This window comes from Poecilia reticulata, chromosome 18 (assembly GCF_904066995.2).
Source record: "Poecilia reticulata chromosome 18, P_reticulata-male-v2, whole genome shotgun sequence".
Lineage (NCBI taxonomy): Eukaryota > Metazoa > Chordata > Actinopteri > Cyprinodontiformes > Poeciliidae > Poecilia > Poecilia reticulata.
The window spans coordinates 26,186,278-26,240,465 of record NC_088847.1 but is presented as its reverse complement, the minus strand read 5'-3'; the positions used below and the strand labels follow the sequence as shown (position 1 = coordinate 26,240,465).

Here is a 54,188-nt window from a genome sequence, read left to right as displayed (position 1 = left end):
CAAAATCAAAATGTGCAATATTTTATTTCCCAGCCTTTTTTATGTGTTGATTTTATTTGACCTTAGATTTTATTTGCCCAGTGGGGACATCAAACCCATGACCTCAGCTTTATTGGTACCACACTCTAACCAGCTGAGCTAACCTACCTACCTCAGATGATGTTGAGTTTTAATGCATTTAAAAAATACGTACTTGATCTTAATGAAAATGTAAGAAAAGTGCTCATATTCTAATGTTTTTCAAAATCAATTTATAAGTTTTATTTACCAGCCTTTTGTTTCTGTATAATTTTATTAAGACATATTCTAGATCAGTGGTTCTTAACCTGGGTTCGGTCGAACCCCAGGGGTTCGGTGAGTCGGTCTCAGGGGTTCGATGCCTCGGAGGTAAAGACACACCTGTGTAAAGTCATGGTGACGCCCCGCTTTGCCATCACTTGCTGCAGAGGATCATGTTACATTTCTGAGCCAATCAGAGGATCACGTTACATTGCTTAGCCAATCAGAGGATCACGTTACATTGCTTAGCCAATCAGAGGATCACGTTACATTGCTGAGCCAATCAGAGGATCACGTTACATTGCTTAGCCAATCAGAGCTGCGGAGGAGCCCTGATTGAAGGAGCTCCACTCAGCATGGATTTGAACTTGTGTCTTTATTTACTTCAGCAAAGCTCACAGTTTTTACCAAATTCTATAGTCTAAATCTGCTCCTTAGTCGCATCTTTTCGGGGTTGGTACTGCCTCTAGTGGTGTGGGGGTGGTAACACAGCTAATATAATTACATTACTAAATCAGAATACCGCAAAGTATTTTGTGTGTCGGCGGGGGGCGGGGGGCGTGGGGTGGGGGGCGTGGGGTGGGGGGGGGGGGGGGGAGGAGGAATAAGAAGGGTTCGGTGAATGCGCATATGAAACTGGGGGGTTCGGTACCCCAAAAAGGTTAAGAACCACTGGTCTAATGTTTTTCAAAATTAGAAATATCTGATTTTCCTGCATTTTGTTTCTGTTGATTTTATTAAGATAATAGAGTTAAATTGGCTAGCAAGCTATAACCAGCTGAGCTAACCTGCCATACGCACTATTCAGATTCCATGAATTTAAGAAAGAGGTACTTGATCTTAATGACAAAAATGTAAGAAAATTGCTCACATTTGTGTAGATTTTAAGGCGGTTCTGCTGAAACTGCTTCCTGCTTTCATCACAATGTTAATCTAAAGTTAAAAATTATTAATACTACTGGCAGATTTGAAGTTTTATTTAAGAAAGGGTTTGTTTAATCAGAACTGATGAAACAATAGAAATACAGCACAAATACGGGTTTAATTTATTCATACAACATGTAACTATTAATAAACCAATAATCACAATTATCGCTCTGATCTTTTCGGATAACATCAAGTCTGGATTTTAACTGGACCTCTTTAAAACATCAACATTAAGCCCAAACAATACAAACTTGTATTTAAAATTTAAACAGTCTTCACACCCAGTCAGTTGTACCAGTCCATCCTCGTTCCAAGTTCAGTTCCTTTGAACTGATTCATGTTCATAGTTCAGCTCTTAGAGTTGGGACTTCTCTCCTGAGCTTCAACTTGATTTTAGTTCATGTTCATTTATGATATTTCACCTGAAATAAAAACTTACAGGATGCAAAACAACCTCCATTCATCTGTGGTGGTGTTTCGTAGATCATCGGTTTGCGGTCACTCAGCGGTCAGCCGGCGCTCACCTCGAGGGAAAATGAAAACATAAAACTAACGAACTGAATGTTCTGTTCTTCAGTGTGGGAACTGTTTGTATGTTTTTTTTTGTCATTGATTCCTGAGTCACTTGAACGTGATTTCCGCTCTTGTCAGCCAGTGGTGCTGTTGTCAGTCGGTTGCCACGGCAACAAAAGGTGTGCAAGTACAAGAACGAATACCGAGTGGTTTTTGAGTGTTACTGTGTAACTTCTGTGACCTCCAGGTGACCTTCCGCTCCGCAGGCAGAGCTCTGCTTCTCTCTCTCTCTCTCTCTCTCTGGTTGGGTGTCTCCTGGAGGACAAAGGCATTGACTACTCTGTCCTGCAGCTCAAAGAACCGACCTGCAGAGGTCAGATGGGCCAGCAGACCCACATGGTGACCTTCAGCTTCAACAGCACCGACCTCTGTGGGACTGAGGTCACGGTGGGATCCCGCTCTGCTTCGGGATCTTGATGTGGAGGCGACGTTCACAGGTCACATCTTGGTACGGAGTTAATGTTTGTGTTTGCAGACCAACAACAGCCAAACCGTCGACAGGAACGCCATCATGACCCAGAACCTCTCCTCTGGAGGAACCACTCGCCGAGACCAGTTGAGACCCAGCCGGACATAAAGTCGGTGGCTTTCAGGGTCAAAGACAGGTGCTGATCTCACCAGGTAAGCTTCTGGTTTTGGTTTCAGACAGAATCAGATGAAAAAGATTCAGTAAAACATTTCAGTTTTCTTTCCTCCCAATGAAAAGCAGGAAGAGTCCAATCCTTTATGATTCAGGTCAATGTGATTGTCCAGATTTGGTCAAAAGCTTAAGCACTCTATGAAACCCTAGATGTAGCTAAGCTGTCCTATCATAGATATATGTTGCATAGAAAACGTCACTTTGAAGAGATGGGAGCTTTTAGACTCATGTAACTTGGCTCGTTCCTTCATCAGCGTTTCTGCAGCGTAGAGTCGAACTGAATGCAGTTTGGTTCCCCTAAAAGACGAACCTGTCGTCATAGCAACGTCATGACGGTGCCTGCTGATGAGGGCAGTGATTGGATGTGGCCTGTGGACATGCAGGCAGGAAGCAGAGGGGAAACAAACAGGTACAGAACACCAACACATAAAAGAAGCTCCGGTTCGCCTGACGTAAAAACCGAACCACCAAGGAGACGACCGCAGTGATCATCTGCAGTCGGTGAAAACCTGCCGGATGCAGAGAGAAAGGTTAAATGTTTGAACGCCTCCTGCCAGCTGTTATTGAGGAATTGAAGGGTGGCTACTCTCAAAAATATAAGTAAGGAAAATAATACACAGAGACGTAGTTCTTGCTGCTAGGCCATAGACGAGCCGGAGATTTATTACACCCACGGAATCAGTTTCGTCAGTTCAACACGTAAAATCCATAACAAAAATCTCTCCTCAGTCTCAAATTCAACAGTCTTTATACCCTCAAGTCTCCATGAGTGTTCATTGGAAGGTTTCAACCAATGGAGAAAGGGTGTTGTTTCTGCCAACAGACTCTCAGCTTGTTTTTCTCCAGTGTTTGTTGGGCGACCTTTAATACGAGTCCAAATAAGGACATAAGACCTCATGATTTCAACAGACCTAATCATCTGCTCCTTCTCAGAACTACCAAACAGACCAATTTGTTAATGCTATCCGTCGAGACCACATTCCTTCTGAGTCCATCTGTGCACTTTGTACACAAATGGAAGGAAGGGAGTTGGGTCAGTTTGAACTGGAGAACTGCCGAGAATCTTTTCGCAAAAACAGCTCCTTAGATGGTATTTCAGCTCCAACACTGTGTGGTTCATCATTTTCATCTAAATATTCCAATTCTCATTTCTTTGCTTTTGTTTTGCTTGTCCACGATGGAGTCTCTTAAGATGGTAAAATAAGAGATTTTTCACATCCTGTTTGGTTTGTTTCATGTTCAGCACCATAAGAATAAAATAAAAGATGGTAGGAGTAACAAGAACCACAGTAGAGGCGCATAGATCACATTTTCTTTCTTTTATTTGTATTTAGCTGCTTATGTGCACACATACCTAGAACTACATGAACACAAATAAACAGAGTAAAACCTGCTGGATGAAGAGCTTCAAGAAAATGATAAATAAAATCCATTGTGGTATTTTCTTAATCTATAAAGACTTTTTCCACCTTTTTCTTGTTTTTAATTTTAAAGGCCTTTTTACTGCTCTCATTTCTGTCTATATTTTACTAAAAACTGTCAAACCTCACAAATGAGTAGATATATTTCATGTTTAGTCCAACCGAACTGAAGTTGGGTCGCAGCTGGAAGAAGAAAAATCAAGCTTGATTCAGCGGCTGCAGCAGCTCTGCGGCGCCCTCTGCAGGTCACTCATGGAAACAACAACTCTACTCCGTTCTGCTAAAATAAAGTCAAACAAAAATAAAAATAGACTTAAATAGGAATTTACCTTTTAGATTGATGATGTTATGAAGGTAATGTTCTGCTTACCTGCTTTCACCTGAGATAAAATCACAGTCCGCACTGCTGACGTCATCGCACAGGTAAAAACAAGCCAGCCTTCACCTGAGGGTGCGGCGTCTGTCAAGCCCTGAAAACTGCAATAACCACACACACACACACACACACACACACACACACACACACACACACACACACACACACACACACACACACACACACACACACACACACACACACACACACACACACACACACACCATGCTGCCTTCACGGAACCAGGGAGAAACCAAACCCTCCTTTAAAGTTCCTCCTTCAGGAGCCCAATGGAGAGGAAATGTTGAGGTTTTTAGCATTTAGCGAACAAATAAAGATTATTTATAGTCTGGTGACTCATTAAATTGAAGTCCATGTTTATTAGGGAGTTAACTGTATTTTCTTCTATTTAAAGAGTTAAATTGTGAAAAATTATAAAAGGATTTTATGACTTTATCTCTGTTATCTCAATTATTTTGGAGGTGAAATACTTTTTATAAAAGATTTTTCAGATTTCCAAAGAAAGACGGTGTAACTTCAGAGTTTTGAGCGGACAGTGAACGCAGCAGAAGCTCCGCCCCCTCGGCAGGTGCACTCCACACCTTGTCCGGCTGGTTTCATCAGGTGGAGACAAATAGTTGCAGAAAGGTAAGTTTGACTGAAAACAACGATTGGTTATAACTTTTAAAGCTTCATTGTCTTTAGATCTGAGCTGATGTCGCGTTCAGGAGCGAGGAGCCACCTGTCTGACGTGTGTGTGTGTGTGTGTGTGTGACGTATCTGACGTGTGTGTGTTTTGTCAGGATGGCTCGCCTGGCGCTTTTCCTCTTCCTGGTTTGGACAGGATCCCAGCTGACCGGAGCTTTAGTCTGTGAGTGTCCAACTCTTTCTTGTTCTCCGTAAATAAAACGAAGTTTGAGTCAGAAAATAAACGTTTAATCACAGAAGAACGTCACTGCTGCCCCTAGTGGTCAGCGCGTGTAAATGCACAGGAGACGCAGCTGCTGCAGTGTGTAAAATAAGATGATTTTTTATTATTGTCCTTTTTCTACACTGCATTACGTTCAATCCATGTTTATAATCCAACATGGAATATTTTAAAAAATAATTATTGTTGATAAACAAGTATCTAAAAGTTTTTATTCTATTTTTTTAAAATGTAAATTTTAGCAAATTTGAGTTTCTCTCAGTTATGTTTTATATCAAACATATTTTTTTCAAATAACCACCGTATCATGTTGTAATGTAATAAAATTTAAGTTCAAATTTGACATTATATTAAAAAGTTGCTTTGAAAAGGTTACTTTTTTATTGCTTAGATTATCAATGAAGTCTATTAAGCAGAACAGGAGAGTTTTTATTGTTTTACTGCGGAACGTTACGTATCTTTGCAGGGACATTTTATGAATAAACTGTTTATCAAAGTGAACAGCAGTGAGATTTTGAGAATCAGGCCTTTTGGATATCAAAGAAAATAATAACGCAGCCTCAAAAGAGAAGGTTGCTAGATTAATTTCACATATTTGCAAGAAAAAAAATTTAATTTGCAGGAAAAATATAGATTTTTAATGAATAAGCTTCTGATATTAAACCTAGAATATTCTCTGACATTTATCTGAAAGATAAAAACATTTCCATCAGTCTGAACCTGAACTGGAGCGTCGAAGCTCCTCTCTTCCTCTTCCCTTTTCTGCTTGTGCATGTTGGTGAACCTTCCTGTTAGACAGATTTCATCGTTTTTTCCAGGAACGTCTCTCGTCTGCATGCTGCTCATTCCCATGTTTCTTAGAAATCCAGCACCGCTCCGTGTTTCTGGAGGCCGATTCCTCCACAGATCAGCTTCCTGAGTCGCTCTCACTTCCAGCTGCATGAAGGAATAACTTCTAGGATGTTTCAGGAAAAAAATGTCTGTTAATCTGCAGCCAAACCCTCATATGGTTGTTTACAAAACAGTTTACGTACTGTGAACTGAAAAGTGTGGCGTACATTTTTGATCACGCCCCTCTCAGTCAATACTCTGCAGCTCCTCCTCTTGGACTTCTGAGCTTCAGCCTCGCAGAGCAGCCCTCCCTTCCCCACTGCGCTCCTTCAGACTAGCCAGCATCACTTAGCAAACACCTGGTGGAGCTGCTGAGCTCATCATAGCAGCTGCTTCTCTGGTTGTTGAAGGGGTAACAGAACGAGCAGGAGGTTTTAAAGAGACAGTGGCCCAATTTCGACATGTTAAATTTCATATATGCAGCATTTTTATAATAACTGATGTTAACATAGCTATTTGATTGTGCTATAAAATGTTGCTGGAAAACACAGTGCATACGCTACACTACATCATAACTATTTAGAAAATACAAGTTGCATTTGGCACCGATTTCTATAAAAGATGTTTTTTAGAGACCATTTACAGTAACACAATGTTAATGACGTATTAATATAAGAAAACGTTCTCAAAGATCAATAAACTTTAAAATCTAATGAACATTTAACACTTGAACTGGAAGACATTTTAAATATATATATTAGAGGTGTGCCGATCGATCGGCCGCCGATCATAATTGGCCGATTTTCGTGAAAAAGTGCATGATTGGTGATCGGCGATCATTGGCTCTTGTTGCCGTTTTTAAATTCCCAAAATAAATGAATGAATTGTTAAATCTGTAAAAACAAAATTTTGCTTAAAAAAATCATTTGGTTGAGACCAAAACACCAAACTGAAAACTTTTATCAACCGGAGAAAAACGATAAATCATGAAAGTTTTATTTGTTTTAATCCATTATGTGATCAAGTGGTTGGTCTGTATTTTACCCAGCATGCATTGTTTCTGCCTCCGGTAGTTGAGATCCACATCCGGGTGGTTGAAGGCCGGGCCGTCACCCTGCCGTGCCGCGCCCCCAACATGGAGGACCCCATCAAATACCTGGAGTGGAGCCGGACCGACCAGAAGATGTCCTACATCATTCTGTACCGGGAACAGCGCTTCTTCCCGGACTTCCAGGACCGGGCCTTCCGGGAGCGAGCCGACCTGCTGGACCGGGAGATGAAGGAGGGCCAGGTGTCTCTGGTTCTGAGGAACGCCTCGGCGGCCGACAGCGGCGTGTACGAGTGCCGGGTGGTGCAGGCGGTGGGGAGCCGCCAGAGGAGATCGGTTCTGATCGCTGAGCCCAACATGGTCATCAAGCTGAGAGTTGGTCCAGAAAGTGAGTCCGGGCCGAAGCCCTCAGGTCTGACGCTTCTGGTTTTATTTTCACTGCTGACTCTGGTCTGCAGATCAACTCCAGGACGACGACGGCGGCGCCGCCTGGCTCAACAGGAACCAGGAAGAAGATGATGATGATGAAGATGCGTACGTCCAGCAGTACCTGGCCTTCCTGCTGCCGGTCGTCGCCGTGACGGTTCCTCTGCTGGCGCTGACCACATGCAAGTTATTCAGGTCTTTTCTGTTGACGAGCTACAGATCCGCCTCCAAGTGACCCGAGGAGGAAGTGCTTCTGACAACTTCCTGTTGGCTGTGGAGGGGAACGCTCTGCGACGCACAAACTCTAAATATGACCAAATATTCTTAGTCCAGTTCCACCTGGAGCTAAACGAGCAACTTTATACGAAGAGCATCAAACTGATATTTAAATTCCAGGTTCTGGATGTTGAGATGCTGTTTTGGGATAATTTCACTTTATCTGTTTGTTAAAGACGTTAAATGATCCTGAGGAGGTTTGAGCATCACTGAGACAGAATCTTGTTTTAAGTCAATAGTTTCTTAGTGTTGGTTTTAAAAATCTACTGATTCCGCTGGCAGATTATTTCACTTAAAAACAGAACTAGTTCAGTTATATTAATATATATGAATATTAAGGAATGTCTGACCTAAAACAAGCTGCTGAAACTTCCCTGAGTTGGTTTTATTATTTCAGCTCTACTAGGATATTTGCTGTACAAACCAGTAAAACTACTCGTTAACATTTTGTGCTTTTCCAGTCCAGTCTGGGTTTTGGTGGCGCTGCTCTCCGGAGTTTTTCCTCTACTTGATTTTTTTTTTACTACATTTGGTTCAGACAAGCGTTTCATGTTGAAGGGTAAATTAGAAACGGTTCTCTTAATGATTCTGTCGTCGTTTTTCATCAAGATGCTTCTGTTACTTTGGATTGGGGACGGGCGCAGGCGTCGCACCGCTTTGCATTCTGGGAGTTTTGTGTCTTTACTAGCTGCGTCTTGATAAAAACCTTTTTTTAGATGAGGAGATTTTTAACCGTATTGAAATCAGAAGCACTTTTACTGTCAGGTCTGCTTGTTGTTGGTGGCTGAAGGGATGAAAAAAAGAGAAAACTATGTGAATTATTGTTTTTATTGTTAGAGAAGTGATGATTTAGCATTAAGAGGTTTTTAAACGGGTTTAAGAGAGTTTTCTTTAAGTGTTATACTAAACGGGTGAATGCAGACGGTGCAGGTTTCATGCTGGCTGGTGTTTCTGTCTTTAACCTGTTCCTGGCTGTAAGCGAAGCCTCCAGCCGGCCAGCAGACATCCTGCTGTTTACAGAGGGCGGAGTGTGTTTTGGCTCTGGCGTCGATGTGAATGAGAGCTAAACAAACTGACTCATCAGATCCTGGAGGATCTCTGTGCTCGCTGGTTCGTTTGCTTTGGGGTTTGGTGAAATGTCTGAGTAGGTGATCAGATCTCAGGGATAAAAATGTGATTTCCTCCTCGTGATGCTGAAGCATCTTAATGATGGTTAAACCTGCTTATTAAAGGTAAAACATATTTATTTTCTGTGTTTATTCATATTTCTGGTATCTAAATGACAATTTCCTTTGGTTACTGCTGGGATCTGAACACGTTAATACTTTATCTGAAACTGAAGCCTGGTTCTGCAGTTAGCTTAGCCTCCAGCGTAGCATGAAGCTCCAGTGTGATGTAATCGGCCCATTCATCATGGCGGTGTTCCACAGGGCTTTCTGTTTGGTCCCCTGATGTTGGCCTCTGATTTTCCTTCCCTTTGGTCCTAAATGAATTAATTAAAATTAAAACAATTTCATATTTACTTTTTAAAGTAAGTATTAAATTTTAACATTGCTGCATTGATAATTTTCCACCATTTTTGTTGTTTGTAAATCAGATTTATTGATCAAATTTCACTCCCGCCCACAAACCGTACCGATACTGTAAAACTAAACTAACAACATTTTCTTTCTCAGTTAAAATAAGATTAATTAAAAACAGTTTTTCATTCTTATGGAAGCCCTGAAGGGCAGGTGTTTGTTTTTATTATTTTTCTGAAATGGGCCATTTAGTTTTCTTAAAGTTTTCTGAAATAAAAATGTGTGAAAAGGTTCTTATGAATATAAAACATATTTTAATAAAAGACGAGTGAAAAAGCTATAAATAGGAACAAAATGACTTTCTGAATTTTGAAAATGTTTTATTCATTTACAAAAGAAAACTGTTTTAATAATTCATTGAAAACAACTAAAGAGATCAGATTTGGTATGTCTGCCATTAGACGCAATTATGTGAACTTTGACCTTTTACTTTCAAAATAAAATAAATTATTGAATGTTTTATTTCTCTATTTCTTTATATTTGTTGTTATTAGGAAATAACATTTTTAAATTTGTATTTTTAAGAAAAATGTACCTCCCAACAATCTCTTTAATCACATGTGGACACAATGACGACGATTAAATTATTTCAGTAAAACCTTTGCATTTCCATGACTTGCGCCCCTTGTGGCAGAAAGGAGTATTGCAATAACAAACACGGGGAAATCACTCAGCTTTGAGAAGAAGTACACAGTCATATGATATTAAATCCTCTTTGTATGTTTATTTAAATCTGTTTTAACAATAAATCTGAAACCAAAAGACATGGAAGTCTCATTATATGACCCACAGAAAGAAAATAATCATATTCTGTACTTTTATTTTATTTTTTGTGACTTTTTTTAGTTTGATTAATTTTATTTGGAAAATGAAACATCAGTTTCCAGAATCCACCCTGTTGACCAAATACTTGATTTGCTCATTTATCATGTGGTTTTATTTCAGGGCCTCTGGTGGCTAAAAGGAGTATTACAGAAACAAACATCTGATTGGGCAAAATAAAGTATTTAAACAATGAGACACAGTAAAAGTGTTGGGATTGAAAACATCACTGATGGTTTTCTTCTGCTTGCCTTTTGTTGACTATAATCATTTTTCATGAACAGCTAAAGAGACTTTTAAAGGAAGAATAATTATCTAATTAAACTTTTGCATTTTTCTCGTCTTTTCAAAACTTCCTCAGATTTTTTATCTTTATTTAAACTCGGCTGGTTTTTCTCTAAATCAAACATTTGGTTTGTTATTAATCAGATCAGAAATATTATCAAAACCCGACCAGAAGAAGAAGAAGAAGAAGAAGAATCGCTCGTCTCGACTTTCACTCTCTTGACTTTCATCGTTTGAGTTTTTCCTCTCAGAACCACAGCAGTGACCCGAAGTTCTGCTACGGGTCACTGCTGTGACCGGATCACCAACAGGAGATCCGGTTCTCCTGTTGGTGATCTGGAGAACCGGATCACCAACAGGAGAACTGGATCTCCTGTTGGTGATCTGGAGAACCGGATCACCAACAGGTTTGGGTTTAGTTCAGAGGTTTTTGTTAAAAACGGTCGAATGTTCAGCTTGTGGTTTGAAGATGTCGCTCCGTTGCTGTTGGGTTTTAGGTTTCTGGTCTTTCTTAAAGAAAACAAAGTAATTTTTAATGGTTTATTCCTTGAGTTTTTCTCCTTAATGGGTTAATTAATTATTACCTTTTAATACAAAGAGCCTTAATTTCTTAAATGTGTCTTTATTTGACCTGTTGGATTTAGACATTTTATGTATTTTTTCTTTTTGTTGGTTTTAAGATAAAATACTTTTTGATTCATTCATTGTTTTCTGCAGAAATATGAACTTCATGACATCCGTTTTATGTTTGGTCAACAGCAGTGAATTTTCTGAGCAGTTTATTTATTAAACTCATTTTTATGTTTGCTCAGCTGATTCTTGTTTAACTGAAATGAAACATTTGATGAGAATCAAAATTTGGCTTTTGAAGTTAATAATTCTCATTGATAATAAAATTATTAATAATAATATGAGTTAGTTGAATTGGAGCAACAGTTCCTAAGAGCCACGTTTGTTATTTTCTCTGGATGAATTCAAGGACAACAAACAATCGCTGACATGTTTGACCCGATCTGAGAATTTATTAACTAAACGAAGCAAAAACATTCAGTAAGAAATTCAATCAATCAATCAATCAATCAATCAATCAATCAATCAACCTACTGAAGAAAAGACAATCAGCAGGTAAAATAATAAATTATAATGAAATAACGTGTTTTAACTTGGTCAACTTTAAATCTGTTTAAATTTAAAACAAATCTTTATTTATTCTGTTTCTGGTTTACTTTGGGGACGTCATGATCAAACATTTCAGAATCATCTCCTATCAGATGATAGTTCAGAAGAGATGCTCTGTAGTGACATCATCATAATCATCATCCAATCCTTGATCAGCGAAGGCAGGTAGGTCACTTCCTGTCGGAGTGAGTTAAAGAAAAAAAACTATCAAAAAATGTCAATCAGGTCGATGATTGATTAATTTTTAGTCCAGTGATGTTTCAGAGCTTTACCTGATCTTCTGCATCGATATAAAGACACCATGAGGAGAGAGGAGATGCAGTACGGACAGAAGACCAGCAGGTGGCAGAGCAGCCTGACCAGGAGGGACGAGGAGGCAGGAGGTGGAGAAGTGGGCGGAGCTAAAGTTGGAGATTTTTCTACAGAGAGAATCTGATCAGATCAATGTTGGAGAGAAAATGTTTTGATCTGAAACTGAAGCTGCTGACCTTTGACCCAGATCCAGCTGGATGGAGACTCTCCATCCTGACCGCTGATGCTGCACTGGTAGAGGCCTTCATCAGAGCTGGAGACATGGAGGAGGGTCATGTGACCTGATGGTCCATCACCAATGAAGGAGCCATCTTTATAGAAAGCAGCTGGGAGGTTGTGGGCTGGACTCTTTGCTCTGCAGCTCAGAGTGACGTCATCTCCCTCCATCACAGGGAGGACAGGACTCTGCAGGATCACTGATCCACCTCAACACAGAGACAAACTACAGCATTTCATCCATTTCCACACAGCAACACTAACTCCACAGTCTGATCTTACCAGAGACAGAGAGCTGGATGCTGCTGCTGCTGCTGGGGGAGGATCCAGATGTGGACTCACACCAGTACACACCAGAGTCCTTTTCTAAAACATAACTGATGTTGCAGGTAGATCCGTCTTTCCTCCCCCATCCATCTCCACATGGCTTCCTGGTTCCTCTGCTTGTGTTTCTCCTCACAGTCCCTCCATCAGAGATGTTTCCATCCTCACAGATCAGAGTCACTGATTCATATTCAAAGAACTGAGATCTGCTGGGACTCACAGTCAGAGCAGCTGTGCTGCAGCTCAGCAGAGAGATCAGAGCTGCAGAGAAATGAGTCTCAGCTCAGCTTGAAGTTTGTCCTCCATCAAGTCAGCAGAGTGAAATGAGTCGTGTACTTACAGATCAGCCTCAGTAGAGATGTTTCCTCCATGCTGCTGCTTGATGATCTGAGGTCAGAGAATAAATAAACTGTGTGGCTTCACACTCTCAGCCTCTCTGCTCTTTGGTTTCCTGTCAGATGAAACTGAAATAATCTGAAGCAGCAAAATGACAGAAAAGAAACAAGAATCAGAGACTTTCACTGCATTGAAGTCAGTTTCTGCAGCAGCTGCTGGGTTATTTGTTGGTTTCTGACTGGAATCCAGGTGAAGTTTCTCCCACAACAGAAGCAAACCCAGAGGAAGTTTAGTCTCCATGTGATGATGAGTTTATGGGTTTCTCTTCTCTGCTCTCGTCTTTGTGTTTCCTGGTTTGAGCTGCAGATAAAAACTCTCAGATCCTCTGACATGCAGAGATCCAGGAAGAGGAAGAGGATGTTTTCAGTGAGCGTCAAACTGCTGCTGGTCTCAGTGGATCCAGCTGCAGGATGGAGGGAACATCTGTCCACAGGCTGCTGGGTGAGTCCATCTGCTGGATGTGTTGGTGTGGAAATGTAGAGAGACGATCACTGCTGCTTCCCACAGCAGAGCTGATTAAAGCTCCAACTAACCTGAGACTCTTTCCTCTGCAGCTCTGATCTCTCTGCTGAGCCGCTCAACCAACCAAGGTTACAACCTGATTCTGGTAACTCTGGATCTACATTTTATCCTGGGGAGCTGATGAGAGGATGAATGTTTTATTATTTCAGCTGCTCTGACTGTGAGTCCCAGCAGATCTCAGTTCTTCAGAGGAGAATCAGTGACTCTGATCTGTGAGGATGGAAACGTCTCTGATGGAGAGACTGTGAGGAGAAACACAAGCAGAGGAACCAGGAAGCCATGTGGAGATGGATGGGGGAGGAAAGACGGATCTACCTGCAACATCAGTTATGTTTTAGAAAAGGACTCAGGTGTGTACTGGTGTGAGTCCACATCTGGATCCTCCCCCAGCAGCAGCAGCAGCATCCAGCTCTCTGTCTCTGGTAAGATCAGACTGTGGAGTTAGTGTTGCTGTGTGGAAATGGATGAAATGCTGTAGTTTGTCTCTGTGTTGAGGTGGATCAGTGATCCTGCAGAGTCCTGTCCTCCCTGTGATGGAGGGAGATGACGTCACTCTGAGCTGCAGAGCAAAGAGTCCAGCCCACAACCTCCCAGCTGCTTTCTATAAAGATGGCTCCTTCATTGGTGATGGACCATCAGGTCACATGACCCTCCTCCATGTCTCCAGCTCTGATGAAGGCTTTTATAAATGCAGCATCAGCGGTCAGGATGGAGAGTCTCCATCCAGCTGGATCAGGGTCAAAGGTCAGCAGCTTCTCTTTAGTTTTGTAGCATGTAGATCACTAAACTATGTCTTTATATATTTAGTTTTTTCCAATGATCTGAGCTTTCTAGTTTCAAGCATATGTTTTATTTGTGTGTGAATAATAAGTAATGAATCCATCAGTCAAACATTTGTTCAGTTTCATCTCCAAATGTTGATCAGGTTTGATTCTCTCTGCAGAAAAACCAGCAACCACATCTGAGGCTCCGCCCACCACCGAAGCCCCGCCCCTTTGTGTAGCTCCGCCCTCTTCCTCCTCCCCTCTCCTCATCGTCACTCTGCTCTGCCACCTGGTGGTGATGTTCCTCTTCTTCTTCTGCTCTTTCCTCTTGGGGTTTTCATCTGGACTCAGAGCCAAAGGTAAAACCCTGATGATCCAACCAACCAATCACTGACTGACTGATGATCCTCACTGGTTCTGGTTCTGTTCAGTTAGTTTCTTCAATTTATAACTGATTGTTATTAAACGTTTTCTGAATCAGTAGTTTTGTGGCAATTCATTAATTTTCTCTCTAACTTCCTCTGAATACAGGAAGTGACCTGTCACCCTGTGTGAAGGTGACTCCGCCCCCCCAGGCCGACCTGGTACCTGATGATTATGATGACGTCACCACAGAGCATCACTTCTGATGTTTGGCTGTTTTTCTGCTCTAATTTGACTTTATTCTAATTTAGTGCATTTTAAACATTGATTGTTTCCTCATCATGTTGGTGGGTTTGAGTTTTCCAGTTGTCCTGGTAAAGTTTTCAGGGGCTTCATGCCACAGTAGGGTCACCATTGGCAAATATGTCCTAGCTAAGGGGTCAAAGGTCACACCAATGACTCTTTATGAATAAAGTATATAAAAGTTGTTCCTTTGCCTCACATTGATCACCGAGGTCCCACTCTGGAGTCTGGAGGTGGAGAATGATGGAGCCTCACTATGCTAGCCTGGTAAAAACCAGCCTTTTGTTTTATGCTTTGCTTCTTTCTGTTGTCTAAACCTGATTATTAATTCAGTTGTACTAAAGCTGAGAAACGTCTAAAAGCTGCAGGACACCATCAGTTTATGGGTTTATAGAAACGGACAGAAACGGTAAAAAGTCTCAGCTTTTAACTGAAATAGTTTTTCATCTCTCTCCATCACCATGTATCAGATCAAATGAATTAGAAAAATGGTTTCCTGTTTTGGGGGTGTTGGCTTCAGCCAGCTAAAACCTCAGAGATTTTAAAATATTAAACAAGTGTGTGGTCTGGTTCATGAAGATGTGATGTCACAGACATGCAGTGACATTTTTGGACTTGCTCCAGTCTGACAGGAGTGGAGCGGCCATGACTGCTGAGAGTCTTCAGAATATTTGGATTTGGGATGAGCTCCAGGATGGATTCAGGTTTTGTGCATAGATCAGGCTGAAAGCCTCTTTTAAGGACAGTTTCAGGACTGAGGAGGTAATCTGAGGCGTTTCCTCTGGTCAGTGGTCTGCAGGCCGGCTGTGGACTTTCTGTCTGGGACATCAGGAGCAGCGGCTGGTGAAGAAGGTCTGAAGGCCGAATATGGACCCTGGATCAAATCGAGTGGACAGTTCTTTGGTTCTCATTGACAGTTCAGTCATTAATATGTTTAAACCAGGAGGTGAGAGCAGCTTCAGCCAGTCACCTGCAGCTGGTCAGCCTCATTCCCCCCTGTGACGTTTCCCTGATGAACCATGTTGGATCCCTGCTGGACTGAGGTCCAGATCAGCTGACCTTTGAACTCATCACCCTGCTCCCTCCTGATGTTCCAGCTGAGGATATTCTGCTGGAACATGACGAGGACCTGGACATGTAAAAGGTTTTGGTCTGAAGAACAAGGTGAGATCAATGCTTGTTTCATAGAATAATCTAATTTATAACATTCAAACTCAGTCCATATAAATTCAGGCCCTCAGTGGAGATGCAGGAATTTTATCTGCTGTTTTTCTTGCAGCACTGAAGCCGCTGGGATGATAAGATTATTGTTTCCTGCTGCATGTTTTCTTGTTCAGATACACAAGAATCTGAGACATGCTGTGAATAAATAAGTTATGAAAAGAGCGTTAGATAAATGAATGAATTCACCATGTTTTCAATCAGAAGTTAGTAAATTTAAAAGCATCTGAAGTTGCAGAAATGAGATAAATAAAACTTGACTTTAAGGCATCGTATGAAAACCTGCATTTGACTTGACTGCTCTGATTCATAAGGATTAATGCAATAATAAGTATTAAAGAATCTGATTAAAAGGATACCATAAATTATATGTATCTGTAATAAAATATGCCGATTAAAACATTTCTGCTTCTTAAGTCTACATTATATCCATCAGATGTGGAGAGTTCAGACAGGAACTGATTAGAGACAGAGCGCCATGATCAGGTCCATTATTTATCTAAATTATGTTTCGTTATCCTTCCTGAAGTGTTTCTAATATTTCATAAAACTATTACGTTTATATTTCTGGTGTCGGATTAGTTTGATGGAATAACAAATTAATCAGTTTTATTCATTTACAGAGTTTTAATGATTCATATATAAAACCTGTTTTACAAGGAGAGGAAGAAAACAGCCGGAGCAGAGCATGATGGGATTGTTTGGGTCAGAAGTGATGCTCTGTGATGACGTCATCATAATCATCCGGTACCAGGTCGGCCTGGGGGGGCGGAGTCACCTTCACACAGGGTGACAGGTCACTTCCTGTATTCAGAGGAAGTTAGAGAGAAAATTAATGAATTGCCACAAAACTACTGATTCAGAAAACGTTTAATAACAATCGGTTATAAATTGAAGAAACTAACTGAACAGAACCAGAACCAGTGAGGATCATCAGTCAGTCAGTGATTGGTTGGTTGGATCATCAGGGTTTTACCTTTGGCTCTGAGTCCAGATGAAAACCCCAAGAGGAAAGAGCAGAAGAAGAAGAGGAACATCACCACCAGGTGGCAGAGCAGAGTGACGATGAGGAGAGGGGAGGAGGAAGAGGGCGGAGCTACATAAAGGGGCGGGGCTTCAGATGTGGGCGGAGCTTCAGATGTGGTTGCTGGTTTTTCTGCAGAGAGAATAAAACCTGATCAACATTTGGAGATGAAACTGAACAAACGTTTGACTGATGGATTCATTACTTATTATTCACACACAAATAAAACATTAAACTTAGTTTGATCAGTTCAGTTAGCAGAAAACAAAACATTTATTCTTCCATCTGTTACAAACACATTTTAATGTGATTCAGAAAATAAGAAGCATTAAAATTAAACATCATCAGTCAGAGGAATATGAAGTTTATAAATGATAACAAAACAACAATCAGACATGATGAACTTTATGTCTAATTTGTGTAAAAAGATTTAAATCAATGTTTTAAATTTATATGCTTGAAAATCAGTTTCCCTGACAAAACTAGAAAGCTCAGATCATTGGAAAAAACTAAATATATAAAGACAGTTTAGTGATCTACATGCTACAAAACTAAAGAGAAGCTGCTGACCTTTGACCCAGATCCAGCTGGATGGAGACTCTCCCTGACCGCTGATGCTGCACTGGTAGAGGCCTTCATCAGAGCTGGAGACATGGAGGAGGGTCATGTGACCTGATGGTCCATCACCAATGAAGGAGCCATCTTTATAGAAAGCAGCTGGGAGGTTGTGGGCTGGACTCTTTGCTCTGCAGCTCAGAGTGACGTCATCTCCCTCCATCACAGGGAGGACAGGACTCTGCAGGATCACTGATCCACCTCAACACAGAGACAAACTACAGCATTTCATCCATTTCCACACAGCAACACTAACTCCACAGTCTGATCTTACCAGAGACAGAGAGCTGGATGCTGCTGCTGCTGCTGGGGGAGGATCCAGATGTGGACTCACACCAGTACACACCTGAGTCCCTTTCTAAAACATAACTGATGCTGCAGGTAGATCCGTCTTTCCTCCCCCATCCATCTCCACATGGCTTCCTGGTTCCTCTGCTTGTGTTTCTCCTCACAGTCTCTCCATCAGAGACGTTTCCATCCTCACAGATCAGAGTCACTGATTCTCCTCTGAAGAACTGAGATCTGCTGGGACTCACAGTCAGAGCAGCTGAAATAATAAAACATTCATCCTCTCATCAGCTCCCCAGGATAAAATGTAGATCCAGAGTTACCAGAATCAGGTTGTAACCTTGGTTGGTTGAGCGGCTCAGCAGAGAGATCAGAGCTGCAGAGGAAAGAGTCTCAGGTTAGTTGGAGCTTTAATCAGCTCTGCTGTGGGAAGCAGCAGTGATCGTCTCTCTACATTTCCACACCAACACATCCAGCAGATGGACTCACCCAGCAGCCTGTGGACAGATGTTCCCTCCATCCTGCAGCTGGATCCACTGAGACCAGCAGCAGTTTGACGCTCACTGAAAACATCCTCTTCCTCTTCCTGGATCTCTGCATGTCAGAGGATCTGAGAGTTTTTATCTGCAGCTCAAACCAGGAAACACAAAGACGAGAGCAGAGAAGAGAAACCCAGAAACTCATCATCACATGGAGACTAAACTTCCTCTGGGTTTGCTTCTGTTGTGGGAGAAACTTCACCTGGATTCCAGTCAGAAACCAACAAATAACCCAGCAGCTGCTGCAGAAACTGACTTCAATGCAGTGAAAGTCTCTGATTCTTGTTTCTTTTCTGTCATTTTGCTGCTTCAGATTATTTCAGTTTCATCTGACAGGAAACCAAAGAGCAGAGAGGCTGAGAGTGTGAAGCCACACAGTTTATTTATTCTCTGACCTCAGATCATCAAGCAGCAGCATGGAGGAAACATCTCTACTGAGGCTGATCTGTAAGTACACGACTCATTTCACTCTGCTGACTTGATGGAGGACAAACTTCAAGCTGAGCTGAGACTCATTTCTCTGCAGCTCTGATCTCTCTGCTGAGCTGCGGCACAGCTGCTCTGACTGTGAGTCCCAGCAGATCTCAGTTCTTTGAAGGAGAATCAGTGACTCTGATCTGTGAGGATGAAAACATCTCTGATGGAGGAACTGTGAGGAGAAACACAAGCAGAGGAACCAGGAAGCCATGTGGAGATGGATGGGGGAGGAAAGACGGATCTACCTGCAGCATCAGTTATGTTTTAGAAAGGGACTCTGGTGTGTACTGGTGTGAGTCCACATCTGGATCCTCCCCCAGCAGCAGCAGCAGCATCCAGCTCTCTGTCTCTGGTAAGATCAGACTGTGGAGTTAGTGTTGCTGTGTGGAAATGGATGAAATGCTGTAGTTTGTCTCTGTGTTGAGGTGGATCAGTGATCCTGCAGAGTCCTGTCCTCCCTGTGATGGAGGGAGATGACGTCACTCTGAGCTGCAGAGCAAAGAGTCCAGCCCACAACCTCCCAGCTGCTTTCTATAAAGATGGCTCCTTCATTGGTGATGGACCATCAGGTCACATGACCCTCCTCCATGTCTCCAGCTCTGATGAAGGCCTCTACCAGTGCAGCATCAGCGGTCAGGATGGAGAGTCTCCATCCAGCTGGATCTGGGTCAAAGGTCAGCAACTTCTCTGTTCTGCAGCTGGATTGTAAAAATCTGTCCTCAGGTTTGTAGTAAACTGATTTATTTCAGTACTTTTATAAGTATCTTTATTGATCATCACTTCCATGTTTTTCTTATGTAATGTTATTCTCTGAGCTAGATGTTAGTAGCTCCTTTACTAACTTCTATTTACATGAATCAATGATTGCAACGTTTTAACTAAAAATGCAGCAACCAGAAACCTGCATCTACAGTTTATAGAGAGCTCAGAGAATAGACTTTAAAATACTGATTAGTTTATAAATCACTGAACGGTTTAGCACCACAATACCTTAAAGATCTGTTATTACTGTACCAACCGTCTATACCCCTCAGATCTTCTGGTTCTGGTTCTGCTCTGCATCCCCAGAACCAGAACCAGACGAGGAGAAGCAGCATTCAGCTTCTATGCACCACAGATTTGGAACAAACTTCCAGAAAACTGTAAAACAGCTGAAACACTGAGAGCCTTTAAGTCTAGACTAAAAACCCACCTGGTTAGAGCTGCTTATGGCTAAATTAGGGTTAGAGTGGGTTTTGATGTTTTTATGTCTTTAATGTTTTTAATTTCTTCTTCTTTCTTTTCGACGTTTTAATGATGTAATGTTTTTTTATTTTTTTAATCTCTCTCTTTCTCACTGATTATTTCTGCTTTTATTTTAATTATGTAAAGCACTTTGAAATGCCTTGCTGCTGAAATGTGCTATACAAATAAAATTTGATTGATTGATTAATATAGTCAAATTACCTTTTTCAGGTTTCATTCACAGAAGATCCAACTTTTGTCTGATTGAATCTTGAAGTTGTCATTTCAGAATGAAGCTCTGGAGGCAAACAGACATCGTCCTCATAGATTTACTGTCTGTACTCCATTTTCCTCGTCCTCTGCAGCGACATTTTCTGAGTCTCCATTTAAAATGATCATACGTCCTCTTAAGCTTGAACTTTGACCTGAAATGTGTCAGTTCACCACTAAACCCTGAGCATCAAACATGGCTGCAGGGAACACAAAACTGTCACGATTGAAGGTAGACTTCTAACCCACATGCAGAATCAGACCCGGAAACTACTGGCGAGTTACTATTTTTATTAGAAAAGAACAATCAAAAGGTTCTGCAGGTGATCCGTGGGTCTAGGTCCGAGTCACGCCTGGAAGCGGAGAGAACAGGTTAATGGTCTGGCCAGAGGAGGGTAAAGTGCGATGGGTAACCGGGGTTATCGGCTTACGTCTTCTTGAAAGGCTTTCCGATAGGGGAGGGGGCAACGAGCAGCGGGCTGGAGCGGGCAGGCAGGTGAGGCTCTGAGAGCTGCAGGCAGAGGCGCCGATGGAAACTGACCAGATCCTGAAAAATGAGAGAACAGAGGGCTAGTGAGGAGGGTTGACAACAGGCAGAGGTTTCCTCGAGAAAATCACAAAATGCTGGCGTTTCTGTAGAAGGCTTTAACGAGCTAGAGACCACCGTGGAGGGATAATCATCCGGCAGAGAGGAGAGGTCCGATGGCTCCTTAAATCCTCTCTTGACTGATGATCCAACAAGCTTCAGGCGTGCAGCTCCACTCCAGACCACTCCCCAACGGGGAGCCGAAGGGGAGAGAGACCTTTCTTAAAGAAAAGCCCAGAACCTGACAAAAACTCTGGGAAACTGGCAGGAAAACCAACATCCCTCTTCCAGAACATCCTCCTGCACTTTCTGTTCCCATCAGATGGCGATAGAAACGCTGCTGCTGGCTTGTGAACAGAGTTCAGCTTCACATCGTTCGTCTGGTTTTCTGTACCCGGAACACGTTCTGCTCGGCCGTGAAGCTGTTCCCAGATCCAGTCTTCTCTGACACATTGAGCATTATGGAACTTTGAGATTTCTCCATCAGTAACGAGGAGCCAAACAAACATCTGACCGTCTCACCAAAACCCTTTAAATGCTTCCCTCCTTCTGGAACCTTTAACGTGTGAACAGCAGATGAGCCTTAATCTGGTTCTGGTTTGGAAAAAAAACCAATCAGCTCATCTGAAGCTAACATCAACCAAAATGTTTTTCTCATATGTGATGTAAATATTGACCTGATTAGACTTCACTGTCTCTGCAGTTCGACCTTCCACCACATCCTCACCCTCCTCTCCTTCACCTCCTGCCTCATCCTCTCACCTGCTGTTCATGCTGGCCTGCCACCTGGTGGTCATCTGTCCGTACTTCATCTCCACTCTCATCCTCATTGCTTTGCGTCCACAAAGAGAAACAGGTAACCAGTCAATCATCTCTGAACTGTTATAGTTTGTTTTTACACCAGTCAGGATTTAAACGACTATAAACACATTAAGAGCTTCACTGTTTATAAAATTATTAAATACGTTCAAACCTGAACCTGATCGTGATTTTACTTCTTTACAGTGTCAAAGTTTAGACTTTCAGATGATCACAACTTTATAACACAGGTGAACAGTTGTAATATAACAGATTATGATGGATTTATAGGTAAACATTGATGAGGAATTTATAATTATTCCATCAGGTTTTTATTTACAGTTGTCATTATTAATAATATTATTATCTTCAGATTTTCTAGTCTTAAGAGTTTGTAACTATTTTATTTTTGTAATATAATTTATTTGCTGGCTCTTTAGCATAGAATATTGAACTGGTGTATGAATATTATAACATGGTGTTAATTACTAATTACTGAGTGGGTTAGTGATTTATTTTCATTAAATTGAGCGTTAATTTCTTCCGACTCTTTTCAAACAGAAAAGTAAACTAATAACTTTGTTCTTGGTTATTTATGCTCATGTTCTCTCTGTCCTGCTGTTTGCTTGTTTTGAAAAACCTCTGAAATAAATCAAATCAGAAATATTTAGGAACACATTGATCAGAAACACTGATCAGAAACACACTGATCAGAAACACTGATCAGAAACACTGATCAGAAACACACTGATCAGAAACACATTGATCAGAAACACTCTGATCAGAAACACACTGATCAGAAACACATTGATCAGAAACACATTGATCAGAAACACATTGATCAGAAACACTCTGATCAGAAACACATTGATCAGAAACACTCTGATCAGAAACACACTGATCAGAAACACATTGATCAGAAACACACTGATCAGAAACACACTGATCAGAAACACACTGATCAGAAACACACTGATCAGGAACACATTGATCAGAAACACACTGATCAGAAACACATTGATCAGAAACACATTGATCAGAAACACTCTGATCAGAAACACATTGATCAGAAACACTCTGATCAGAAACACATTGATCAGAAACACACTGATCAGAAACACATTGATCAGAAACACTCTGATCAGAAACACACTGATCAGAAACACATTGATCAGAAACACTCTGATCAGAAACACTCTGATCAGAAACACTCTGATCAGAAACACATTGATCAGAAACACACTGATCAGAAACACATTGATCAGAAACACTCTGATCAGAAACACATTGATCAGAAACACATTGATCAGAAACACTCTGATCAGAAACACACTGATCAGAAACACTCTGATCAGAAACACTCTGATCAGAAACACATTGATCAGAAACACTCTGATCAGAAACACATTGATCAGAAACACACTGATCAGAAACACATTGATCAGAAACACTCTGATCAGAAACACACTGATCAGAAACACATTGATCAGAAACACTCTGATCAGAAACACACTGATCAGAAACACATTGATCAGAAACACACTGATCAGAAACACTCTGATCAGAAACACACTGATCAGAAACACATTGATCAGAAACACACTGATCAGAAACACATTGATCAGGAACACACTGATCAGAAACACTCTGATCAGAAACACACTGATCAGAAACACATTGATCAGGAACACACTGATCAGAAACACTCTGATCAGAAACACTCTGATCAGAAACACACTGATCAGAAACACACTGATCAGAAACACATTGATCAGAAACACACTGATCAGAAACACATTGATCAGGAACACTCTGATCAGAAACACATTGATCAGAAACACTCTGATCAGAAACACACTGATCAGAAACACACTGATCAGAAACACACTGATCAGAAACACTCTGATCAGAAACACACTGATCAGAAACACTCTGATCAGAAACACACTGATCAGAAACACATTGATCAGAAACACATTGATCAGAAACACTCAGATCAGAAACACACTGATCAGAAACACTCAGATCAGAAACACACTGATCAGAAACACACTGATCAGAAACACATTGATCAGAAACACTCTGATCAGAAACACATTGATCAGAAACACTCAGATCAGAAACACACTGATCAGAAACACACTGATCAGAAACACATTGATCAGAAACACTCAGATCAGAAACACATTGATCAGAAACACACTGATCAGAAACACTCTGATCAGAAACACACTGATCAGAAACACACTGATCAGAAACACACTGATCAGAAACACTCTGATCAGAAACACACTGATCAGAAACACATTGATCAGAAACACACTGATCAGAAACACTCTGATCAGAAACACTCAGATCAGAAACACACTGATCAGAAACACTCTGATCAGAAACACACTGATCAGAAACACACTGATCAGAAACACATTGATCAGAAACACATTGATCAGAAACACTCTGATCAGAAACACTCAGATCAGAAACACACTGATCAGAAACACTCTGATCAGAAACACACTGATCAGAAACACACTGATCAGAAACACATTGATCAGAAACACATTGATCAGAAACACACTGATCAGAAACACATTGATCAGAAACACATTGATCAGAAACACACTGATCAGAAACACATTGATCAGAAACACATTGATCAGAAACACTCTGATCAGAAACACTGATCAGAAACACATTGATCAGAAACACATTGATCAGAAACACATTGATCAGAAACACTCTGATCAGAAACACAGATCAGAAACACTCTGATCAGAAACACTCTGATCAGAAACACACTGATCAGAAACACACTGATCAGAAACACATTGATCAGAAACACATTGATCAGAAACACACTGATCAGAAACACATTGATCAGAAACACATTGATCAGAAACACACTGATCAGAAACACATTGATCAGAAACACATTGATCAGAAACACTCTGATCAGAAACACTGATCAGAAACACATTGATCAGAAACACATTGATCAGAAACACATTGATCAGAAACACTCTGATCAGAAACACTGATCAGAAACACATTGATCAGATCAACATCAAAAAGCAACAGGTCACCATCTTCATCTTCTTCAATAAACTTTTATTCACATTGATGATCGACTAACTTCTTCTTCTCTCTGTAACTGAGTGATGAGAGAAGAAGTTGTAGAGTTTTGACTGAAATGTTTCATTTTGCAAATAATCTAAATTGTTGAACTAATTGTTTGAAATGTTGTACAAACTTTCTGAGGAGTTATGAAGAACTGGGCCTGGTTTCCAGAATTAAACAACAGAAAACCAAAGCAGCACCTGCTGAGTAAAACCTGGTTGGGTTCAGAAATGTCCTTACCTTTTTACACAAGGAAATGACTCACCTGTTGCCATGGCGATGTCTCCACGGCCCCACGGATTGGACGATGACTATGATGATGTCACCACAGAGCATCAATTCTGATTTGATCAGGTTGTCTCATCGCTTCTCTCCTGGATGAGAAGAGAGAGTTCCTGCCATTTACTGACTGGTGAGGAGAAACCAGCTGGACTGGACTAGACTAGAATGGACTGGACTGAACTGGACTAGAATGGACTGGACTTGACTGGACTGGACAGGACTGGACTTAACTGGACTAGAATGGACTGGACTGGACTGGACTAGAATGGACTGGACTTGACTGGACTGGACAGGACTGGACTTAACTGGACTAGAATGGACTGGACTGGACTGGACTGGACTGGACTGGACTTAACTGGACTGGACTGGACTGGACTGAACTGGACTAGAATGGACTGGACTTGACTGGGTTGGACTGGACTGGACTGGACTTAACTGGACTAGAATGGACTGGCCTGAAATGGACTGGACTAGACTGGACTAGAATGGACTGGACTGGACTGGACTAGAATGAACTGGACTGGACTGTACTAGAATGGACTGGACTTGACTGGACTTAATTGGACTGGACTTAACTGGACTAGAATGGACTGGACTAGAATGGACTGGACTTGACTGGATTGGACTGGACTGGACTAGAATGGACTGGACTGAACTGGACTAGAATGGACTGGACTGGACTGGACTAGAATGAACTGGACTGGACTGGACTAGAATGGACTGGACTTGACTGGACTGGACAGGACTGGACTAGAATGGACTGGACTTGACTGGACTGGACAGGACTGGACTGGACAGGACTGGACTGGACTGGACTGAACTGGACTAGAATGGACTTAACTGGACTGGACTGGACTGAACTGGACTAGAATGGACTGGACTAGAATGGACTGGACTTGACTGGGTTGGACTTGACTGGGTTGGACTGGACTGGACTGGACTAGAATGGACTGGACTAGAATGGACTGGACTTGACTGGACTGGACAGGACTGGACTAGAATGGACTGGACTTGACTGGACTGGACAGGACTGGACTTAACTGGACTGGACTGGACTGAACTGGACTAGAATGGACTTAACTGGACTGGACTGGACTGAACTGGACTAGAATGGACTGGACTAGAATGGACTGGACTTGACTGGGTTGGACTTGACTGGGTTGGACTGGACTGGACTGTACTAGAATGGACTGGACTGAACTGGACTTAACTGGACTGGACTGAACTGGACTAGAATGGACTGGACTAGAATGGACTGGACTTTACTGGACTAGAATGAACTGGACTGGACTGGACTGGACTAGAATGGACTGGACTTGACTGGACTGAACTTAACTGGACTAGAATGGACTGGACTGGACTTAACTGGACTGGACTGGACTGAACTGGACTAGAATGGACTGGACTGGACTAGAATGGACTGGACTTGACTGGACTGGACAGGACTGGACTAGAATGGACTGGACTGGACTGGACTGGACTTAACTGGACTGGACTGAACTGGACTAGAATGGACTGGACTAGAATGGACTGGACTTGACTGGGTTGGACTGGACTGGACTGGACTGGACTGAACTGGACTAGAATGGACTGGACTGGACTGGACTAGAATGAACTGGACTGGACTGGACTAGAATGGACTGGACTTGACTGGACTGGACCTAACTGGACTGAACTGGACTGGACTGGACTAGAATGGACTGGACTGGACTTGACTGGATTGGACTGGACTGGACTGGACTGGACTTAACTGGACTGGACTGAACTGAACTGGACTGGACTAGAATGGACTGAACTGGACTGGACTGAACTGGACTGGACTGAACTGGACTAGAATGGACTGGACTGGACTGGACTGGACTGAACTGGACTAGAATGAACTGGACTGGACTAGACTGGACTAGACTGGACTGAACTGGACTAGAATGGACTGGACTGGACTGGACTGGTGGGCCTGAATCTGTCGGTACTGGACTGAACAGGGTTCTGTATAGTCCTAAACCAAACGGTTCTGTTATTATAAATCATCTTGAGATTTGAAAATATAAAAATAAATGATAATTTGCCATCCTACTGTTTACATCTCTGACTGTCTTCTTGATAAAAACTTTCACATTTCAGTTACTCACAAGAACCAAGAATAATTTGATTACTAATTCGTTCAGGTGGATCTGATATGTCACCTCATGTAATACTAATGAAGAGAAACCAAGTGATCCATGGAGAATATTCTCTGTTTTCATTCTACCTATTGTTGGATGTTATAAACTATTAAGTTTATGTCCCAGCAGCCAATGAAGAGAAGTTAAAGTAGTTAAAGGGGCAGTATTATGTAAAATCAGCTTTTTGGAGCTTTACATTATGTTCTCTTGTTATTCCCTCATAAAAAACTTCATTGGCTGTTGAATTGATTCTTTCATACTTAACATTTCACCACCACACCAGAGGTACAACTGAGTGCTGCCTTTTCGCCGAAGCTCCTCCTCTGGACAACAGTCTCCAAGCTTCAGCCTCACTCAGCATCCTGTGACCAGGATTCCCCCAGTCGGCTCCTTCAGACTAGCCAGCAGGAATTAGCAAACATCTGGTGGAACTTAGCTGAGCTAATAATAGTAGCTATTAGCTACTGCTCAGAGCAACGCTGGTAAAAACGTTGTTAAAGGGTTAATAGAGGAGCCATGTTAGGATGACTTCCTGAAGGCGGAGCGTCAGAAACAGCAGGAACTTTTAAAGAGACAGAGGCCCAATTTCAAGGCATTTAATTACAAAGTAAAGCTTCTTTTAAGTCACGTTTAATATACAAAGCATTCTTATAACTGAGGGTTACATAGCTACTTGATTGAGTTATGAAATGCCACGATGTGCCTGAAAACACAAAACACAGCCTCTTTAAGGAAGTCACATTTTTAGATGACTTCCAGGCGTCTTAAGTACAAATTAAGTTCCTGTTTCTGTGGTCGTCCTTCAAACTGTTTATATGTGATCATCCAGTTTGAGCATCTCTGCCGACTTTAGTTCTGCTCAGCTGAGGATTCAGAGGGATGCAGTCGCTGTTCAGGAGATTTCAGGAGAGAAACAGTTTAAAACTGATGAACCAAAAGCTGCAGAAGTTTGAGTTGGTCAGACTAAATCAGGAAGTCGAGTTTTAACAGTCTTCCAGTTTAGAGCAGAAAGAGATGCCAGAGATTCAAAAACATAACCTTGTGGTTGGCCAAGAACGGCGTAGTGTTGCATAAAGAGGAAGAGGATGTTTTCAGTGAGCGTCAAACTGCTGCTGGTCTCAGTGGATCCAGCTGCAGGATGGAGGGAACATCTGTCCACAGGCTGCTGGGTGAGTCCATCTGCTGGATGTGTTGGTGTGGAAATGTTGAGAGACGATCACTGCTGCTTCCCACAGCAGAGCTGATTAAAGCTCCAACTAACCTGAGACTCTTTCCTCTGCAGCTCTGATCTCTCTGCTGAGCCGCTCAACCAACCAAGGTTACAACCTGATTCTGGTAACTCTAGATCTACATTTTATCCTGGGGAGCTGATGAAAGGATGAATGTTTTATTATTTCAGCTGCTCTGACTGTGAGTCCCAGCAGATCTCAGTTCTTCAGAGGAGAATCAGTGACTCTGACCTGTGAGGATGGAAACGTCTCTGATGGAGGAACTGTGAGGAGAAACACAACCAGAGGAACCAGGACTGAGTGTGGAGATGGATGGGGGAAACCAGCTGGTTCTACCTGTGAAATTATCTTGTTCACTTCTGACTCTGGTGTGTACTGGTGTGAGTCCACATCTGGATCCTCCCCCAGCAGCAGCAGCAGCATCCAGCTCTCTGTCTCTGGTAAGATCAGACTGTGGAGTTAGTGTTGCTGTGTGGAAATGGATGAAATGCTGTAGTTTGTCTCTGTGTTGAGGTGGATCAGTGATCCTGCAGAGTCCTGTCCTCCCTGTGATGGAGGGAGATGACGTCACTCTGAGCTGCAGAGCAAAGAGTCCAGCCCACAACCTCCCAGCTGCTTTCTATAAAGATGGCTCCTTCATTGGTGATGGACCATCAGGTCACATGACCCTCCTCCATGTCTCCAGCTCTGATGAAGGCCTCTACCAGTGCAGCATCAGCGGTCAGGATGGAGAGTCTCCATCCAGCTGGATCTCTGTCTCAAGTCAGCAGCTTCTGATAATTTAATCTTTCTGAAATCACAGCAAAATAGACTGGAGTCTGGAACAGACACAACAGTTTTTGCTTTAAAAATTATCTGCAAACTAAACTGATCCAACACAGTTTAAAGTTTCTGTAGTTTTCCTGTAATCAGTGTGAATAATAAGTAATGAATCTGTCACAAACAAGCCTTTACTTTCTACTCTAACTATTGAATTGGTCTGGTTGGATTCTCTCTGCAGAGAAACGGACTGCCAGAGCTCTGCCCACTACTGGACCGCTTACCACGTTTGACTGGAGTTTTGATGCTCCGCCCTCTACTGAACTGCTTAACATGTCATACAGGGATTATTTTGATCTGAGCGATATTCTTTATGATGACGAAAATCCCCTAATCATAGCTCTTCCCACTGTAAAACCTGAGGCCTCTTCAGAAGCTCCGCCCCTTTGTGTAGCTCCGCCCTCTTCCTCCTCCCCTCTCCTCATCGTCACTCTGCTCTGCCACCTGGTGGTGATGTTCCTCTTCTTCTTCTGCTCTTTCCTCTTGGGGTTTTCATCTGGACTCAGAGCCAAAGGTAAAACCCTGATGATCCAACCAACCAATCACTGACCGACTGATGATCTTCACTCATTAAAATTTTTCTGCTCAAATTGTTTTAGTGGTAATAAATTAATTTTCTCTTTAACGTTCTATAAATACAGGAAGTGACCTGTCACCGTGTGCCAAGATGACTCCGCCCCCCCAGGCTCACCTGGTACCAGATGATGATGAAGGTGGTGGTGATGACGTCACAACAGAGCATCACTTCTGAACCAAACAGTGTCATCCTGCTCTGCTCCTGCTAACTTCTTCCTCTGCACTTTCTGGGAAGATTAAAGCTTTTATAAAAGTATTTAGCTTTCATAAAAAAGAAAAAATATTTGTTTTTTTATTATTTGTTGAAACTGTGATCTTCAACTTCGGAATAAAATTAATTTAAGCTTCAATTTGTTTTCTTTACATATCCACAGTAAATGTCGCTAAAACAAATCTCAGAGACTTGATTAGCAACTTGATTAGTCAGATTGTGTGAAACGTCAAAGTGAGCTAAATGAACCTTAATCTGCATAAACAACCTGATGTGCAGAAAGAAAGGCACAGGTTTCATAAGGAAGCTGAAGGTTTCGGTCATAAAGGGCAGCAACGACATAAACGCTGAAGTCAGGCTGTTCTCACCTCTGGTCCAGTTTGTGCTTCCTGGTTCTGTTGCACAGAAACGCTCTGAGATCCTCTGACGTAGTTAGTGGTGAATTTAGTCGTCTTTGGGTCTATGGTGAAGTTTTGTAAAGGGAACTTCCCAAAGTCTGCTTTAAAGGGACAGAATTATGTATTTTATAGACATATAGAATTTGCAGCGCAATCTATTTGCAATGTTATCTTCAATTATAAAAAAATATATATATATCAACTATGACATAATAGAAATCTGACTTCCTAATTTAATGCCTTAGGCCTCTGTCTCTTTAAGAAGCTTCTGCTCTTTCTGGAGCTCTATTAACTTTAACAACGTTTTTACCAGCGATTCACTGAGACGTAGCTCACATAATGAGTGCAGCAGATGCACAGCCCCACCTGGTGTTTGCCATTTACTGCTTGAAGGAGCTGAGAGGGGGAGGAGCTACATTTTGAAGGCGGAGCTAGGTGCACCCAGGCATTTTGAATAGCTGAATGGTTGCCATGGAAATTAGGTATTCTTTTAATGAGAGAATAACATTACAACACGATGTAGAGCTCAAAAAAGTAAAATGTACCTAATACTGCCCCTTTGAGAGAAACTTGGTTTCTTGAGAGACCAGAAACCAAGTTTTTCCAGCTGTTTTGCTAAAATCTAAGATTTATTTCACATTTCAATACTCCATCACAGTTTTGACTAGAAAGCCAAAACTTTCTAGGCCTCAGATGTGCTGTTGGTCCTCCATCAGAACTTCCTGCAGCTGGTGGTTGGTGTCTAAACTAATGAAGGTAAAATTTCTAACAGTTCAAGTGCTTGTTCAGACTTTCATTCAAACATTTTATTTCCATACGTCTTAAAAAACAGCTAAAATCAGGATCTTCGCTTGTCAGTGCAAATATTTAGATTTTTATTTACCTTTAAATTCAGAACCATCAAGATTTCAGAGGTTTGTTTTGGATTTTCATCCATTTTATTGCAGTAAAACTCTAAGGGCTTTTTTATGCAGAAAATAAGAAACCATATTAGGCTACAGTTGCAACAAGTTTAAGCGCTGTTAATTATCCCTGGAGCTCATGCCAGAGTGAATGAGATGGCAGAAAAGTTAGCTTAGCAAGCAACAGTGACAGCTACTGTAGTCTTTGGCATCAAACATAGTAAGACGGATATCAAATCACAACTGAGTCAAAAATATCTGACAAAAGAAAACTTAAAGCGATTACAAGCAGAAGTACACAAGAAACAGATGTATTTTTATTAATGTGCATTGGCCAATCCGGGTAATTAACTCCTGAATCCCCCTCCAGTCCAGTTGGTGGCGGTAATGCGCCACATCATCTGGCTGCCAACCGCCTCCCGTTGCTAGGATACGGTACATTTCTCAGTTGTTTGGGTAACTGCTGTAACAAGAAGCGTTTGGTGAAAGACAAACAGGTTTAAACTGCAGTCAGGCGATTATTTCCAGTCTCTAAACGGTGAATTTGAAATCTTCGCTGTGTTTTTACTTGGTTACTGTGTGTTTTTAGTCGTAGCGGGAGCCTGGTAGCGGTTAGCTCCGTTAGCTCGGGCTAAAGCTTCGCTAGTTCTGTTAGGTCTGCTTTCTGTACGTCAGGTAGCGGTTTGAAGCTGAAGCTGTTTTAACCCAGGTACCAACCGAACCTCCTCAGGCAGCTGTGTCCCATGGAGCGGACTGACCGCGGAAAGGACCCACAGCTGCTGAGGAACCAGCCCTACGACGAGAGCCTGGACGTGGAGGACGGAGAGGAGGTACCGAGTGTCTACAGCCCGACTCCCCGAGGACAGAGACAGGTACCCGGTCACAGCCTGCTGAGCTGCCCCGCTGTTAAATCTGGACTTTTAGTCTCAGAAAAGATTATTTGTATTATTTCCTCTCTAGAAAATTGTGCCAAAATAAATGTTTGCTTTGAAAATATATTTTTAGATTAAGTTTGAAAAACAAACAAGCAACAGATAAAGTTATAAAAGTTGTTTTCTCAGTTTTTGACTATTTTAAATAATCAACAGATTAATACAGTTATTCAAAAAGTCAATGAAGGAAAATTTCAGGTCTCTTAGATCAGGGGTTTCTACTTCCTGATGACTTTACAGCTGATCCTCAGGGGTCAGAGGTCAGACCGCTTCTCTCTGACCTCCATGTTTTCCTCCTGTCAGACCGAGTGGAGCAGCAGGAAGGTTCTGGGCACCATGTCCACCAGCAGCAGCAGCAGCAGCAGCAGGAACCAGCTGGATGAGGAGCACAGACCTGTGAGGGCCACAGAGCCGGCGGGGCTGAAGCCAGGGCCCGGTCTGACCCAGGAGGAAGAGGAGGAGGAAGAAGAGGAGGACTCCGATGAGGATGAATCTGATGAAGATGATGATGACGATGAGCCCACTGAGACTCTGGATGGAGTCTACGACCCTGCAGACTACTCCAACCTGCCGGTTACCACGGAGATCAGAGAGCTGTTCCAGTACATCACCCGGTGAAGAGAGACACACACACCTCAGTCCATCAGAACCATGTAGAACCAGCAGAACCTGAACTCCACTGCAGACGGTTCTGAACATCCGTCCCACTCACTTAACATGTTTAATGATGTAGAAATGAGAAGATTCTTGCAGGGAGTCCAGAATCAGTCCAGAACCAGAGTCCTGCAGGTTCTACATGCTCAACTGGGTCAGAACATCTGGATCTGATAAATGGGTCCATTTCCTCTCAGGTACACTCCTCAGAACCAGGAACTGGACCTCTGTCTCAAGCCCTTCATCCCGGACTTCATTCCCGCTGTAGGAGACATCGACGCCTTCCTGAAGGTACCAAACACTGGGAGCCGGGTCAGAACCAGGCCTTCTATTGGTAGAACATGTTTTAGAACCGTGGTCCAGTGTGTCCTGGACCAGTCCTGAACAGGCAGGTTCTCTCCAGCTGTTCCCTATAAACTCTCAGAACCTCAGTTGGTTCTGTTTGTTCTAAGGCTGCTGGAAAACAGACCCTGGATCAGAACTGGGTCCAAATCAAAGCTTCAGAACCGTCTCTGTCAGGTTGCCCTGATGTGAAATGTGCGTGGTGTGTTCAGGTTCCAAGGCCGGATGGGAAACCAGACAATCTGGGCCTGCTGGTTCTGGATGAGCCCAGTGTGAAACAGTCGGACCCGACGGTTCTGTCTCTGTTTCTGTCGGAGGAAACCAAGCAGCACGGAACCACAGAGGTACACACACCTGGACACACACACACCTGCAGCCTCCGGGGTCTGGTCCGGTACCATCAGAACCCCGCTCTGTCTCTCCGCTGCAGCTGAAGAAGGTTCCGAGCGTGGCGGGCCCGCGGACCAACCCCCGGGCCGTGGACAGCTGGGTGGACAGCATCAGCGCGCTGCACCGGTCCAAGCCGCCGGCCAGCGTGCGGTACAGCAGAACCATGCCGGACCTGGACAGCCTGATGCAGGAGTGGCCCCCGGAGGTGGAGGAGCTGCTGGGGGCCCTGCAGCTGCCGCCGGCCCGGCTGGCCTGCAGCCTGCCGCAGTACGCCGACCTGGTCTGCAGCCTGCTGGACGTCCCCGTCCACGGAACCAGGGTCCAGAGCCTGCACCTGCTCTTCAGCCTCTACCTGGAGTTCAGAGACTCCCAGCACTTCACCAGCCGAGTGTAGGCAGAGGTCAGGGGCCACAGCCCTGGCTTAGTGCTGCAGCGGTTCTGATGACTGAGGGGTTCTGGTTTCAGATTATTTCTCTGGTTCTGCTGTCAAATAAAGAGTGAAAGCAGGAGAATCATACAGAACCAAAGGGTTCTGGTCGGGTTCAGAGATGAGGAACCGTCTCATCTCCACATCATTAACCTGTGTGAAGAATTAATTTACATCCAGCAGCTGGTTCTGGTTCCCAGAGAGAAACGGGACCTGCTGCAGCTGGCGTCTGAGTCTCAGACGTCCCAGTGGCAGTGAACGCACCATCTGTTCTGCAGGAATGTCCCAACATGTCAGCCTGAATCCAGACCATCCAGTGATCAGCGTCACCATGGCAACAGGTTTCAATTCAGGAAGTTTGACTTCATTTCCTGAAGCATTGAAGGAGTGGAACCAGAACCCGGTCAGAACCACCAGCAGGGATGAAGGAGCAGAACCAGAGAAATCATCGTGACTCCTGTTGATAATTACATTTTTAAACCTGAACTCCATCGAAGGTCGGGTTCTGCTGAGGGCTTCCTGATCTGATGGAGCAGAGACGGGTCTGAAGCAGCGCAGGCCTGAACCCGACAGAACTTCCAGGTCACACTTTTTATTTTCCAAATAAAATTACAAAAAATAATCACAATTGTATTTTTATCTGCTCAGCAATTAACAAAGACTTTCAATATTTTAATGAAAATGCTGCTAAATTTAGCAAATCATTGTAAATCTTCCTTATTGAAAGGAAACGATTTTCTCAGTTTAGTTTTCGGCAGGATGGTTTCTGTTAGTTTACGTTTTTAGTAAATTGTCATAACGGGATACTAGTCACTTTATGAGGAACAGCTGAGTTTAGCTTATGATTAAAAGTAAGACAATACCAGTAAAAAGAAAGCGGCTAATAAAAGAACAAAACTCTGAGATGGAAGAAACGCTTTTTATTTTAAGACGAACCAGAACGACAGGAAACAGGCGAGAGAAGAAGAACAGCAGAACAATCAGGTGAGGACTGACAGAAACCGGCTCAGAGATCCTGAAATCACCTGCTATCTGTGTGCTGAACGTGTTTAAAGTAATGTTTCACTAAAGCTTCAACATTATGAGTAATCACGAAAATATTTCCACCAGTAGGAAACTTTATAACCTGAGGAGTAAAGTATCTGTCTGGGAAAAATCATGACAATTTCTCAGAATGACAATATTACCACCAATAATTAAATTACAGTCGATATTAAACCGTAATCACACTAACGTTACACATTAACAGAAGTTGAACATGAAATATAATTATTTAAAACAGACAATTGAGTTATTGTTTTGTTGAATAAAGATTTTATTTTATCCAAAGATGTTTGTGTATTTTTTTCTTCCAATGTTTCTCCTGGTTCTCTTCGTTGAAATGCATTAGGAGTTTAAGTTAATACGTGACTTTAGCACAGGAAGCAAAGTAAAAAAAGGAATGTTTTATTTATGTATAATTATAATATATGTTTTATAAAATTTTACTTAGATTCCGTAATTTCTCCGTAAAGGAATACATTTCCACTCGGGAATAATTTCTCTAACGGTTCACGGCTGTCAAACAGTTAGCCTCAATTTCCCACAATGCACCTCTGGAACTGACAGGGCTAACATGGCGGCAGACGGCTGCATCTTCCACAGGACCCTGACTAGGTCCAGACCCGCTCCAAACCAGGTCAGAACCCAGAGTTTTGTTGTTACCGGGATCGTCCTGATAGGCTGAACGGGAGCAAGAGCGGCTGTTAGCGGCCTCCGTTCCGCCTCTGTGATCGAATCCTCCTCCACCAGACTCCACTCAGAACCCAGCTGCTTTAAGGCGGTTCCGCTTATCAACAACAGCAGCTATTCTGTGGAGTTCTGTTTGATTTGGGTTCTCATGAAACGATTCCAGACCATCAGTTCGGCTGTTTGTTAGCAGCTGACTAGCTTCAGTTGGTTCGGTTCTGGTGGTTTTAACCCGGTTTATCAGGTGCAGCGCAGACATGTGATGTAAAGTACTTTGTGAATCTGACAGGTCAGGTTCTGATCAAAACTAGGACTGTTAAAATAAAGAACTTTGAGATTGATCAGTTCATCCCGAATTAACTGTGTGGTCCTTATAAAGTAGCTATTTTATTAAGAGGTTAGTAACATTATTAATTAATGGGAAATAAGGATGGTTAGCTTCAATTTCAACATTTCCTAAGCAGGTTTGGAATGGGAAATATCCCTGAGTGCTGTCCTTTCTGCTTAGTCTATTATTCGTTTCTGTCAAAAAATACTAAAATCTGACACAATTTAACATGTTAATTATGTTCTGAAAGCTTTATAATGTTTCCTCTGATTGGTTCCCTCTTACCTGTGATCAAAATGGGATAGAAATGGACCATCATATTTATTCAAGTCATAAAATAATTTTTCTTGCATCCAGACTGGAAAATACATTTTAATATGTTTGTGTGGGAAAGAAACTGATGCCTGATTGCGATCAGTCACGCCGTTGTAGATGGTTCTGTTTGGTACCAAACTAAGGATCAGTCTCTGTTCTCCATATTTCTTAGTTTTTTCCCCTTCTGCTTGGCTTCCAGGCGTCTTCGTCCTCACCAGTTGTCTGCAGGGAGTCCCTGCACGTTGTGGACATTCGTCGTTACAGCAGAGACCCGGCGTTCGCCATCTACTTCCCCCAGGCCGTCCAGACTGGTGAGACAGAAACAGGACAGAGACGGTGTCCTCTGCCTCTGATCGTAGTGTCCTCTATCTGTCCTCTGTGTCCTCCATCTGTCCCCTGTCTCCAGGTGAGTACCTGTATGACGTCACGCTGACAGATGGTGACTGCCGCCTCCAGGTGACTCTGGACCCCGGTCTGAACCGGCTGGTGGAGAGGCGGGTCCTGAAGCCGGGGTCGGCACTCCGTAACGCCGCATTCAGCCCGGCCCTGAGCGCACAGCTCCCAGAATGCCCTGGGGCCTCCGCAGACAGAGACAGGTGAGTCCAGCCAGGTGAGACGCTGTGCAGTGATGTCATTAGAGGAACTGACTGAGGCTCCGCCCCCTGCAGCTACAGGCTGGTGAGCGTTCATGTTGACGATGAGGAGGAAGGAGTCAGGAGGTGCGAGGCGGACTGGGACTCTCTGCCCTGGTTCGGACCATCAGAACCAGCAGGTGAGATCCAGTAGAACCAGCATCCAAACTTTATGTCATGTGGGCCAAAATCTTCGAGTCAGGAGCAGGTGGGCATTAATCAGACTTTTTAAGTGGCGTCCTGAAGAAACTTATTTAAAATTGGAATGATTTCCAAGAACATTTTTATGTTTTTGACGCGATGAATTCTTCGCCATGCAGAAAATGTTATTTATTGTAAATCCAAACATTTAAAATTATTTTGCATATTTGTTTTATTAAAATAAGAGGCCACAAAATGTCAGTGTGTGGGACACAAATGGCCCCCAGGCCACACTTTGGACACCCCTGCAGGAGAATCATCAGAGTTTTTCCTGCCCTCTGATTGGTTTATGGTCACCAGGTGAGCTGCTTCCTCTCAGAGCCAGCAGGAGCGTCTTCCTCCCTCTGTGGAATAACGTGGATTACAGCGGCGAGGCGTGGACGGAGGCTCCGCCCACTGAGGGCCTGGAGGAGGAAGACGAGGAGGAGGAGGAGGAGGAAGGTAGGGGCCAATCACAGCGCAGGTTCATCAGGGGAGTTACTAATTAACCGCTCACATGACCTGTGTGTTGCCAGGACGACAGCCGTCTGTTACCGTGTCCGAGCTGCGGGAACGCTTCCTGTCCGGTCGCCGCGGCGTCACCAGGGGCGCCATCCAGCATCAGCTGATCGTACGCATCATCAACAAGTCCCACCTGATGTACTACGGCAGGACAGACAGGAACTGTGAATGCCCATATAAGGTCAGTGGGAAACGCATAATGTGAAGCACGGTGGAGGACGTGTGATGCCGTGGGCCGCTGGGAGTGAATCCGTCCTCACTTCCTGCTCAGACAGGAACCTTTAGATGAAACCCTGAGCAGCTGCTGCTCCCCTCAGCCCACAGCATCACCCCTCCACCGCCGTGCCCTGCAGCTCTCTCCATGTGTTCTCCAGGCCGTGCTGCAGGCCTGCGACCCGACAGGAAGTGTGTGTGTGGTGCTGTGGAACAGTGTGTGTGTCAACTGGTACCGGCGCCTGGAGCTCGGTGACATCATCAGCCTGCGACGCTTCCGGGTCAAACAGCACTACCAGGCGGAGGTCGACGACATCGGTACGATTAACTCTGGACTTCCTGTGGAGACGGAAACATCTTCAGCGCACTGCAAAAAGTAAAACCAACCATTTTAGTTTAGCTCCCAGTGGAAATATCTTGGTGAACTTGAAATAAGATTAAAACTAACCGACAAGAAGCTTTTAAGTAAAAACAAGACATTTTCCCCATGTTGTGAAATAATCTGAAAAACTAGAACTTTTTCATTAATATTGAGGAATTATGTAGTTAAAGCGAGCTCTGATGTCTCCCTGGAAAGTTACTTGTGAGTTAGATTTAGTCTTATCTACACTGCAAACTAGACACAAATACTTGGTAAGGTTTTGTGTTTTTGCAGTTCTCGTGTTTTATTGGCCCAGATGAACATAGTGGTCCAGTAAAGCCCGGTATGTTCATCAGCTCTGGATTTCTCCCACCTCCGGAAACGAGATGCACTGATTTCACTTTTTCCTCTATCGGCCGAAACCGATCCGATCCAGAGAAACGGCTGGACATGGGGGATCGGTTTGTCTCTCGGTGGAGGAGGAGTGATGATGTGGGCTCATGGCGGGGTCATGACCCGGCCCGTCTCTGTTGCAGAGATCAGTGTGAACAGCAGGAACCCGGCAGCTCAGCTCTGCGTCGTCTCGGAGACGTCCGTCTCACCTGAGAGCGTCCCGCCTGCGCCGTCATACAGCTTCTACAGCAGGTCTGTGTCCCCGTCCGTCCCCGTCTGTCCCGGTCCAAACCTCCCGCTGACCCGCCTGTCCTTTCATCCAATACAACCAGCAAGGAGTACCAGGAGCGTCGTCACGGCAACCTGTGTGATGTCATCGGCCTGCTGACCTTCGCAGGTCGGTCGGAGCGAGTCCGGAGTAAAGGTGAGACGGAAATGTGACCCGCCATGACAGATTCTGAAATTAGCGATTCTAAGTTTTCTAAAGATGTCAAACATGTGGGAAGAATCAAAAAATGAACAAGATATAACCTTTGGGATGTTGGGACTCTGTAAACCAGATATCTGAGAAAACAGGTTTCAGAAGAATTTCTCTGTAAACAAACTGAATTCAAACACAAAGGTTTCCATTTTAAAACTGCAGAGAACAGCAGAGAAATCCAACAACCGCTCAAATCTCATCACTCCGATTTTGTTTACATTTTGTGAAGGAGGAAGCTGCACTCAGTGTCTTCTTCAGAGGTTTTCATGTAATTTCCTTCATTTTTTTCTCGGTGTAGCGCCCCCACAGGCGAGGAGAGGAACAGGTTTTTCAAAGGGCTTGGTTGGTTTGACTCAGTGCGGTGTCAAACAAAACAGCACCAGCTGAAAATTAAGCAAATCTTGTAATTTTGGTCTCCAATTGAACCGAATCTCCTTGACTATCAGGCGTAAAATGGCCTATTTAAAACATGGAATAGTTTCTTCTTTGCATGTTTAGTAAAAAGCCCTGAAAACTGCAGTTTTCTCAGAATTTCTTTGTTTCTGTTCTGTTCCTGGTTTCACTTTTGCGCCTCACGTGTTTCTGTTTAATCGCGTCACTTCCTGTTTCACCGCCAGATGGTCGAGGGGCGGGACTTCTGGAGTACCGCTGGCTCCGATTGGAGGACGGCAGCAGCGAGCAGCCAATCATGGTGAAGCTGTTCTCCACGTCGCAGCCTGAGACGCAGCTGAAGCTCCTCCCACGTAGGTGAGCCTGGCAGGTCGCTCCGCTGCTGCAGCAGCTGCAGCAGCTGCAGCAGCAGCTGCAGCCCAGATGTTTCTGCTCTGTCTGCAGTGTCCGTGGTGGTCTGCACCCGCCTCCGGCCCGTCACGGCCCACCAGAACCCCGCCTGGCTTTACCTCACCAACACCACCTACACACAGGTGTACTGCACAGGTAGGCCTCACCCTGCCGTTTCCTCTCCTGCTCCAGCCTGACCTCTGACCTGTGCTCTGATTGGCCGGCAGGGCAGGGTCACCACCCCCGGATGAGCTACCGGCGGCTGCAGCCGGTCCGGACCTTCCTGCGGTGGCTGAGGAACCAGGAGGACCAGCAGGTGCTGAGCAGGGCTCTGATTGGAGGGTTCTTCATCTTCCCGCCTCCTCCCGTCTCCTTGGAAACGCTCATGAGGGAGAGGAGAGGTGAGCCACTGGGCAAAAGGTCCACACAGACCTAGTTACGTTTACCTGAGTAACTATTTAGAAATTAAAGACTTTTAGGAGTATTTTTACTCTGCTGGACTTTTTACTTTAACTTTTTCAGAGTCAGGATGGTGAAACGTTGGAGTTTCATCGAGTCTCATTGACGTTTTTTCCTCTTTTTAAACTTTCATTCCTGCCTTTCTGGGGCAAAACTTACTTTTCTTGGATAACCGTTCCTCATTGATTTGAATAATTTTGAATTAATGAGTTATAACATTAATGTCCTGATTTAGAAAAATGTTTATTTTGCCTGATTTGGTTATTTATATAAATTATTTTCATTCTTTAAATATCAAAATTCCCAGATAACTTTATATTTTGGTTTGTCTGATGTAATGTTTAAACATTATAGCGTTGATGTTTTGATCGCCTTTTTTAGTCTTACATGAGTTAAAATGAGTTTAAAGTTTTTTGTTTTTTTGATTACGCCGTCACTCGGTTCTGGTTCCGGTTCTGGTTCCCAGGTGAGCTCGGGTTCCTGCAGGGGGCGGAGCTTCAGAGGGAGCTGGAGCAGCTCTGTTACCGGGAGCGACGCACCTTCTGCCTCCAGGCGACCGTTTCCATGGTTACCTACAGCTGCGCGGGAGAGGTGAGGCTGAGCGCAGACGGTTCTGGCCCGACTGGACCCGGAGCTGACCCGGTTCTGTCGTCCCCCAGGAGGACCGCTGTCTGTTCTGGACGGACAGGCCGTCGTTCTCGCCGTCTCCGCCGTCCTTCAGGACGCCATTGTCCTCCCGTTTTTGCCCGATGTCTCCGTCCTCGTCCCTCAGCGCGTCCACGCCGCGTCCTGCAGGCGCGTCACGGTGAGACGGCGGGCTGGACTCAGGGGGACGTCTCCGCATGAGGACTCATGTCTCCGCATGAGGACCGGTCTCATGTCTCTGGGTTTGTCCATGCAGGCGGTCCAGCAGGAGGAGGAAGCTGCTGATGCCAGAGACGCCCAGCAAGAGGTCAGAGGTCACAGTGGACGCCTGTCTGTCTCAGTGCGTCTCTGATGGACGTGTTCTGTCTCCACAGGCGTCCTCTGCTCGCTGTCCAGCCAGAACCCGACAGGACAGGTGAGATGCTCTGGTTCTGTTCGCTCCGTAGGGTCAACAGGTCCAAACGGGTCAGAACCACAGTCACTGGAATCATGGTGGAAAACAAAGTCTTCAGGAAATAATGAGATTTAACCGGGTCAGAACCGGTTTATGGGTCAGAACAGGTCAGAACATGTGTAAGTGTTAACGGGTCAGAAAGGATCCGGACCTTCCAGGGGTTCCAGAACCAGAGACATGTCCTGTAGTTTGGCTGTAGGAGTTTTGTTTAAGCCAGCTGACCAGCAGTGCTCAGCCACAGCGGTTCCAGGGTTCTGTGGGGATGAAGTGTATTTTGGTCCAGAACCGGATCAGAACCGCCTGGACCCGTCTCTCTGCAGTGATCCTGTTTGAGGCCTCCATGGAGTTCCTGGATCCCGCTGGTGAAGACGAGGATGATGAAGACGATGATGACGATGACTCTTCCTCCTACGCCACCGCCGCCCTCCCCCCGTCCTTCTCGCCCGTCGCCACGGAAACCTTACCGCTGCGCTTCGACTACGGCCGCAGGGAGGAGCAGGCTGCTGCCGTGGCGATGGGGGGCGGGGCCAGCGCCCAGCGCTGTGGCTCCGCCCCCAGAGACTACTACACAGTGAGGCTGAGAGGTACAGACACGCCGGAGCGGACCCGGGTCGGAACCGGGTCGGAACCGGCTCTGACCGTCTCTGGTTCTCCCTCCAGCTCTGTCGGACGGCCTGACGATCGACGCCGCCTTCCTGCCTCACCTGTCCTCCTCCTCGCATCGCCACGGCAACACCTGGGCCTCCATCCTGTCCCAGGGAGCCTTCTCCTCACACACACCGCCGCCGTCTCCAGGTGAGTCCAGACAGGTGGAAAATCCTGAAATTTTACTCAAGTAAGAAAAGAAACACTTCAGAATAAAATCTCTCTCTCTCTCTCTCTCTCTCTCTCTGTCTCAGCTGACCTGATCGCCATGGCGCCCCAGCTGGCCAATCAGAGGCTGGTCTGCGTCCTGGAGGCGTGTCACCTGGGCGGAGCCAGAACCGAAGTGGTTCTGAGTCGAGGTTTCCACCTGAAGGACTGACACCTGGAGGTTCCTCACTGCGACCCAGAAGAACCAGCAAGAACCTTTTAATAAACATCGTAATCAAACGCCGACTCTTCAGACCTGAGACGTCTAGTGGTTGCCATGGAGACCTGAGATGAGGAGGTCCGTTCTGGACCAACCCAAGTGGACCTCCGTGTCGCATCATATCCGTTCCCCAGGGGAACAGAACGTAGCAACAAGAAGTTCCAGGAAGTTTTATTTATTTATTCAGTTCAGTTTATTTATGAGGCAACTTTTTATAACATGTCATCTTAGCGGACTTTTTAAAAAAAGTAATTTTAATTCCAGTCGAAGGGTTTTCATTTCATTAGAAACCAGAAGGACTGAATCAGTGTGAATGTGAGCCACTGTTTTTATCGTAAAGCATCTTTGAGTGTTTTTTTTTAAATAAAGTGCCATATAAGTTTGATATAGTTTTCATTACTTTCTAACAGGTGAGGTTTGGCAGCATTACCTCTGATTCCCCCTCCTGGACGGAATCACAGCCAAACTGACCTTCTGTTGCTCTATGGAGACAAAAAACATGAAGGTAACATTTGAATTAACAGCAAACTGGAGAGTAGTAGGAGAAACTAGCAGAGAGGGGAAAGTTACGTATTTACAAATATAGCTCAAGCTAATCTACTTTAGAACGAGGCGTGAGAATCAGAGACGGTCTGACCAGCCCACAAATACTGGTACTGGACTGTTCCAGTCCAAATATGGAGCTTTTCTAATCACATTTAGCTGATTTGACCGGTGAAAATGTCTGGGTTTCATTAATATTCAGGGGACCGTAAACATTGTTACACTGATTGGTCTGATTTGTGGGACATGTCGAACTTTATTTCACGTAACGTCCTGCCCGTCTGCAGGAAGTGGCTGTTTTTATCCGTTCGGACAGAACCGGCAGCTGATGTTTACGAAGCTCCAGTGGAGCTTTACACATTAACCACAGAACAAATTTAACAAAACATGGATGTTGTAACTCACCATGACGTGTTTCTGTGAGGATGGGGTCAAAGGTCAGGGGGTCACATGCACAAACACTACAAGACGTCCTGAGCGAGTTCATCTAATAAACTGACTATAAGAGGAGGATGAAGACAAAAACTACTTCCTGGAATTTACACATTTTTTTCAGTGTTTCAGTGAGACTGCTGCTTTTTATTTTTATTTCAATAAATATCAGATTTCGGTGTAATTTTTGTCCAGGTTCATTTAAAAGTGAGTTATTTTTGTTACATGTTAATATTTTAAGCTAAAGAATACTAATTATTAGGGACGAAATGATAAGAACCTTTGAGCTGGTATCAAATCTGACATTAATATTAGTGTAATAACAGCATTTACTGATATCCAATATATATATATATATATAAACACCAGAGCAATAGAGGCTCAGATCTACCACACCAGACAAGACCCAAGGTGTAGGTTGTACAAGGAGGCCCCTGAGACAGTCCAGCACATAATAGCAGGGTGCAAGATGCTGGCAGGGAAAGCGTACATGGAACGACATAACCAAGTGGCAGGCATAGTGTACAGGAACATCTGCACAATATGGACTGGAAGCCCCGAGATCAAAGTGGGGAACACCCCCAAAAGTGGTGGAGAATGACCGAGCTAAGATCCTGTGGGACTTCCAGATCCAGACAGACAAGATGGTAATGGCGAACCAACCGGACATTGTGGTGGTGGATAAAGAACAGAGGAAAGCCGTTGTGGTGGATGTAGCAATACCAAGTGACTACAACATCAGGAAAAAGGAGAAATTGGAGAAATACCAGGGCCTCAGGGAGGAACTGGAAAAGACCTGGAAGGTGAAGACCACAGTGGTGCCTGTGGTCATCGGGGCCCTCGGGGCAGTCACCCCCAAACTGGAGCAGTGGCTCAAACAGATCCCAGGAACAACATCAGACATCTCAGTCCAGAAATGTGCAGTTCTAGGCACATGCAAGATACTGGAGGAGAACCTGAAGCTCCCAGGCCTCTGGTAGAGGACCCGAGCTCAGAGGATGAAACAGACCACCCGCGGAGGGTGAGAAGGGAATTTTTTATATATATATATATATATATATATATATATATATATATATATATATATATATATATATATATATATATATATATATATATATATATATATATATATATATATAATACTGCAGGAATTAATGTTCAAATTTTGCATGAATTAAATTAAATCAGGAAGAAACTGAGAGAAAAATATAGCGTGTATTTCTATTTTAGCACAAAGAAGCTGAATATTTAAGATGTGAATGTCAAAGTAACACCTTAAAGAGTCAGTTCATGCTAACATGCTAATAACAGTGGAGCACAGATTTCTGCTGCTACAAGATAAACTTTTACTTTTTAAATGAGGCTTCAAAGAGATGCAGGAACTTTTTAGAGAAGATTAGAGAAACTTTAAAACAGTCGAAATAAAAGCTGCAGAAGTTTGAGTTGGTTTGGAAATCAGGAAACTGAGGTTAAAAGTCTTCAAGCTGATATCGACAGGGAGTGGTCAAGAAAAGTTAAAGATGTTTTATCAATGTTCGAAAAATCAACAACCACATCTGAAGCTCCGCCCACAACAGAAGCCCCGCCCCTTTGTGTAGCTGCGCCCTCCTTCTCCTCCCCTCTCCTCATCGTCACTCTGCTCTGCCACCTGGTGGTGATGTTCCTCTTCTTCTTCTGCTCTTTCCTCTTGGGGTTTTCATCTGGACTCAGAGCCAAAGGTAAAACCCTGATGATCCAACCAACCAATCACTGACTGACTGATGATCTTCACTGGTTCTGGTTCTGTTCATTTAGTTTCTTCAATTTATAACCGATTGTTATTAAAAGTGTTTCTACCTTCATTGTTTTTATGGTAATAAATGTATTTTTTCTCTAACTTCCTCTGAATACAGGAAGTGACCTGTCACCATGTGTGAAGGTGACTCCGCCCCCCCAGGCCGACCTGGTACCTGATGATTATGATGACGTCACCGCAGAGCATCACTTCTGACCCAAACAATCCCATCATGCTCTGCTCCTGCTCTCTTCTTCCTCTTTGTTTTCTAGGAAAATTGTTTAATTATCTGAATAATTAAAACTGATGACATTATTTTAATTCCATCAATCCAAGAATTAAAAAAATCACAACCAGCAATTTTTAACAAAGGTTTTCTTAAATCTGAAGTAATTAGCTTTAATATTAAAAATACATTTGTACATAATTGTTAAAATTGTCTCTATGTTCTGACAGTAGAATATGAGACAGATTATGTGTTAAAGATGGAGCTCCTCTGGCTCCACCTAGTGGTCCTACTGCCACCAGCAGAAACACAGCCCTCCCAGTGAGAATCAACCAATCAGAACCAGGAGGAGAGTCTTAGTGCTGTCAATCAGGCTTGTGTATGTGCTGCTCAGTCCCTCCTTATTGCTCTGTGCTACTCTACAGCTCCTCTCCCTCAGCGGAGCTTGTGACAAACGTTCAGGCTAGTTAGCATGACTAGCAATGGAAGCTAATAAACAGTTTTACATTTAACTGGGTTTGTTTCTCTGCCATTAGCACAGCTGCTGCCAATCAACAACCTTCAGTTTGTACATGGAACCAACAACCAGCAGCATGTAAACGAAGGTGACTGACACCTGTAAGCTTTACATCGTGTTATCCTTTTATTCCATCATTAAAAATAAACCTGGAGTGATAAAAACATCTGGTTGAACTGCTGAGTTCATCATAGGAGCCACTTCTCAGTGAAACGCTGGGGAAAGGGTTGATAAAGGGTTAATGGAGAAACGATGCTGTGACTTCCTGAAGGCTGAGAGTCAGAGAGAGAGATGGAGCTTCTTAAAGAGACAGAGGCGTTAAAATGCAAAGTTAGATTTACTGAATGATTGTCAGAGTTACTTTGAACCAAATTTACCGATAAAACCCAGTGAGACCAGAAACCCAGAGACCCGATCAGCCACTCTGAGAGCCTCACCAGATAAACATTGCCATGTCCTTCTGTTTCTGGTTGTTTCATGACATTAGCTTTGAGGAAGTTACATTTTTAGATGACGTCAAGGCTTCTTAGTAAAGTTCCTGTTTATGTGGTCGTCCTTCAAACTGTTTATATGTGATCATCCAGTTTGAGCATCTCTACCTACTTATGTTCTGCTCAGCTGAGGATTCAGAGGGATGCAGTCGCTGTTCAGGAGATTTCAGGAGAGAAACGGTTTAAAACTGATGAACCAAAAGCTGCAGAAGTTTGAGTTGGTCAGACAAGATCAGGAAGTCGAGGTTCAAACTGTTAGAGCTCAGAGAAAGAGAAGAAGTCAAAACAGGCTAGAGATAATTTATGAGGCGTCAAAATGTTCTGCAAAGTAACTTTGTGGTTGATTAAAAAAGACGTAGTGATCCAGGAAGAGGATGTTTTCAGTGAGCGTCAAACTGCTGCTGGTCTCAGTGGATCCAGCTGCAGGATGGAGGGAACATCTGTCCACAGGCTGCTGGGTGAGTCCATCTGCTGGATGTGTTGGTGTGGAAATGTAGAGAGACGATCACTGCTGCTTCCCACAGCAGAGCTGATTAAAGCTCCAACTAACCTGAGACTCTTTTCTCTGCAGCTCTGATCTCTCTGCTGAGCCGCTCAACCAACCAAGGTTACAACCTGATTCTGGTAACTCTAGATCTACATTTTATCCTGGGGAGCTGATGAAAGGATGAATGTTTTATTATTTCAGCTGCTCTGACTGTGAGTCCCAGCAGATCTCAGTTCTTTGAAGGAGAATCAGTGACTCTGATCTGTGAGGATGGAAACGTCTCTGATGGAGGGACTGTGAGGAGAAACACAAGCAGAGGAACCAGGACTGAGTGTGTTTGGTGGGGGATATCAACTGGTTCTACCTGTGAAATCACCTTGCACCCGAATGACTCTGGTGTGTACTGGTGTGAGTCCACATCTGGATCCTCCCCCAGCAGCAGCAGCAGCATCCAGCTCTCTGTCTCTGGTAAGATCAGACTGTGGAGTTAGTGTTGCTGTGTGGAAATGGATGAAATGCTGTAGTTTGTCTCTGTGTTGAGGTGGATCAGTGATCCTGCAGAGTCCTGTCCTCCCTGTGATGGAGGGAGATGACGTCACTCTGAGCTGCAGAGCAAAGAGTCCAGCCCACAACCTCCCAGCTGCTTTCTATAAAGATGGCTCCTTCATTGGTGATGGACCATCAGGTCACATGACCCTCCTCCATGTCTCCAGCTCTGATGAAGGCCTCTACCAGTGCAGCATCAGCGGTCAGGGAGAGTCTCCATCCAGCTGGATCTGGGTCAAAGGTCAGCAGCTTCTCTTTAGTTTTGATAACATGTTGATCTGCCCGGTTTTATAATAAACTAATATTTTTCGTTTTTTTACTTTTGATTCTCACCAGTAGAGGGCAGTGTGAACTGACTGATTCAGATAATTTATAGTAAACACAGACCACAGAGGGAAAGGACACTAAATATATTTATATCATACAACAAGATTTGCTGTTATTAACCAGATTTTCTGCTGAATTCAGTCATGAGACATTAATTCAGTCATTTTCTATCATCTGTGCTTTCCAGTTCTGCAGGTGTTGACTATAAATAACTTTAAATTATCTGCAGAAAAACGTACAACTATAGCCCCGCCCGCCGCCACTGGAGCCACGCCCACCTTTGGAGCCCCGCCCACCACCACTGGAGCCCCGCCCACCACCACTGGAGCCCAGCTCAATAATACAGCCCCGCCCACGACCCTAGCCCCGCCCACCATCACTGGAGCCCCGCCCACGACCCGAACCCCGCCCACCATCACTGGAGCCCCGCCCACGACCAGAGCCCCGCCCACCATCACTGGAGCCCCGCCCACGACCCGAGCCCCGCCCACCATCACTGGAGCCCCGCCCACGACCCGAGCCATGGCCACCACTTTGCCTCCTCCTCCTCCCACCGTCTCCCTCCCCATCAGACTGGTCTGCCACCTGGTGGTGGTTTGTCCGTATTGCATCTGTACTCTCCTCATGGTTTCTTTATTTCGCCAGAGAACCAAAGGTAAAACTCTGAATCATTCACTGATTCGACAATCAGTCAATGAATTAATCAATTAATTATTGATTTTTACTTTTTTATGCAAAATTTCTCTAAATTCAGAAAACGTCCCGCCTGTGTCAAAGGAAGTGACATCATCATTCCTTGCTGGGCAGGGATTGGACGATGTGTATGAAAACGTCATCAGTGATGTGACCACAGAGCATCACTTCTGAAATAAACTGGACTCCAAATTAACAGCAAACAATTTAAATTACTCACCTTGTAGAACTTCAGAGCCAATAAATGTCTCTCTGTTTTATTTAAAGCGAAATATATTAAATTCAAATAAATAATTTCCAACAAACAACACAGGCTTGACTCTATGACTGAAAACTAGAAGAAAACACACCAGCAGCAGTAATTTTAGAAAATGTAAACACTTAGACCAGTGGTTCTTAACCTTTTTTGAGGTACCGAACCCTCCAGTTTCATATGCTCATTCACCGAACCCTTCTTATTCGCCCCCCCCCCCTCCTCCACCTTCCCCGCCGACACACAAAATATTTTGCGGTATTCTGATTTAGTAATGTAATAATATTAGTTGTGTTACCACCCCCACGCCACTAGAGGCAGTAGCAACCCCGAAAAGATGCGACTAAATCCATGCTGAGAGAGGAGCTCCTTCAATCAGGGCTCCTCCACAGCTCTGATTGGCTAAGCAATGTAACGTGATCCTCTGATTGGCTAAGCAATGTAACGTGATCCTCTGATTGGCTCAGCAATGTAACGTGATCCTCTGATTGGCTCAGCAATGTAACGTGATCCTCTGATTGGCTCAGCAATGTAACGTGATCCTCTGATTGGCTCAGCAATGTAACGTGATCCTCTGATTGGCTCAGCAATGTAACGTGATCCTCTGATTGGCTCAGCAATGTCACGTGATCCTCTGATTGGCTCAGCAATGTAACGTGATCCTCTGATTGGCTCAGCAATGTAACGTGATCCTCTGATTGGCTCAGCAATGTAACGTGATCCTCTGATTGGCTCAGCAATGTAACGTGATCCTCTGATTGGCTCAGCAATGTAACGTGATCCTCTGATTGGCTCAGCAATGTAACGTGATCCTCTGCAGCAAGTGATGGCAAAGCGGGGCGTCATCACGACTTTACACAGGTGAGTCTTTACCTCCGCGGCATCGAACCCCTGAGACCGACTCACCGAACCCAGGTTAAGAACCACTGACTTAGACATTGGTTGGTTTCCATTTGACTAAAACAAACGATCAAACTACATTTCCCAGCATTCATAGTGCTGAAGTCACAAAGTTAAAACACAGTGCTCTGTGATACAGTGCTGTTATTTTGGTGTGCAACACAATCCAAACAAGGGTCACAAACTCGCATGAGGAAACTTTTCTTCCATCCTGCTGGATGTGGAAAACAACGTTTTAAACATCCGAAGTGAAACTTGGAGAACATTTACAGAGTAAAGTTGGTGCAACTACTTCTCACCGGCTGTGTACATTTATCTGCAGCCTAACTTTCTGGAGGTCTGCTGAAGCTTCTTCCGTAAACGTTGTGGGACCTCCATTTGGTCAGATGACTTTTATTTTTGTGGGCCCACTTCCTGTGTTGGCCCAAAGTCTCCAGCTTCTTTCAAGCTTTGCTCACAGTTTCCTTCCTCCTCGTCTCCACTATGGCCTGTGAGGATGTGGACCTCTGCTTGGTGTCAAACTGATTACCTTCTTCAGACCTGCATTTTAAACTGGATTACATGAACTGGTTCTGCTGGTTCAGAACTCCACTGGGATTCTGCCATTAAATATCCTCCATTTAAGATGTCGCCTGTTTTGTTTGGATCAGAATCTTCACTTGGACTTACAGAAGCCGAGTTACAACTATGGACTTTTGATAATGAGGATCTGGTGACACATATTGTGTGTTTCTTGTTATCACTTTAATATGTACAGCCAACCTGAAAGCACTGCCTCCTGTTTTCATTCTCACCTCAGGATGTTTTCAAGGAAGATCATCTGATGCTGCGTTTGTAGCCGCCCTCAGCTGTTTAGCATTTCTGCTTTAGGCTATGTGGCGAGCTAGCCAGGAGCTAACAATCTGAATGTTTGTGTGAATGTATTTCATGTTTTTATGCATTGAAACATGGATTTATTTAACAAAATTGATATCAATGTTGTTCATTCTGTCTTCATTACTGATGACAGTAATGTTGATAGCATGACTGGTAGCATAGATTTCATTGAAGGGATATTTTATATGTTTTATTTGAAGGGTTGTGCATCAGACTAACATGATGCTGCCAATAAACAGGAAGGAGTCATCATGAATGTTTGTTGCCATGAAGCATCATTTGATAAATAATGACACTTTTAATACAAAGTTCAGACTTTTAGTGGACTTTTAATGCTTGTTTTCATGTACATTTGCATTAAAAAGTGTCATTATTTACCAAATAATGCAAAGTTGACTCTTTTACTGGACTTTTAATGCCACCTTTAGTGTAACTTTGAATTAAAAGTGTTGTTATTTACTGAATGAGACTTCATGACAATAGTTATAAATATTTATAAAGACTCCTTCGTGTTTATGAAAGTGTCATGTCAATCTGATGCTTTCAAATAAAGTATTACAGGATATTTTGACTGTAAAGTTGAACTGTAACCGTTCACTGATTCAATTTAACGGAGAATTACTTTATTCATAATCCAAATAGTAATGATCGAATAATCTTAATAATTACTAATTGTATCAACCTAACATTGATGCAAACATTGATTCCAAGAGATATATTTATTAATAATTAAGAAATGTGTTTCTCCTTTATTTAATAGTATCCATAAGAAAAAACTAAATAAAGTATTTGAATAATAAGCTATAATAGCCTGTTTTAAATAATTTTCATTGAGAATTAATTTAATTTTAACATGTTTTATTGCGTTTTCAGATTTGCTGCAAAGCAGAAGCCAGAAAATAGTAAAAATAAAAAGGAAGTGAATAATAATGTCTGGAACTAAACAGAACATCTTTAACTTTTTAGGATCACAGAATTTATGTAAAACATGGAAGATGTTAACATCATACATTCCTTTTGCAATCTGTGGGTCAAAGGTCAATCCATCAAGTTTTTATTAGGTCGTTCTTCTTCAATTCTAATTTTAGGACGATTTCTGAAAAACAGACTCTTGTTGCTAGGGAACCAAACCAATCCTCTGTCATTTTGAAAGAATCGGCTCCTGATCTGCATCTCCATGTCTCTGTTGTCTTACTGCCATTTGCAGAAATAAAACCCTCCCGGTCAGAAACAGCCAATCAGAGCCAGTAGAACGGTCTTGGTGCTGTCAGTCACTCTTGTGTACGTGCTGCTCACACCCTCCTCCTGCAGCTCCTCTCCCACAGCAAGTTGTTAGCACGACCGTTGATGAAGAGTTTTGTTCATGTCAGGGTGTTTCTCTGTTATTGATCCAGCTGCTGATCATCAGTAATCATGAGCATGTACACTCACCGGCCACTTTATTAGGTACACCTTGCTGGTCCCGAGTTGGACCCCCTTTTACCTTCAGAACCACCTTAATCCTTCATGTCAGAGATTCAACAAGGTACTGGAAACACTCCTCAGAGAGTCTGGTCCATGCTGACCTGACAGCATCAAACAGTTGCTGCAGATTTGTCGGCTGAACATCCATGATGTGAATCTTTGGTTCCACCGCATCCCAAAGGTTTCGAGTTCAGTGAACTGATTCTTCAAGAAACCAGTCTGAGATGATTCAGGCTCTATGACATGGAGCGTTGTCCTGCTGGAAGTATCCATCAGAAGAAGATGGTCCACTGTGGTCATAAAGGGCTGGATGTGGTCAGCAGCAATACTCAGGTAGGCTGTGGCGCTGACTCGATGCTCAGTTGGTACTAATGGGTCCAAAGGGGCAGGAGAGTATCCTCCCACCATTACACCAGCCTGACCCGTTGACACCAGGCAGGATGGATCCAGGCTTCATGCTGTTGACGCCAAATTCTGACCCGACCATCTGAATGTCGCAGCAGAAGTCCAGACTCTTCTTCCATCTTCTGTTGTCCAGTTCCTGTGAGCCTGTGTGAACTGTTGCCTCTGTTTCCTGTTCTTCGCTGACAGGAGGAACCCGGTGGGGCCTTCTGCTGCTGTAGCCCAGCTGCCTGAAGGTTTGACGTGTTGTGGTTTCAGAGATGCTCTTCTGCAGACCTCGGTTTTAACCAGTAGTTATTGGGGCATGCCATTAGCAATGCACAAATGTTAGCATTAGCACTAGCCTTTTACCTAAAGCTAGCTACTAGCTAATTTTCTCATTAATTAGACATGTTTTGTATACTGAATGCAGCCAGTAAAATGAAAACAACATGGTCCTGTTGCTCCACATGCTACTGCCAGCATTTAGGCTAACATTAGCATATTGGCTAATTTTAGCATATGCATTCATTTTAACATAATGAATGGAACAAGTACAGCTTAGTCCACTTGCTTCTGCCTCTCCACAGGTTATTGACTACATTGCAGCTTTCTTTAGCATTAATGCTAATTTTTAGCATCATAACGCTGGGTCCAAGCCGACGGGCACACTTTGGCAGGCCCCGTAACATTTCTGCAGGAATGTTCTTGTTTGAGTTTCTGTTGCTGTTCCAACCAGTCTGGCCATTCTCCTCTGACCTCTGACCTCAACAAGGCATTTGGGCCTACAGAACTGAGACTCCCTGGATATTTTCTCTTTTTCAAACTGTAGAACCTAGAGATGGCTATGAGTGAAGATCCCAGATGGTCATCATTTTCTGAAATACTCAGATCAGCCCGTCTGGCACCAACAACCATGTGTAAATATTAGATTATTTCAAAGTCCGGTTTCTAGATATTTACATTTAGTTCAGTAACAACTTGAACACAAGATACTTCTAGGACCAGCTTTACTGTAATATTACTTGAGTAATAACTTTATGAAGCTACTTTAGTCACTGTGAATAATTTCACTGAATGAGGAACAAACATGTTTCAACCAAAAATACTCCAAAGTGAGACCTCCTGTTTACACACCAGCTTTGTTGTTTTTATGTTGTTTACTGTCTGGTTAATTGATCATCTGGAGATCAATTAAAGACACAACAAACTAATATTTCACGCTGTTCTAACAAATATACATCAGTTACTGTAATTATTAGTTTCATACTTTGGATGTTCAAATAATTTTATTATAAATTGTTTCTTCTGCCTAAATCTGTTAGTGATTGTATTTTGAATTATTTATTTCAGTGTCTTAAATACCAGGATTTGTTTCACTGTCTGTCCGATTGCATAATTTTTAAATATTAAACAGCTGTCCAAATTCTACGGCAAG

General features: G+C 43.4%; 9 protein-coding genes and 2 long non-coding RNA genes across 22 annotated transcripts; 7 read left to right on the top strand and 4 right to left on the bottom strand.

Annotated features, from left to right (window-relative positions):
* Nucleotides 1–3,047: 3,047 nt before the first annotated feature.
* Nucleotides 3,048–7,157, bottom strand: LOC108167192 (uncharacterized). 4 transcript variants are annotated; one of them, XR_014084684.1, is made up of 3 exons: nucleotides 7,020–7,157; nucleotides 5,865–6,372; nucleotides 3,048–4,317 (listed from the first exon to the last, which is right to left on the bottom strand). It is a non-coding gene; the product is annotated as an uncharacterized LOC108167192 (long non-coding RNA). The 4 variants fall into 4 exon arrangements; XR_014084685.1 differs by having other exon boundaries at nucleotides 3,048–4,117; nucleotides 4,211–4,317; nucleotides 5,865–7,055; XR_014084686.1 differs by having other exon boundaries at nucleotides 5,865–6,099; nucleotides 6,203–7,055.
* On the top strand, nucleotides 4,690–10,071 carry LOC103480974 (uncharacterized). 2 transcript variants are annotated; one of them, XM_008436191.3, is made up of 4 exons: nucleotides 4,690–4,864; nucleotides 5,020–5,087; nucleotides 7,049–7,411; nucleotides 7,482–10,071. In XM_008436191.3, exons 2-4 carry the CDS (start codon nucleotides 5,021–5,023, stop codon nucleotides 7,682–7,684), a joined length of 633 nt encoding a protein of 210 aa, XP_008434413.1. In that variant the 5' UTR covers nucleotides 4,690–4,864; nucleotide 5,020; the 3' UTR covers nucleotides 7,685–10,071. The 2 variants fall into 2 exon arrangements, with proteins under 2 accessions (XP_008434413.1, XP_017165885.1); XM_017310396.2 differs by having other exon boundaries at nucleotides 4,690–5,087.
* A 1,443-nt stretch (nucleotides 10,072–11,514) lies between these two features.
* On the bottom strand, nucleotides 11,515–12,860 carry LOC103480994 (sialoadhesin-like). Its single transcript, XM_017310394.2, has 5 exons — nucleotides 12,784–12,860; nucleotides 12,402–12,704; nucleotides 12,080–12,328; nucleotides 11,864–12,010; nucleotides 11,515–11,768 (listed from the first exon to the last, which is right to left on the bottom strand). The coding sequence occupies exons 1-5, from the start codon at nucleotides 12,812–12,814 to the stop codon at nucleotides 11,692–11,694; spliced, it is 807 nt and encodes a 268-aa protein (XP_017165883.2). The 5' UTR covers nucleotides 12,815–12,860; the 3' UTR covers nucleotides 11,515–11,691.
* Nucleotides 12,861–13,156: 296 nt separating this feature from the next.
* Nucleotides 13,157–14,975, top strand: LOC145548794 (Fc receptor-like protein 5). Its single transcript, XM_081599751.1, has 6 exons — nucleotides 13,157–13,280; nucleotides 13,394–13,429; nucleotides 13,511–13,783; nucleotides 13,857–14,105; nucleotides 14,305–14,484; nucleotides 14,657–14,975. The coding sequence occupies exons 1-6, from the start codon at nucleotides 13,250–13,252 to the stop codon at nucleotides 14,752–14,754; spliced, it is 867 nt and encodes a 288-aa protein (XP_081455877.1). The 5' UTR covers nucleotides 13,157–13,249; the 3' UTR covers nucleotides 14,755–14,975.
* Nucleotides 14,976–16,272: 1,297 nt separating this feature from the next.
* LOC103480995 (Fc receptor-like protein 5) lies at nucleotides 16,273–18,573 on the bottom strand. The gene is made up of 6 exons (XM_081599748.1): nucleotides 18,429–18,573; nucleotides 18,280–18,315; nucleotides 17,926–18,198; nucleotides 17,607–17,852; nucleotides 16,989–17,168; nucleotides 16,273–16,816 (listed from the first exon to the last, which is right to left on the bottom strand). Exons 1-6 carry the CDS (start codon nucleotides 18,457–18,459, stop codon nucleotides 16,719–16,721), a joined length of 864 nt encoding a protein of 287 aa, XP_081455874.1. The 5' UTR covers nucleotides 18,460–18,573; the 3' UTR covers nucleotides 16,273–16,718.
* A 25-nt stretch (nucleotides 18,574–18,598) lies between these two features.
* LOC145548793 (uncharacterized) lies at nucleotides 18,599–25,407 on the top strand. Its single transcript, XM_081599749.1, has 3 exons — nucleotides 18,599–19,629; nucleotides 21,739–21,891; nucleotides 25,204–25,407. The coding sequence occupies exons 1-3, from the start codon at nucleotides 19,419–19,421 to the stop codon at nucleotides 25,293–25,295; spliced, it is 456 nt and encodes a 151-aa protein (XP_081455875.1). The 5' UTR covers nucleotides 18,599–19,418; the 3' UTR covers nucleotides 25,296–25,407.
* Nucleotides 20,402–21,788, bottom strand: LOC108167193 (uncharacterized). 2 transcript variants are annotated; one of them, XR_014084790.1, is made up of 4 exons: nucleotides 21,713–21,788; nucleotides 21,114–21,629; nucleotides 20,881–20,996; nucleotides 20,402–20,802 (listed from the first exon to the last, which is right to left on the bottom strand). It is a non-coding gene; the product is annotated as an uncharacterized LOC108167193 (long non-coding RNA). The 2 variants fall into 2 exon arrangements; XR_014084789.1 differs by having other exon boundaries at nucleotides 21,114–21,730.
* Nucleotides 25,408–27,029: 1,622 nt separating the features above from the next.
* Nucleotides 27,030–30,368, top strand: LOC103480996 (uncharacterized). The gene is made up of 6 exons (XM_008436217.3): nucleotides 27,030–28,563; nucleotides 28,677–28,712; nucleotides 28,794–29,063; nucleotides 29,137–29,385; nucleotides 29,624–29,956; nucleotides 30,084–30,368. The coding sequence occupies exons 1-6, from the start codon at nucleotides 28,533–28,535 to the stop codon at nucleotides 30,191–30,193; spliced, it is 1,029 nt and encodes a 342-aa protein (XP_008434439.3). The 5' UTR covers nucleotides 27,030–28,532; the 3' UTR covers nucleotides 30,194–30,368.
* A 1,546-nt stretch (nucleotides 30,369–31,914) lies between these two features.
* On the top strand, nucleotides 31,915–34,896 carry ift46 (intraflagellar transport 46 homolog (Chlamydomonas)). Of its 5 annotated transcripts, none has more exons than XM_008436193.3 (6): nucleotides 31,915–32,067; nucleotides 32,260–32,401; nucleotides 32,765–33,075; nucleotides 33,313–33,406; nucleotides 33,670–33,801; nucleotides 33,888–34,896. In XM_008436193.3, the coding sequence occupies exons 2-6, from the start codon at nucleotides 32,273–32,275 to the stop codon at nucleotides 34,239–34,241; spliced, it is 1,020 nt and encodes a 339-aa protein (XP_008434415.1). In that variant the 5' UTR covers nucleotides 31,915–32,067; nucleotides 32,260–32,272; the 3' UTR covers nucleotides 34,242–34,896. The 5 variants fall into 5 exon arrangements, with proteins under 5 accessions (XP_008434415.1, XP_008434414.1, XP_008434417.1 ...); XM_008436192.3 differs by having other exon boundaries at nucleotides 31,921–32,067; nucleotides 32,239–32,401; XM_008436195.3 differs by having other exon boundaries at nucleotides 31,923–31,964.
* Nucleotides 34,897–35,828: 932 nt separating this feature from the next.
* On the top strand, nucleotides 35,829–43,222 carry LOC103480977 (RPA-related protein RADX). 3 transcript variants are annotated; one of them, XM_008436196.2, is made up of 19 exons: nucleotides 35,829–35,952; nucleotides 36,845–36,956; nucleotides 37,052–37,241; nucleotides 37,314–37,417; nucleotides 37,779–37,919; nucleotides 37,994–38,160; nucleotides 38,354–38,510; nucleotides 39,090–39,198; nucleotides 39,279–39,370; nucleotides 40,045–40,170; nucleotides 40,262–40,363; nucleotides 40,435–40,608; nucleotides 41,133–41,257; nucleotides 41,326–41,471; nucleotides 41,568–41,618; nucleotides 41,686–41,726; nucleotides 42,086–42,349; nucleotides 42,426–42,560; nucleotides 42,665–43,222. In XM_008436196.2, the coding sequence occupies exons 1-19, from the start codon at nucleotides 35,890–35,892 to the stop codon at nucleotides 42,787–42,789; spliced, it is 2,424 nt and encodes an 807-aa protein (XP_008434418.2). In that variant the 5' UTR covers nucleotides 35,829–35,889; the 3' UTR covers nucleotides 42,790–43,222. The 3 variants fall into 3 exon arrangements, with proteins under 3 accessions (XP_008434418.2, XP_081455572.1, XP_017165860.2); XM_017310371.2 differs by lacking the exon at nucleotides 35,829–35,952 and adding an exon at nucleotides 35,989–36,261 and having other exon boundaries at nucleotides 37,102–37,241; XM_081599446.1 differs by lacking the exons at nucleotides 42,426–42,560; nucleotides 42,665–43,222 and having other exon boundaries at nucleotides 41,686–41,776; nucleotides 42,086–42,176.
* Nucleotides 43,223–46,858: 3,636 nt separating this feature from the next.
* On the top strand, nucleotides 46,859–49,343 carry LOC145548805 (uncharacterized). Its single transcript, XM_081599790.1, has 6 exons — nucleotides 46,859–47,281; nucleotides 47,395–47,430; nucleotides 47,512–47,778; nucleotides 47,852–48,097; nucleotides 48,413–48,838; nucleotides 48,938–49,343. Exons 1-6 carry the CDS (start codon nucleotides 47,140–47,142, stop codon nucleotides 49,048–49,050), a joined length of 1,230 nt encoding a protein of 409 aa, XP_081455916.1. The 5' UTR covers nucleotides 46,859–47,139; the 3' UTR covers nucleotides 49,051–49,343.
* Nucleotides 49,344–54,188: the final 4,845 nt, after the last annotated feature.

Coding starts and splice junctions, on each gene's coding strand:
- LOC103480974 (XM_008436191.3), top strand. CDS start 5,021: ATGGCTCGCCTGGCGCTTTTCCTCTTCCTGGTTTGGACAGGATCCCAG. Junction 5,088..7,048: donor GCTGACCGGAGCTTTAGTCT/GTGAGTGTCCAA, acceptor TGCCTCCGGTAG/TTGAGATCCACATCCGGGTG. Junction 7,412..7,481: donor GCTGAGAGTTGGTCCAGAAA/GTGAGTCCGGGC, acceptor TCTGGTCTGCAG/ATCAACTCCAGGACGACGAC.
- LOC103480994 (XM_017310394.2), bottom strand. CDS start 12,814: ATGGAGGAAACATCTCTACTGAGGCTGATCT. Junction 12,705..12,783: donor ATCTCTACTGAGGCTGATCT/GTAAGTACACGA, acceptor ATTTCTCTGCAG/CTCTGATCTCTCTGCTGAGC. Junction 12,329..12,401: donor CATCCAGCTCTCTGTCTCTG/GTAAGATCAGAC, acceptor CTCTGTGTTGAG/GTGGATCAGTGATCCTGCAG.
- LOC145548794 (XM_081599751.1), top strand. CDS start 13,250: ATGGAGGGAACATCTGTCCACAGGCTGCTGG. Junction 13,430..13,510: donor GAGCCGCTCAACCAACCAAG/GTTACAACCTGA, acceptor TTATTATTTCAG/CTGCTCTGACTGTGAGTCCC. Junction 13,784..13,856: donor CATCCAGCTCTCTGTCTCTG/GTAAGATCAGAC, acceptor CTCTGTGTTGAG/GTGGATCAGTGATCCTGCAG.
- LOC103480995 (XM_081599748.1), bottom strand. CDS start 18,459: ATGGAGGGAACATCTGTCCACAGGCTGCTGG. Junction 18,199..18,279: donor GAGCCGCTCAACCAACCAAG/GTTACAACCTGA, acceptor TTATTATTTCAG/CTGCTCTGACTGTGAGTCCC. Junction 17,169..17,606: donor CAGCTGGATCTGGGTCAAAG/GTCAGCAGCTTC, acceptor TTCTCTCTGCAG/AAAAACCAGCAACCACATCT.
- LOC145548793 (XM_081599749.1), top strand. CDS start 19,419: ATGGAGGGAGATGACGTCACTCTGAGCTGCAGAGCAAAGAGTCCAGCC. Junction 19,630..21,738: donor CAGCTGGATCTGGGTCAAAG/GTCAGCAACTTC, acceptor CTGTCTCTGCAG/TTCGACCTTCCACCACATCC. Junction 21,892..25,203: donor GCGTCCACAAAGAGAAACAG/GTAACCAGTCAA, acceptor TTTTTACACAAG/GAAATGACTCACCTGTTGCC.
- LOC103480996 (XM_008436217.3), top strand. CDS start 28,533: ATGGAGGGAACATCTGTCCACAGGCTGCTGG. Junction 28,564..28,676: donor ATCTGTCCACAGGCTGCTGG/GTGAGTCCATCT, acceptor TTTCCTCTGCAG/CTCTGATCTCTCTGCTGAGC. Junction 29,957..30,083: donor ATCTGGACTCAGAGCCAAAG/GTAAAACCCTGA, acceptor CTATAAATACAG/GAAGTGACCTGTCACCGTGT.
- ift46 (XM_008436193.3), top strand. CDS start 32,273: ATGGAGCGGACTGACCGCGGAAAGGACCCACAGCTGCTGAGGAACCAG. Junction 33,076..33,312: donor CTGTTCCAGTACATCACCCG/GTGAAGAGAGAC, acceptor ATTTCCTCTCAG/GTACACTCCTCAGAACCAGG. Junction 33,802..33,887: donor AGCAGCACGGAACCACAGAG/GTACACACACCT, acceptor TCTCCGCTGCAG/CTGAAGAAGGTTCCGAGCGT.
- LOC103480977 (XM_008436196.2), top strand. CDS start 35,890: ATGGCGGCAGACGGCTGCATCTTCCACAGGACCCTGACTAGGTCCAGA. Junction 37,242..37,313: donor GCCTCCGCAGACAGAGACAG/GTGAGTCCAGCC, acceptor CGCCCCCTGCAG/CTACAGGCTGGTGAGCGTTC. Junction 38,511..39,089: donor GGCGGAGGTCGACGACATCG/GTACGATTAACT, acceptor TCTCTGTTGCAG/AGATCAGTGTGAACAGCAGG.
- LOC145548805 (XM_081599790.1), top strand. CDS start 47,140: ATGTTCTGCAAAGTAACTTTGTGGTTGATTAAAAAAGACGTAGTGATC. Junction 48,098..48,412: donor CAGCTGGATCTGGGTCAAAG/GTCAGCAGCTTC, acceptor AATTATCTGCAG/AAAAACGTACAACTATAGCC. Junction 48,839..48,937: donor ATTTCGCCAGAGAACCAAAG/GTAAAACTCTGA, acceptor CTCTAAATTCAG/AAAACGTCCCGCCTGTGTCA.